This window comes from Drosophila eugracilis, unplaced genomic scaffold, assembly GCF_018153835.1.
Source record: "Drosophila eugracilis isolate 14026-0451.02 unplaced genomic scaffold, ASM1815383v1 contig_353, whole genome shotgun sequence".
Lineage (NCBI taxonomy): Eukaryota > Metazoa > Arthropoda > Insecta > Diptera > Drosophilidae > Drosophila > Drosophila eugracilis.
In genome coordinates this window covers 2,392,348-2,463,862 of record NW_024573209.1, presented here as the reverse complement: position 1 = coordinate 2,463,862, position 71,515 = coordinate 2,392,348, and the positions used below count along the sequence as shown (strand labels likewise).

At 38.6% G+C, this 71,515-nt stretch overlaps 5 protein-coding genes across 7 annotated transcripts in view; all 5 read left to right on the top strand.

The window, feature by feature from the left end:
• LOC108105824 (neural cell adhesion molecule 1) overlaps positions 1–2,987 on the top strand; it is a 65,031-nt gene extending 62,044 nt beyond the window's left edge. The window contains exon 20 of the mRNA XM_017212567.2: positions 1,968–2,987. Within this exon, the coding sequence (XP_017068056.2) occupies positions 1,968–2,627 (660 nt within the window). The 3' untranslated portion in view covers positions 2,628–2,987. The remainder of the gene's footprint in view (positions 1–1,967) is intronic.
• A 24,982-nt stretch (positions 2,988–27,969) lies between these two features.
• LOC108105748 (protamine-like protein 99C) lies at positions 27,970–31,202 on the top strand. 2 transcript variants are annotated; one of them, XM_017212465.2, is made up of 3 exons: positions 27,970–28,105; positions 30,312–30,973; positions 31,031–31,202. In XM_017212465.2, exons 2-3 carry the CDS (start codon positions 30,380–30,382, stop codon positions 31,088–31,090), a joined length of 654 nt encoding a protein of 217 aa, XP_017067954.2. In that variant the 5' UTR covers positions 27,970–28,105; positions 30,312–30,379; the 3' UTR covers positions 31,091–31,202. The 2 variants fall into 2 exon arrangements, with proteins under 2 accessions (XP_017067954.2, XP_017067955.2); XM_017212466.2 differs by lacking the exon at positions 27,970–28,105 and adding an exon at positions 28,259–28,411.
• A 3,024-nt stretch (positions 31,203–34,226) lies between these two features.
• Positions 34,227–35,375, top strand: LOC108105768. Its single transcript, XM_017212488.2, has 5 exons — positions 34,227–34,352; positions 34,419–34,515; positions 34,571–34,761; positions 34,835–35,026; positions 35,098–35,375. Exons 1-5 carry the CDS (start codon positions 34,287–34,289, stop codon positions 35,119–35,121), a joined length of 570 nt encoding a protein of 189 aa, XP_017067977.2. The 5' UTR covers positions 34,227–34,286; the 3' UTR covers positions 35,122–35,375.
• A 4,542-nt stretch (positions 35,376–39,917) lies between these two features.
• LOC108105750 (protein rolling stone) lies at positions 39,918–41,202 on the top strand. The gene is made up of 4 exons (XM_017212469.2): positions 39,918–40,079; positions 40,133–40,346; positions 40,407–40,710; positions 40,773–41,202. The coding sequence occupies exons 1-4, from the start codon at positions 39,942–39,944 to the stop codon at positions 40,936–40,938; spliced, it is 822 nt and encodes a 273-aa protein (XP_017067958.1). The 5' UTR covers positions 39,918–39,941; the 3' UTR covers positions 40,939–41,202.
• A 19,740-nt stretch (positions 41,203–60,942) lies between these two features.
• Positions 60,943–67,709, top strand: LOC108105864 (sodium-dependent nutrient amino acid transporter 1). Of its 2 annotated transcripts, none has more exons than XM_017212637.2 (7): positions 60,943–61,405; positions 63,607–63,709; positions 63,762–64,065; positions 64,344–64,590; positions 66,194–66,935; positions 67,001–67,277; positions 67,334–67,709. In XM_017212637.2, the coding sequence occupies exons 2-7, from the start codon at positions 63,626–63,628 to the stop codon at positions 67,576–67,578; spliced, it is 1,899 nt and encodes a 632-aa protein (XP_017068126.2). In that variant the 5' UTR covers positions 60,943–61,405; positions 63,607–63,625; the 3' UTR covers positions 67,579–67,709. The 2 variants fall into 2 exon arrangements, with proteins under 2 accessions (XP_017068126.2, XP_017068127.2); XM_017212638.2 differs by having other exon boundaries at positions 63,374–63,709.
• Positions 67,710–71,515: the final 3,806 nt, after the last annotated feature.

Sequence of the window (71,515 nt, the reverse complement as noted above, 5' to 3'; positions counted from 1 at the left end):
CAATTTTTCCTCTGCATTTGTATTGAGAACGAAAACTTCGGTGTCGGATGGCCAAATCCGTGGAGAAGTACCTCAGTTACAGCAATTTTTTAGCTCGTTTTTTTGTTTGCTTTCAACTGATGGATGGAGTGGCTCTTAAGGTGTGCAACAGGTGTGCAAAAAAGTGTGCAATGCACCTGGAATCAGTGTTAAAGTAAGCAAATCTGCACTGAGTTTTGAGGAAATATTAACAGAATTTCAATATACTGAAATTTTATTTCGAATTCAAAAAGTACTTTAAATTACTAAATAGATTTTCGTTGATCCTAACAGCTCTTGAATCATTTAGTAAATTATTCCCACAAAAATTAAATCCCAAACATGGCAATTGCTTTCCATATAATAAATTTTATTACCACGTTGACTTTATTTTCGATTTTTTCCCCCTCAGTATTTTCCATATTTTTTGTGAATGCTTTTTTGCTGGCCATTCATTCGAGATTAGAGTGTCGGCCAAAACACATTTGTTTTCATTTCATTAAGTTCGCAATTAGAATTTATTTATGGGCCACCTCCATCCCCTCCTTGCATATATGAATATTCAAATATATATATATATATGTATATTTTTGTATATATATCTCCTTTATGCGCTGACAACGGTCGAGATCCCCGAAAGCCATTACCATAAGCTGTGCGAACGAGATTAGAGCCGGGAAACGGGCATATGCATTGGCCATGACCAATTGACTGCCAGTCCGCGAATATATGTATATATATCAGTAATCTGGCCAAAAACATTAGACCCAAAAACCGACCCCCGGACGGGTCCAAACCAATTTGCAATGCAGAAAAAAGCCGAAACAGAAGTAGCTGGAAAATCAGCCAGCTCTGCGGTTTTTTTACCTTCACCCACCCACTCCATGCCGCATTGCATTTGGAATACCCCCTCACCGCCCCCTCAGAGATAACAAAGTATCCGATTCCGATACGGAATACGGAGCATGGAGTCGGGTTGAAAGGGAATTTTTGTATCATTCTGTAAATGGGATTTGCTGCGCAGATTTCAATTACATTTAAATTACCATTCCGGGCAGGCTTAAAATGCGGTTGGATGGGGGCGGCATTGGCGATGGCTATGGCTGGCCACTGGGCAATCGCAGCATAACTCAATTCGTTAATTAAATAATTTTAAATATTGCCAACCATAACAGCCAGCCGAACATGCCACTCTGCAGGCCCCCGCACTGCCGTCACCTGGAAATTGCATTGAGATTTCAATTAGAATTTCATTTCGCATTGCCAGTTGCCCAAAAAATAAAAATTCCAAATAACAAAGTATTGGTAGGCAGCATTTTAGATGTTCTAGTCGAAAATCGAGCATTTCGGTATAATCATTTGAGCTAATTGAATTGCGGAGGGAGGGAGTGAGAAGAGTGAGAGAGGCTATTCAAAACATAGCTGGAGTATCTGGAAAATTCTTTTCTATTTTTCAAACGGGGGAAACATTTAATTTTAATCGATACCTGATAATTGAATAATTGGTAATAGATTCTGTTTTGATAAAGGAAACATTTTTGTAGGCTGGTTATTTAATTAAAGTGGGCTTGTTTATTGTTTGTAGAACCTTTTTTTTTTTATTTTGAAGAGTTTTTATAAGCTTGTTTAAGGAAGTTGCAATCATACATAAGAATTTAATTTTGCTCTGGGAGATCTCTGAAGCGTTGAAAGCACAAATATTTCCAGGTCAATGACTTTCGGTGCAAGAATTCTTTGCACTTGCAAAAATACATATTACTCTCTTAGAGTATATGATCTTTCGAAGTCTTTATCAAGTCGAGAAAAGAATTTCCATAGCTAATCGTAAAATTTAATTAGTTTAATAAACCAGATAGAAAGTTTTCTCTTATCCTTACATCTATATAATCTCTAATTATTTAAAACCTTTTTTTGAGTGTATCTATGTGTCCATCTCTTCTGCTTTGCAGGTGACGACGACGATGCTGTCCGGCGATGCGGTGAATGCAACTGTCACCTACAATCAAATCAACGCGCAGCGGGCGCAGCTGTTGGCGGCGGTGGCTGCTGTGGGTGGTGGATGCAGCAGCACCGTAATCTCGCCCAGCAGCAGTATCCTCGGCGGTCTTGGCAAGCCGCTGGGCATGGGTATGGGCATGGGTTTAGGAGTGGGTGGCACAGTCATCGGATCACCCACCTCACTATCCTCGACGGCCACTTTGGCAGCTCACCTGCAGCCGGTACACAGCAGTGGAGTGGGAACTTTGCCACCAGGACTAGGAAGTGGTGGCGGTTACATAATGAACGCTTATGCCAGCGGACGGCTGCATCATCCACCGGGTGGTGGGCCAACAACTGGAATATCGCATACTGCCACCCTGAACAGGCACCACCATCAGCAGCAGCAGCAACAGCACCACCTCCATCATCACCCGCACCACCAGCAGCAGCCACACCATTCTGGTTCAAGTCTTCTGTTGGGCAGTGCTGGCAGCGTCATGGGCGTTGTGGGATCCACTACGACCGCCACCACGTCTTGTAACTCCTCACAAGACCTGGATGATAACATCAACATAAATGCGATTAAGGACTGCCTGATGACGCAGCGAGTGCCCGAGAGTTGTGTCTAAATCTGGGCTTTTGAGTAACGGCATTTATGTATTTACTGTGTAAGATTATAAATTAATGTCGAACAGGACTGTGTCAGTTTTCAGATTCATTTATATATAATTAATTCATAACTTTCTTTTTGGTTCATCTGCATTACTTTATTTAAAATCCGTAAAATATGCAGCTACTCCATGAATAATTCTAAAAAAATTTTTTTGATTTACCTCAGTTTTAAACATAATTAAAATAATTTCATTTAAGATCTTTCTAGGAAAATGAAAACTGAAACAAGCCTGTTTTATTCTCGTTAAGGTGCTGTGCATATATAATCTAGACCTTAAGTTTGGAAAACCGATCACAAAAGGAAACTGTCATATCTTCTGGTTCAATAGCATATCCCTTCTTATCAATCTAAAAGGGGTGGGAAAAGAGATCATTATCATGTTTGAATCCTTGTTGACTTCCAAACTTAATTCCGGAAAACCTTTCCTTAATGCTTAGCATTTTTCAGAAATTCTTGAACAAAGAAATTTCTGGTATTTTCAAGAAATAGTATTCCTTTCGAACAAATAATGAATGCAATGATAGTGGGATGATCAACATTTTACAACACAGTTAAACACACACTCTAAATTAAGGTAACTTCAAAAAGACTCAAACCGTTTAGTAGCTAAATATTTTGTAGCTAAAATATTTCCCAAAATGAGAAGTAAATATCTTAGGAATAATTGTATATAAAAACTTATTCGTGGCATAGATGCTAGGTAAATTGTATAAAGAGAATATATATACTAATCATATCCAAATGTCCTTTGTTGTTGTATATAAGAAATTGATGATTGTAAATTTATCAAAAGTTTATGTTTGAGATGCCGTCTTGATCGGCCAATGGTCCTGCTTAGAGCTAAAAGAAATACTGAAGTTAAATGTTTAGAAAGGAAAGCGCTAGACTTAAGCGACACACTAGATCATAGAAAGTGAAAGAGTTTAAACTGTGCTAGGCTAACAGAATCAAGCATATAAATATCAATAAATATGTTTAGCTAAGTCAAAGGATAATGTGACAACAACAAAAAAACTAAGATTCGAGTATTTGGAATGTAAACAAAGGGCGAAAAGTAAATATAGATCAAACTACAAAAACAGAAACCAAAAGAGTTAATTAATTATTTGGGGAAAACCTTTTGCGGTGCCAACTTATTTGTTTCGAATCTAATTTGAAAGTTGAAACCAACTGGGTTGGTTTCCATTTTAATTTTCCCATTTTTTGTGGAATACACTTTGGACACATGTCCGAAATCCTTGCCAGCCCCTGTGGGCCAATTTAAATCGCCACTCAAACTGGAATATGCAGCCCAGACCAGTCCGTTCCTGCGGTTCGGATGCCAACCACAATTCCCAACACCCGCAAGACAAACCGCAAGTGCCAAGCGAAAAAACTACTTAAAATTTCATATGCTCTCGGTCTCGGTCCCTTGTTTTTCCCTCCACCGGACTTGCCTCATTAGTAAATCAAATTTATACGTGGGCTGTTGATACGGCCCAAACTACACCCACTTTTCACCCATTCACCAACTGGAATGGTCAGCCGAATGAAATGTCGGATCTAAGTTGAACAGACAGTTTGAGTAAGGAATGAATAATGGGATAGTGGGTGAAATAAGAAATGTATATTGAATTTCTACAACTTCGACAAAGAAATTAAGCTATTCATTTAATTAGTTAGTATAATAATATCATTCTTTAGCTGGCTTCAGTTAATTAATAAATAATAATTATATGGTATGAAGCTCAAGGTAAGATAATATGTTTATTTGTACCCTTTATGAGCAGAAATATGAGAAAGTAATAATTATGATATAAGGACATACCTTGTAATAATTAAAGTTTTCTCTGTCAGCCTTGTAGTAAGTATTTAAGTACCTTTTCCTTCAATTGCCTTTTGAACTATTATTCTCTGGTCTCAATTGATTGGTATCTGCTTTCATGTCATCGCCTAATAGAAATCTCTTCACACGTGTCAGAAATTACCCAGACACAAAACTAATAACAGGGTAAAGGAAAGAATAAAGCCAAGAAAGGACAATCACACTTCCCCCAGTTGCCCTGAGGTCAGAAAATGTAAATAAATGGATTGCCCCCTAGTTGGCCCATACAATAGTGAAAGGGAAAAAAAACCTTTAATAGAAAAAGCAAAGGGAAAAATACGAACAAAATTATGCGCGTGATTTATGCTTTTGTTATTCTCGACCAGAGACTGCTCGTGTTATCCATATTGATTTTTCTGCCCCAACTATGTGTGAAAATTAAATTCCCGTTTACAGTTTTCCCTCCATTAGCGATTAGCACCGCGCTCCACCCAGACTTTCAGAGTTTTCCCACCCCTCCAGCCACTGAAGGCGACCAGAGAATTGAATTGAAGCGCATTGTGTAAATCAGCGGCTCAATAAAATCTAATAGCCCCGGCAGATTGCGGCTCGGCACGCACCGCGGTGCCAGCAAGGCAACAAAAATTAGGAGGGACTTCTCCTGGTTGGGTGGTAAACATAAATTACTGGACAAGAACAATGCTCGTCCTTGACAGTGGCTACATTTTTGATAGGCATCATAATAAATGGCAAAAGTGACAGCCTGACGTCAGTGATTCAAAAAGCTGGAACCAGTCCAGAAATCCGAAAGCTGTTTGAAGTTTTCTAGAAAACTTTTGGGATAATCGAGGTATTTTAGGGTAGAGGGTCAGTAAGATCTTTATAAGAAAGGTCAAACAGGAAATGTTCTATTAACCTTCAATATCTTGTTTTTCCATTACCTTAATTATTAAGAATTTTGGGAATTATTGCTTTGGTTGCTTTGACAATAAATTCCTTGAAAATCCTGTAATAATATTTTTAATTTAAGTATTATTAATATAAATATAAAATATATAAATATAAGTTTAATATACTGCCAGTAGTTAGACAAAAGTATATAAATTAATGTATAAATAGTATCATTAATTCCATATTGACAGGAGGAAATACTCGTAATCCCAAATCTCCCCGCCGGATGCTTTCCTTGTTCATTATCGAACTTTCCAGCGTTATAACGTTATAACACCAACGGCAAAGTATTACCACAGGGAAGCCGCTTTGGCAAATTAACTAATGACCCCATGACGGGTGATCCGAGGGGGGGAGAGTGAGGCTTAAGAACGGGATCCAAGTTGCGGATGAGGCGGGGGGTAGCTGGCGGATTGTTGGCGGGAAAATGGGAGATGGAGAGATGGCGAGGGGCGTTTGTTTAATTGTCGTGCGACCCGCTTTTTGCTCCGTTTTAATGAGTCAATTTAAATTCCGATTTCGATTACGGGGAAAGCGTTTTTCGAGCAGCTGAGGCCAAATCGATGTTCATTAGCAGAAGGCAAACCACGCCCCGGTCGCCTTCTTTGTTCGACGATTCAGTTTCCTCTTCCTCTCTCTCTCTCTCTTTATTTTATTTTGTTTTATTTTTTGCCCTCTGACCTCTTTGTTCCGGGCATTGTCAACGCAATTAGCAGAGCGAACGAGACGGAAGTTTTAAAGTTAATATTGGTTTTTGTTTTTAGCATTCAAATGACTTCGCACGTCCCTCCGCGCAAGGTGGCGAATCGAAAACATATTTCGCTATCCCTCAGGCTAAGGTCAATTCCATAATTGTAGCATTTGGCATTTGTTATAATTTGAATTGTAATTCAGTACTTTTTTAGTGGCTTTTAATTAAAAACCCAACCGCACTTTTTGTTAGCTAAATTAATGATCAAAGGCGCATAAAAGTATGCCACTTTATGTGCCAGCACTTTCCCAGCATTTCGCGTTTTTTGCCAGCCGGTAGTTTTAATTAAAACATCAGGCTTTTTATTATTTGATTTATTGCACCATCTGACAGGCCGCAATAATCGCCGTAAACAAATGCATATGTAATTGCATATTTGAACTCAATTAACCCGTGACTTGACCGCACAAATTTTGCACAAATTTGTCAACCCAATCGCTGAGAAGCTGAGAAGGCTTACACACCCAGTGGGTGGTCCTCTTTAGCTGGGTCATAAATCTCGACCTACACTTTCAACTTGACCCCAACGGAGTCGGCTCGATGTCGTTGGAAACGCAGCGCTGCATGAAATGAAATTTAGCGCAACGGCCTCCTTCCATATGCTGTTTTTTTGTTTTTTTCAGAGTTTTTCGGCTTTTCCCGGAGCTATTTCTATTTTTTATGCCGTTCTCCGCTTTTCCGTGGGTCGCTCAACGCAACAATTTATGGCTAAGCGCTCGTGTTTGGTCTAAAAGTATATACATATATATATATAGAAAGAAAAACCAGTTACATAGAAACACGTCGATAAATTACAGTCGCCCCGAGAGGCCTCGGTCTCGTCGACCTAGCCGAGTTGAACTAATGGCAGTCGAGCTATATCGTTATATAACACCGAATGGAAAATTCTTAAAAAAAATTATCTCAAACTTAAACTGAAGGGGTTGAAACAGGTGTTTTTGTATAGATTTGAATAAAAACAATGCAAGTTTTTAGAGAAATGCAATTTGTATTTGCATTTCATTATTTTCATAGAAACTGACAGTATTTTTTGCAATCAACAATTATGATTTTTAGTACAGAAAATTAATGTCTTGTTAACATCAACTTATAGTTGCACTTTTTGTTATAAATTTGTTTAATTTTAATCAAATTAATATTTGCATTACAATTTGTTACCAGAAAATGTATATAAGAACACACCGTTTTGATTATAAAGCTCAAATTTGTTTAATAACTTAAGCTGCTGTAAGGCAAACACTCTCCTAAAACCCATATACCTCCATTTATTTTAATGGGCTGTGAAAATAATCACGCAAACAACAAGAAAAATAAATTTAAATTCTGTGTCAACATGCGGCATGGTGAGATGTTGCCAAGTCGTCCTCCCCTAACAATTTATGCAACAAAAAAAAATGAAAGGGAAAAGGGGAAACAAATATATATGTACACCAACGCAATAACATCGGCGAAGGCAACTTGTGTGCGAGCTCGTGTATGTGTTAATTAAAATGCCTTAATTAAAATAATTTTCAAATATTTTGCAAGCTGGAAAAAGTTTTAACACACTCGCACACACACACAAACACCAGCACAGCACAGAAGTGGAGCGATGCAAATATTAACGAATCGGAGTGGCAGGAGCAACGACGGTGGTGGCACAAATTTTTTCTTTCCATTGACTGCCGCACAGATTGACAACCATGACAGGAGCAACTGCCTCGCCAGGGAGAAGCGCCCCAGAACGTATTAAAAACTTTACAATTTGTGCAGTGTAGTCAAGTTTAATTTTTTGGTTGAGTTCATGCGAAAATTGCAAAAATCATATTCCAACTGTTTGGCAAGCCATCAAAGGTATGGACGAGCCAGGGGGAGAGACTTCTCTCTGTGCGGTGGCTGATGGATCAGGCATAGACTGATAGACTGTAGCAGGTCTAAACTAAACTAAAAAATGCAAACGCAAAGGTTAGTGCCACAAGGATTGGGTAACTTCCGAATGGGGATGGGAGTAGGGCGGTGCAACATGTGTTTGTCCATTCAGCTCAAATCGATTTCAGCTGGCTATTTGCTTAGCAAATTGAAAATTTCCATAAACCTCGATTCCCAGCTTAAAACTTCGTTGACAATTGTCCCTTGCATTATCATCCTTGACTCGCTCCTTATCCATTTTCCTATTTTCCCTAACTTATCTCTGCTCCTGTGCCGCTTTTGTTAAGTTCCTTCTGCGGTAGCTGCTACTTTTTAATGTCTTATCTACGTGGACTGTTTGTCGAAATGAAGCTACAAATTCAACCCGAAACACACGCGCCACACATAAAAAGCAAGCGGCGAAACGAAATAAGGAAAAGCCAGAATAACGAAAAAATTGTGTTGAACTGTAAAGAGTGGAGTACGCCGCACACTAACCCTTTATTGCCTCTCCGCCCCCCCGGGAATCCTGCGGGAATGCCCCGGCAGGAGTCATAATTATGCCCGGCCCATCGCGCAATGAACGCGGCACGCAAAACATTTTTCGTAATTATCTCTCTAAAACCAGAAAAAAGCACAATGAAAAGTACGCGAACAAACACTAAATAAAAAAGGAGACAAGGGGTTGGAAAAAATTCCATGGGAAAGGACAAACCTCAATGCTCTATTGAAAATAAAATATAATTTTTCTACCTGAAATAAAAAATCAATTGAAAAAATTACCTTGATAGATAAATGAAATTACATAATTAATCAGACTTTTTCATAGCGTAAATAGAAAAACATTTACAGCATGTTTTGATATTATGTAACTTAAATAAATATAATTTCAAGAACTCAAAGAAAAACAAAACATTTATATTTTTTAAATTGAAAAGCAGGTTAGCTTTCCTGTTTTTTCCAAACTGGTTCCATAAAAGAGTATCGCACTTTTACTTTGGCAGACAAGGACGAAATAAAATTACCGCATCACAGCACGTGAAGCCAAGGATAAGGAATAAAAAAAAGAAGAAGAGAAATAAGGAAATATAACTGCTACAAACCCAATTCTGTGTCTTTGTTTTAAGGGCTATATAACTTAATTAGTGCAATGTCAAAATTCAATGTCTTTGTTCTTAACTTACTTCCTTCTTGAATATCAACTTTTATAAAAATATTAAAATTTGTAAGTGTTTCTGTATTGAAAGCCTTTAAGTACTTTCTTAAAATAAACAGTTTAGTTCTTAGTTAATTAAAATAATATCTTCAACCAAATTCGACTTGAATTCTTAGTTACAAACCCTTAGATATGCTTTTTAGCCTAAACCTATAAATTCTTAAGGATATCTTAAAGAGTTGACCACTCGCATGCGTGGAGTCACCAAGAACTTGTCTTACTTTCATGGAAGGCCAACACTTCGTGCTGCGATATCTGGGCCAAGAGTCGCGTCAGGGGCACGGAAACCCAAATTCAAGCCGGGAAAGGATGAACCTTCACAGCTACACGACGGGTGGGCGTGTCGCTCATGCCAAATATCCTTGGCAGTGTGTGTGTGCAGGAGAGGGAAAAGTTATTGTTGGTAATATCAACACTAAAAGTGTTTATGATATGAAAAATGTTGACAGCAACTGCAGAATAGATATGCTCCGGGTGAGTGAGTGGTGGTTGAGGGGGGCAAAAAGATGAGCAGCAGCAATGTATGTATGCGAGTATGTTTGTAGTTTTTATCGCTGCTGCTGACTTTGATGGAAAATATGATTATGTCCTTTATGCGAATGCCTTGCAGTAAAAATAATAATAACACCGAGATACATTCCCGCCTCGTTGTGGCACCGAGATCCTTGCTGGCACTCTTCCCTTGTTTATTTTGTTTTTGTATTTCTTTTTCCTTTTTTTTTTTGGCAACATTTTTCATGACTTTGTTCGGTTTCCTTCGACTTTATTGGCTGCTCGTCCAGCTTTTGCCTGGCGGGCAAAACATTGGCGATTTTCCCAAAGAATTCCCTCGTTGCTTGCCTGTCATATGTTTGCTTTATTATGGACAACGAAGCTGTAAGCAACACTAGCCATAACAATAACAGAAGGCAACAAGCCACCAACTACCACAGAATGCAGCAGTCAAAACGGTTGTGACCCATAAAGTGACAAAGTTGCAAGTGGCTACGGGGAATTCGCATTGCCACCACGCCCACAAATCCAGCATTGTTACGCCCTCATATAAAACGCTCGTTTTCACTTAGATGCGATTAGTAATGGTCAGGGTGAAAAAGGATTTCGTTAGAAGGCGGTTTTCTCTCTGGCAGCCCTTAAAAGTATGCTATCTTTATTACAACTTGTTTCTACATATTTTCAAATATTAAATAAGACCCTCCAGTGCACTGGATGGAAAATAGGGATATATATTGAGCAAAAAGTAAAACGACAGAGCTAAAAATATATATATTTGTATTTTTAAGAGGAACTGATAACTTTATTCAACCCCGAAACCCATTAACAAAGCTAAGAATCTTAAAAAAACCTTCAGAACTGTTTGCTCAATAAAATAAGTACCAAAAATTCTCCTTCATCTTAAAGCAATCCACAAGTACTCTTAATTACCATCGAGTGATTCGAACAGAGGGATATCAAACAAAGTGAAGCAAAACAAAGACCAATTCCTAAGCAAAGCAGGAAACCCCAAGAAGTCTTGTCTCCACATGATTTACTTAATATAATTTTGTCCGGGCCGATTGTTAATTTATGGGGGAGAAACTGCAGGAATTCCGCTACCCAAGCCCACTTAATGTCGCTGGAATGTAATAAAAATTCAAGTCGATGGCTAAAAGGACGATCAACGAGGGGAGCCAAACAAATGTCCCGTTAAATATTTAGTTGATTTAATTATGTGGACATAGGGTATGTTTGTGTGTGTGTGTGTGTGTGACTGTGATGAAGTGAGAGAATAAGAGAAGGAGAAGGAAAACCATTAAATCAACTCAAACTACGGAAGCAGAATTTACGAGCGCCCAAGTTTTTGGCTCTCTTTTAATTGTTCTTTTCGGTTATCTGTTGCTTATTTATTACGAATGCCATATGCCATATGACATAACAGCGTTGAAGGCAGGAGAAGAAGCTCCTAACACACACACAATCACATAAACACACATGAAGGCTGATGGTTTTGCTTTGTGGTCATTTTTTGGTAAATTAATTAAACAAATAAAATAATATGTCAGCAGCAGCAAAACGCAATAAATACTAATTTGCCTGTTTCAACACAAATGTCATCTTTGTGTTGAGATAAATAAGGCAAAGGAAGCCCACAGGAAGCCTACACACACACACACATACATATATATACACCTACATCCCGTATAAATGTTGTTGTCCTTGTGGCTGCCCAAATTCCTTGCCATTTGTTGCCAAGGATTCCAGCTGCTCGCAATGCGGTTGGCCAGGACTCATGGGTTAAGTGGATGGTTGGGTGGTCGAGGGTTTCGGTGGATTGGTGGTTGGCTAGACAACTTATCACCAACCTTCTTGTAATTCTCTATTCAATTAATGTATTTTTCCCCTCCTACACACACATACATACAATGTTTTCCCCTGAAACACATACTTAATGAGACATTTCAAGTTTTAATTGGGAAAAATAGACTTCAATTTCTCACATAACAACAAGTCTCAGACACATAAGCTGCAGGGATATCTAATGGGAAACAGAATATTGTTCCCGTAATTGGGATTAATTGAAAATGAATTTGTTTCCTTATAGTTAATATTTAAACTGAAATCGAAAACATTCTCGCATTGTTGGCCTCGCGGGATTATAAATGCTAATTTGTATGGATATTTGTGATTGAAATGTTTTGTGCTTCTGCACATCCTGGAGCATCTGTTGAATAATTTCTTTGGATTTAATCCCCATTAAAGAACGGTTATGTTCTGGCCGGTCATAATTGTTATTCTCCTTGTACGAACATCGCCTTTTGTTTTCCATCTTTGTTTTCTGCCCCTCGGGAGCCTTGGCCTGTTAGCAATTCTCCGACTTCGGTTTGTTTGGTTTCAGATTCAATTCACTTTTTGTTTCTATTAATGACAGACACAAACGCACATACACAGAGTTAGGGACTCAGACTCAGTCGCTGTGAAGGACATTTGGCAGCGTTTTTCGACTGAGTCTCTGGCTATGTCATTGCTGGATTTATTTCACGGCACATTTAATTCCAGCACGCGCCTGCCAACGAGAAATGGCAGTGGAATATCCCTAAAAACAACGTTGACAACGATGACGGCAGTGGCGGGGACAAATCGACGACAGCATTTGGATAAACAATACCGTCAGACGGAGTAATTTGTTTAATTTTAAGTAGCCCCAGGCAGTAGGACTGTGCTCGACCAAAAACTATTCTCACTGCCGGGGTCATAAGCGGCCGGCAAAATAATCGCCATGGGGCCCCCAAACAATTCCCCAGCTCACTTATCAAATGCCCGAAGAGCTTCTGTTTCTCCGCTGTGGTCATAAAAATCAAAAGAGCATAAAAATACATTTGATAACAGTGACGACGACGACGACGACTTCTGTTTTTGGTGTTTAGTTCGTTTGTGCGGGCTGTGGGCTATGGATTCCCCTCCCCAATCCTCGCAATTCCCTAATCCTCGATATGCCGGAGCAACTCCCCCTGGCCCACGGCTTATTTGCCTAAAGTGCTCATTTCAATGTCGCCCAGTGTCACGCCAAGATGTGGGCAGCATTCACATCGGACCAAAGGCCGTGGCAGTTGGGTCTCAGGAAATTGGCAATGCCAAAACCAAAAACAAAAAAAAAAGAAAAAAAACTGAGTGGTGTTCGGAGAGGAGGGCGGAACAAAACGGAGCGACAGGCAGCGTCCAAAAGTGAATTAAAATAAATTTGCTAGCGGGGATTTGGGGATTTGTTGTGCTGCGCATTTTTAGCAGGCGGCTACCAAGGACACGTCTAACGCGTTCCCGCTCCTCTTTTCAGGGCTGCAAAATCGTATTGGTAAAGCATAAAGAAATATTTAGTGCTAGAATGGATATTTTTCTTATGGTAACTCGGTATAATATATTTGAATACTCTAAAGTTTAAGTTTAATGACAATATAACCTTTATATATCAGCAAAGAACTTAAGATTATGGGGGAAAAAATGTGGTCTTAAAATATAAAGAAATTAATATGCCAGAATATATCCAATCCTTAGTCAGATTACCATTACCATTCCCAAGCCTTATTTTTTTGTTCAGCCCTGAATTCTGTTCCTCTTTACTCGCCCCCATTGATGGACTTATAAAATACAATAAAAATTTTCTGAAGGAATTGGCCATGTTTTTCTTTGCCCGCGGCTATTATCTCTTCTCGAGACTTCGTCTAAGGAGACTGCCCCTTGAGCTTTGACTTCTCCGTATTTCTGAGCCTTGACTTCGACTTCGGCTTGTCCAGTGATGCATATAAGCAGGCGGCATTTATATAATTGTTATATCAAATATTCGACATTGCTGAGAACACACTTTAAACGCTCAAAAGGCCATCAAATTTATGGCTTTAAAATTGGACTCAAGGCAGCTAGGGAAACCGTGCGGAAGGAGCAGGAGCGGGGAAACATGGGTAAGGATTTCGGTGTAGCGGGAGAGGATTAGCGGAAGCAGAAGGTCCTGGCAGTTGTTGTGGTTTTGGAGAAGTCTGTCGGTTTTCGGTGTCTTAGAAACCCCGTTGCGTTTATAATGACGGCGCGGCCTGTTGGAGTTTACTAATTCTTGTCCCGGTTTTGAAAACTTTACAATTAGATTCTCGCCCCGTCTCACAGTTGGCCGGCAGTTTTCGGCCCTCATTTGGAGGCTTGATTTATTGACAGACCAGTCGCGAGGAAAGCTCCTTGTGGGTACCCTGTGGTCAGCCCATAAATCACCAAAATCTACGTAAAATGTCGCCACCTCTTTAAGTAAATTCCATCTTTAAGTTAAGGTCTTTAAATTTGTTTCTTATTTCTTTCCTGGCTACAAAAGTATCAGCTTTTGGGCAGCGGGTCTGGCCTAATGATTATGGCATAATCCAATTTTCATTACATTTACATCAATCCGGAATGATAAATGAAAAATTCAAATAATGAGACTAAGTCCGGTCTTCGCTGTGGGAAACCCTTTTTCGCCGGCCACTGACATTTTATACAATTCCTTTTTTTTGGGGTAACCATTTTTTCCTGTATATATACTCTTTCAAGCCAGGGTATGTAATATTAAATAACTAGTCTATGCACGCATTAAAATAGTTTGGTATGTTTACTTTCCTTTTCTTTATTATTATTATGTATATATTATGGTAAGAAAACTCATATATTTTACTTAGAAAAGATGGAAGTTAGTAAGAATTAAAATCATGATTTCAACATTAAATTTGTTTAATATTTTTTTAAATACTACCGCGAAAAGGGTATCTAGAGTTGAGTTTCTTACATACCCATGGCCTTTTTGTTTCATTTCTAGCATTTGCATAATTTTCTGCAGATTAAACTACAATTTATCATAATTTTTTCATGAGTGAATTGTTGCCATGCGCCCGACTGCTCAAAGTGATTTTTAATAGCCGACGGGCGACATTTTCCCAGCTCAAGTTTCACATTTACATCATTTGTTTGATAGAGATCTCCATGATATATACATTTATATATATATAAGCATATACTGGTGGCGATTTTCCGCTTTAAGAATTTTCGGGTAAAAGTCTGCCCAGTCAGCGAATGAAGACAACCAAGCAAAAGAAGTGACTACATCAAAGACGGGCAATAAATCCAATGGAAAGTGCGAGTGCAATGTATATATAGGAGGCGGTTTGGGGGGAATTTCACGATAACTTGACCAAACAACACAGACACATGGCGGGAAATGGGAACTGGGAAATGGGAAAAGGGGGTGTCGTACATACATAAATCCAACTTGGCATTGGGCTAGCAACTTTTGAGTGAAGTCAACACATTTTCACACACAATAAATTTTTGCCAACGTCTGCAGGAATCAACGGAAGACGCTGTCCGGAAGGCGTTGCCATTTGGGGCGTGGTCATTGTGCTGGTTTGCCTATTGATTTTTTGTTGGTGTTGTTCTTGGCTTTAGATCAAGTTAAAGCTCATAGTTAGACAATCTATGCACGTGGCAGCCAGTTTCAAGCTCTGCACACAGCCGCACACACATGGCGTATGAGCAATATTGGTAACTATAAGGCAAGGCCAATGAATCGGGGTTTTTCATGGGATAACGACCACGCGACAACCTTGAGACGAAATTGTCTAGTGTCCAAAAGTTTCCGTTGAAAGATTTATGGAGGAAGTGGCAGCAACACCCAGCAACACACACTCTTAAGCACTGTCACAACACACATACAAAGCGTTAATCCAAGTCAATTAGTTTCTTTGTTGTTTTCGACAGCGCCTAAAATGTTCGCCACTTAACTTTATGGCAAAGTTGAAAACTTCCACAATGCCAACAACAAACACTATGGCAACAACAATGACCTTTGCACCCGAAGCATCTCCTGTTGGGGCTTAAAACTAAATTAAAACTGGGGAGTCTGCGAAGGTCAAAGTTGTGACAGCCTCTCGAACTTGCCTTTAATTTATGGCTTCACCTCTCATTACGCAGCGGCCTGATGATGGAAAATTTACCCCAAAAATAACGGGAAAAAAAGGGAAGGCAACCTGTTGTGGATTTAAAATTAGAAACGTGGATCGCAAGCTTAAGGTTTTTAAACAGTTTATATTCAGAAAGATGAATCTGTCGTCTTTAAAAACTAAAAAATAATAAGAAAAATATCATATAATAATCATGAAAAATATCTATAAAAATGCTGTCATTGTTATAATATCTCTTTTGATAACATTTTTGCATATATTCTGGTATCTAATATTTGGCAGTACTGAACCAGAAACCCTAAAACGCTGATGTCTTATTTGGTACACGCCCAATTCCCTTACCAAACCCTTTTTCAGATGCCAAGCCTACTCGCCTGATTTGCTGCCATTGAATTGAATGATTTTGTTTTTCAATTTATTGGGATTTTCTTGAAGGCCATCACCCACAAGAGCATGGTGAAGGGTGGTGGGAAAATGCGGAAGTTGCCAAACGGCAGAGCCTCGCATCAAAACATATAAAGCATTTTTATTATAAAACGGGTAAGGGCCACACACGCACGATATTATCAGAATTGATTTATTTGCTTGCCTGCCTCTTCAATTCCCCGATATTGTTGGTGTTCTTCTTGCTGTTGTTGTTGGCCCATCTCTCTCCGGCAAGAGTAATGTTTTAAAAGGATATCTGGGGTTAAAGCCTTTGATTTCCTAACCGGGCTTTCGCTCAATTTGCTGGTCACAACACGTTTCAACTGTTTGGAGTTTTTATTTTCCTCGCCTCGAAGCATAAAATATTTATTTCTTCAAATTGTTTTCGCACGAATTTTATTTAATTAAAATGCCGCGCTGTTTTTGGATGGCCATAAAGGTGAGGATGGGACCGTAATCCTAAATGTACACTAACAAAAATCTAAATTTTTTATATTCATGGGTATTTATGAGATAAAGGAGCTCTATTTTTAGTATATTACAGAATGTTTTGGCCTAGCTACGTAGAACAAACAATAAAAATAAGTTATTATATTAAAACATATTACTAACTTAATTTTAAACATTTTGGAAACCGAAATAGTATAGATGTTCCTTTTAAATCTCTGATGTATATTTATATGTAAGTTTTTTATGTCTTATTTTCCATCATGTATTTTTCTTTAAGTGCACCTATTTCTGAACACACTTCAAATATTATTTCTTAAATGTGTGAGTTTTCTTTTTTATTATTTTAAAAACCGCAAAGCTGATGAACGCCGGGAGCTAGGTGTTGGTTTTTTGGCTTTTTTGTTGGTTTGTCTGACTGGTTATTAAAAATGGGAAAAAAGCGCAACAGCAAAATACAAAAAAAAAAGAAGAAGAAAAAACAAACAGCCAAGCGAAAGGCGTCGCATCCATAAATCCCGCCAGCATTTCACATTTCACATGTGTATAGGTTTTTTATTGCCATGGGTGCTGTGTGGAGCTGGCCAAGAGGCAAGCGCCTCGCGCTTTCAAGCCAAAAAAAAAAAAAAACAAAATAAATAAAAAGGGGGTCGAAAGGGGAGATATGACGGAGAAGAGTGAGTCAGAGTAGGATGAGGAGGAGGAGAGGGAGCGAACTGGCAGCGAGCTTTGCGCTTAAGTCTAATGCGAAAAGTTGTGAATAGGCTCAGTAGGAAATCCTATTTTATGGCGCAAAGTTACTGCAGTCATAAAACCGTTGGGTTATGCCGGGGGAGTGGAATATGGAGTAAGAGGTAAATTTTGAGGGAGAACCTAGTAGAAGATCCTTCAACTCGTTTCACTTTGACATCTTCATAGCTTTGTTTGCTGGCCAAATATTTAGATTGGTCTCTGCCATTGTCGGAACAATAGGAATCATATGTTATTTACTTAGTTGCAAGTATATTTTTATGGCCTATTTAATAATAAGGTCATAAAATGAAATGGTTCATATAACGAAGGTAAATACTGGTGAATATTTACTACGATTTTGCATATTATTTCCTCTGATTTAAGCTTTGTTTTCTTGGTAATTTATTTAGTAATTTATTCACTACGAATTTCCCGCAGAAATTCATTCAAAGATTCCAATCCGAAAACAAAATAAATTGCTAGGCTTGTAAGGACAAGCGACAGGGCATCATTAACCAAAAAACACTTTGCCTATCAAGTGTGATAAATGCCGAGAGCAAGTGCCGTCAACATTTGCTGCCAAATTGAGCATAATTTTTTGAAGGCTACTTTTGTGTTTGTTATGGCTTCCGTCAGCGCCACCCTTGATGCAGCAGGATTCTAAGTCGCTTTGTAAACAGGCCGCAAATTAATTGATTGTACATCATTTATTAGGCACGCGTCGCACCCATCGAACTGTTTTGGCAATGTTGTGTCAACAGAAATATTGCGCATACGCCGCGTGGTACCCGAACAACAACAAAAAAAAAAAATTGGAAACAACATAAAATCACAGCGCAATTGCTATGCAAAATACACGTAAATATAATTTACTTTACTTTGTGGTGCTTCATTGCGTTTACCCCCACCATTTGCCCCCCATCTCCCACTCGATTTTCAGTGCCAATGAACGAGCAGAAATGTCAAACGACAAAAGCGAATTTCGCACACATTTTTATGGTCCTCCACCGTCCTGCCGCCAAGTCGAGAATTGTGAGAGGCGTCGGTGAAGCTTTTCAGTATTTCAAATCTAATTTATGACATTGAATCAATTTTCCCAGTTTGTATTTGTGTGTGTTCGTGTTTGAGTGTGTGTTTGCTCTGCGGTCAGCGACGATTTTTCATATTTTCCAGCACTTTTTTGCGCTCCTTCGGACTTGCCTTTGATGTCTGGCCTCGATATCGCCAACATCAGCAGAGAAATCGAACCCAAGCCGCCAGGACCAACTTTCTGTTTCCGTAGTTTTTCCTCAGCTCACTTCCGCCGTCTATCGGCGCTCGTCCTTGGTCCAGAAAATGCCAAATTGAAAATTGATGAATGCCTCTGATTGAATTTGATAGGTGCCAAGCACTCAGTGCGGCTATTAATCTCCGCCTAACGTATGATGTGCACAGGCTAAGCGAGGGCCCAAAAAGTGATCAGAGTGTTTGAAATTCCCTATAAGGTGGAGTTGGGATATCAGTGATGTATCCTTAAGATATTAACAATATTTAATACAGAGGAAGATCAATTCTATATTTTAAAAGGGTTTGGTATCGTTAGACTTAACAAATTAAAATGATTAAGGAAAGCTTAGTTGTGAAGTGAAAGTTAAAATTTTCCAAATAGTCGCAAAAACATAAATCAAATTGAATCTATAAACTTTTTTCCCCAAATTATTTAAAAGAGAGTATATCTCCGTCATCTATTCTTCAACTTTTATCATTTATGGACATTCTGGTATCTCGGTTTTGTCTGTTATTGCTGTGTGAATTTATGGCCTACAGATTGGCTGTCTACACGACCTCTATTCACACCCCAAAAAATTCGCGTTTCTCTCTACCAGGCATCAATATTGGCATTAACTACTCAGGCTCATACCCATCCATTTGCCATTTAGCCATCACAGTCACCGTCACCGCTTCTCAGATGCAATTAAACATGTTGAGCACGTCAGGTTTCAATGAAATCGATGCTACCGCGACAGTCACGTGCCTGAGATATTGAAAATTCAATCGTTGCCATTAATGCGCACAAATCTTGACTTTTCGGGGAAAAAAACATCAATGCGATAATGGTACTCAGACTTTCAGGTGCTCATTTTTGCCAGGACACCAGAAGGCAGCAGGCAGCAGGCGGAAGTGCGGAAGCGCTTTGAATTTTTCAACATTTCCGCTTATTATTTTACGTGTCGGATTTGCGTGTCACGCAGCACCGTGCACCGGAGCAGTGAGGCAGTAAGTAGATATCGGAATGGGGGGAAACCCCTGACTGAATGTGTATCTCCAAAAACCTGATGGTAAATGGCGCCCAACCATTGGCCATGTTTATGCAAATTAAAATATGTGCAATCAAATAGAATAACATGTTAACCGAATTATTTGCATATTACGACAGTTGCAAAAATTGTTTTCCGCATTTGCGATTTATGGTTTAGCAGCCAATTTACAATAAAAGTTTATTAGAAGAATGAAAGGCACAACAACTGGTCATTAACTCGGGAACTTCCATTCAACAAAAAGGTTTTTAAGGTTTTTTTTTAACTTTTAATATTATTTAACTTTTAAGCAGATGACTGCTTTAAATTGTATATATGAAAAAAAATAAAAAAAGTACTAATATTAATCAAAACCTTTTTAGAATCTGAAACCTTTTTCATACAACTTCTTTTTAAAGTATTTTCATTATATCTTTCCTAGGAAGACCAAATGAGTGATGAGCTGCTGGCAGTACCAAAAATCATATATGAAAAATCCTTTGGTTAAACAATCAACAAGCGATCAATCAGTCTCATCCAAAATGTGACAAAAGCTTGGCCAATATCCATTTGGGATTGCCTCTAATTAAGGGGAATGAGGATGCGTCCTGGCCAAATGATTGGTCACTTACATCCATCATTTGCCGGAGTCGAATATCAATATGATTTGGTTTGCAAAGCCAACTCCTTGTTTTTTGCTCCATCCATACTGACATATTAATCATGAAGTGTCTGACTTTTAAGTTGATATCTATTCGAAAGGAAATCAGTTTGCCATTGACTTTCCGGGGGACTTGGGGACCTTCTCATACAATTTTAATACGTTGCGGAAACTGAGATGTATTTAAATGATTTTGTGAAAAGCCAACACTAACGAGGACACTTCATTTTATATGCCACAGTAAAAGAGACCGAGCAACTTTTACGAGAGAATTGAAAACTTTTGACCTTTGGGTTTGAGCTCACAACAATACAATCAACACGTTTCCACAATCGATCGATTTCATGAGCAATCAAATGTTGTCACATCCAGCCCCAGCGCCGAAAAAGTTACGGCACAAGTTCAAAGTTCTTAACCCACAAGGCACCCGAAAAACGGAAAAATGAAAAGAGAGTTTCGTAACAAAACCCAGGCCAAAATGGCAACAACAACAACAACAACAACAACACCAACAAGGACTAAAAATGTCCGGCAATGAAAAAGAAATCCATTCAACATCCGCATCAACTGTCTGACAAAACTGTGACAAATGCGATGAGAACGAAACAAATTTAAATTAAATTTGCGCCCTATTCGGCAGCCAAAAACTTTATATGGTTCACCAGTTGGCTTTTTAGTTTGTCCTTCATTTTGGTGTTTCATTTTTATAAATTAAATAAGTTAATTGTCTTAAAGTAGCTAGTGGCTTTAACAAATTGTATCATTGAGTGTTTTTCTGGAGTTTTAAATCCCTTTTTGGAAAAGTTGTTGATTTCAATCCTTTTTTATATGAAAACTTAAAATCTCTTAACAAAGTGCACAATTTAATTAACAATTATAAAATTTTAAAGCTCTAAATTTTTAAAATTATTTTAAGCCATATTTTGTTAAGCTTTATGATAGTCCCGAAGGTAAAATAACAATAGCGCTAACCGGTTTCTCAAGTATTTATAGCTTAGCCAAATGTCAGCACCCAGAGGATAATTCACCCAGCTACCAGTTCAGTCCAAGGCAGAGTTGTCTTATGGCTTGATGCCAGAGTGCCAGGAAAAGTTAACAAGAACACGTAGTAAAGATTTTGCCGTTTAGGTTTTAATGCGATTAGAGTGGCAGACAACAGAGGCGAGATCTTGGCCTTGTCCTGTGATTTATGGCCTGGAATACACGTACCCATAATCGATGCTGACCCACAAGATATTGGATGTGGATGTGGGCATGGTAGTGACGAGACCTAGGCCAAGAAGTTGGTGACCACACCAACAGCCTATACAATATTTAAGTTTAAAAATTTATCAATTGGATTTGGGAACTGCTTTGTCATAAGTTCTCTAACCTTTGGCACTCTCAACTTTTTCTGGTATGCTTAGGTTCTCATTCCCATCTGGATGACTAGTTATCGCGTAGACATTTGGCACGTGCCAGTATTTTGTATTTGATTTACTGCCAGACTCAAGAGATTTACCATGGCTTGGTAAGAAAGGAATCCCTGCGGGAGTTTCGGTTCATGAAGGAATTCCTTCTTAATTTGCGTAAAGTGCTGCACTCCGAGAAAGAGGATAACCCGAGTGTTGGAAAAGTTTTCATCTCCAAATTAGTTTGAAGCTATGTTTGGTTGCCTAATTCAATCAACCGACTTTTATTTAGAGCAAAACTGATTATCGCATTTGCATAGATGAATTATTTTTGAAAAACCGTTTGTATTGGCTAATCAGTTCAATCGTATAATTTCCTGGCAGTGGGCTTTAGACTGCTGACTAACTCAATTATAACTCGATTGGTGGCTAATTCAATGCACTGCCAAAATCATCAATACGATAATAAAGCTTTGTTTGCCAGCTCGTCAATGGAAACCGAATGACAACCAAAATATTTCATGTCACTTAAATTAGTTAATTTTGCGCATAAATGCATAGATAAATGTACGAGTGCGGTTAACTGCATTTGCTGGTATTAACTCACCTTCAGTCTCTCAGCACTCAATGCTATCCTCATAATTATTATTCCGTTTTTCAATATTTAATTTGTTATACCGACTGTCACCCGCCCATTTATTACCCCGCTGCAGTCTGCTGCGTGGCGGCCACACTTTCCGACTCATTTAGTATGTGGCAATATTTCTAATTAAAGGTTGCAAACAAAATCAAAACAACCGCGAGCCACCTGGACATTTTGGATGCTTTGCCAAGCGGATACATACTATATGCTCGTATACACAAAGCCTCTATGCTCACCAATGTGTGTGTGAGTGCGTGTTTGCCCTGTTAAGTATGCTATGATTTATGCATCGCTCCTAAATGCTGCTGAGGTTTCCCTCGTTGATCCTGCGACCAGTGCCAACTATTCCGCATTCTAAATTGCAATATTCGATGCACGCATAATTGGAGCTATTGATTAAATCGACCAGAGGGCGTGCGTGCTACCAATGACATGAGGCAGACTAATTAAGTTGGACGGATGATGACGACAGGCTTTTGCTGAAAAATAGCCAAAAAATACGAACAGCCATTTTGATAACATGAATGATGGCTATTGTAAACTAATTTCATTTTTAGTTTTTATCTTATCTTTTATTTAAAAAAATTTAATTTTGAATGAAAACCACTCTAAACGAATCATTTCGACTATCTTTCTGCTGAAATTAATGCCCCTGAGTTTCCTTGGCTACCATTTTTAGCTGTGGTTTCAGAGAGTCAATGAAAAATCTGACAAGGATGTTGGCAAGCATAATATTAGGTGGATTTGCCTTCTCTTTTACATTTCTTTGTGGCACGAAAATCAGATTGCTTTGTCGTTGCTGGTTGGGTAGATATTAAGGAATTGAATAAGAACAGCGGTCTATTAGTTTGAAAGATATTTAATACTTAATTAATAGTAAACTTCCTTCTTAGAATTTATACAACTTAACAGTTTCCTTATGAAAACCTCCTCCTTCTTTACGTAAACCAGATTTTTCCCTTATAATTATGTGTCTCTTCACGTGACTTTCCGTATATTTTCTTCACGGTTTTACTTTCAACCCTTGGGCCAGGCATCCTCATTTTGGTTTATTTACCGGCATACATTACCTTTTTCCAACTTATCGACGTAATTATCTTAAAAAATATGAAATTATATATCGCACGTAAAAAGACACAAAAAAATACAACCGCTACGCAAAAGGAAAAGGAAACATGAAATTCCAAGGTGAGCATAAAAAGGCGGGCAAAGTGGCTGCCGTGCCCAACGCCCTTTGATTATGTGGCTGTGATAGCCAAGCTTTTTTGTTTTCTTATTTCGTTTTTTTCCTTTTTATTTTTTGGCCTTGTAACGAAGGCGAGTCAGAGAAAACTTGGAGCAGAGCACTTCTCATTAGAATGCTTCACGGCGCAGATTTGACAAGACGTCCGCCTAAATACAGCCAGCATTTTCCCTTCCAAAAACCAAACCGCACCTTCTACGTTTTCCTGTTTTCAATGCTCTTTCAGGTGGTCGTCAAGTTTTCTTGACACGTTTGATTAGTCTTTGAATCATGCTAAATAAAGGTATCCTTATGTATATTACTAAACATACTAATTGAATTTAAATTTAAAGTTAACGTTGGAAAATTAATTTACATTTCAATGTTTATTTCTAAAATGCTTCTTAGAGTATCTAAACCTTCGACAATATAAGATTATTTTCTTAAGACTGTGAGTTGCCTCACCTTAGCACACAAGCACGCATTTCTCGTTGCTGTCGTTGTTGTTACAGCTGCGCATTTTTAAACAAGATTAAAGCGCGCACGTCGTCAAGATTTTAGAGTGTGAGCCAAATGGGTGTTGCGAAAATGCGGGCGGTGGTTGAGTGGTGTGAGGTGGGGCGGCATTGCTGCCGGCAATTTGTTGACTTGACTGCAAATGTGTCGCATCTTAATGCGCTGTTATTAAATATGCCACAGAAAATGGAAACAAGAATACGACAAAAGCAGCAACAAGGAGGAATCATAGGAAAAATTTACAATGTCGAATCAAAGCGAATGTCTAGCTTGCTTTTCATTTTGTTTTTTTTTTTTGTGGATGGATAGGGAAATTTAATACTAAAGTATATATATATATATAGATAGCACTTATACATAGTAATTTGCGTTAGTCAAAGATATCGATTAACTTGAAATATAGTTTGAAAATATCTCTGATTCCCTGGCTGGTGAAGTGAATTATACAACGTAAGTATAATTTATCCGAAAACTGCTCAGCTTAAACAATCGCTTCAGCTCCATTATGCAAGTCCATGCGACAGCAAATTGAAATTATAATTGTGTTAACCGCATTTCGAGTCGGCTCTTATAATTTGTTCGAAGCCTGTTTCTGTGATGATTATTTTCGTATGCTGATTTTATTGAAATAATTAAGCGCGGAAAATGCCGAAGGTGCGCAATTCATTGATGACCCAAAAGTGACACTTGCACATTCATTTGTTGCACTTTTATTCGATTTTATTTATTTTTTTTTTCCAGCTGTGTGTTTGGGGGTGTGTGTGTGTGAGTTGGATTTAAATTGCATTCTGTTCGAAAATGTCCAATGGCCGATGCCTGCTTGCAATAAATTCGCTTAATGAAGTTTTAAAAAATACCAACTGCTTGTGGGCGTTGTCAGCGCGATCCACGTGTTATGTACGAAATGCATTTAATGTAATTATTTCTTTAATTAAAATATTTAGCGCAACAGCAGGAGCAACAACAACAATGTCGCAAGGCGATTCCCGACGTTAACAATTTGCACAAAAGTCACGTCGTTGCTGTTATTATTGTTAATGTTGTTATAATGCCTCGAATCGACCATTCAGCTTAATTGAAACCATTAAAAATACCGTTGCAATCGCCCCGAATGTTGCATACTTCTCGGGGGGTCCACGTTATTAAAATCAAATTTCATTAAGAAAATATTTTATTTTACCGTTCTGCTCTATAAAATCTACCGAACAATCAGTTTTATTGCCTGTTAGGTGACACTTCTGTTAGCTTGCTTAAATTCTATGCATTGGGAAGTTAACTTCCTTACCCCAATGATATCCAACTACTTGAAAATTCCATTTACAACTTCAGTTGCATCATGACAAATATGGGGCCTCCTTCTGCTAAATAATCCCCCTTCGAAATTCCCATTCATTTCAACAGTTGGACGAGTGCCAGGCAAAGGTTAATTTACTTGAAAAATTCCGGAATGCTTATTCTTAACAAATATGCGAGCAATTGCTTAGCTTACGTTTCAGGGGGAATTGAATTGGCTTAGAGTACAAAAGAAGCACAGATGGAAGGGTGAGTGTGGTGGGGAGGGGAGGAAAATAGCAACGTAGCACTAACAACTGCGCTGATTTATCTGTACAAATTGCCAACTGAAATTAATAAGAGAAATCAGTTTACCATTTCCTGTCGACGACGACGACGAGGGCGTGGACGAGGACGAGGACGACAAAAATACTAGAAAAATGCCAACTAATAGTCCATTGTCGATGCCGTTCCTTAGGGATACTTGAGTATGGGTAGTGGAAATGAAGAGACATTCCAATAACTGTACAACATCCGGTTGTATATACACACATACATACAAGGTCAAACACAATGGCAAAAACGTTTCCATTTTCAATGGGGAAATATTTCTATTTCAACATAAAAATATTTTTAGCAGCCTTTTGTGTGGGATATCTAAGCGACTCTTCACCTGACGAAGACCAGATAAAAATTTCTGCTTCAGCAGAAAAAACTGATAAAAAAAAGGAAGAAAATAAAACCAAGAAAAATTCAATCTTAATCCAGTTGCTCGGGAGGATATTTTTTATAGACAGAAAAGTAACTAACAAGAGTAGAGCAAGAATCCAAACCCAAAATGGATGCTGTGCACTTAGACCTTAGGTATGGCTTTGGCTGAATGGAACCAGTGACGTATGCACTTGACTTGCACATTTGCGGTGGCAGAAAGCCTCTGGAACTCAATTCGAGCCACATCCCAAGCCAAATCCAAAGAATAATAGTTATTGTTAGGGCAACGAGGACATCGCCGACGACGAACTACCTTCAGTAAGTAGCTTTATTATGGGATTTTAAGTTATTACACCGGTGGCCCCGAAGGGAAGCCAAGAAGTTCAGTGGAGGCAGGAAAACAGGATCTGGCAGCGATGATAATCGGGGTGCCATTGCTGGCACTCACATATGCAACTTCTTGCACTTGAATGCAGGTCTTAGCCCATGTGATGACGTGATGCCTCTTGCCCTACAGCCGAATTTGTCAACATGATTTCTAAGAAATTCAATTCGTCTTCTTTTCTTCGTTTTTTGTGGCTTTTTCTGTGTGTGGTAGAGTATTTGCATTGGTTTATGGATAAGATGCAGAGTGTTCTTTAAATTTAAAGAACATTTACAAGCGGGAATTTTCTATCAACTGTACTTAAAAGTACTTAAGGGATAACTTTAAATATACATTTTAGATTATTTCTTTCTATATCGCTTTATTACTTTTAAAATATTTATATCCTGACATGGATACGTTATGTCTCCGTGATGGATAAAAAAAAGTTACTCAGGGGAAGGAAGATGTTTAGTTTCTATTCCCAAATTGTCATTTTAAGCTAAACGCCAACTTTCTGTCAGTTTTTTACTTTCTATGTGTGCCCTGGCTTTGACCCAGTTAATAATTCAGTAGGATACCATTAGACGACAATGAGTGTCTCACCCGCCCCTCGGTACATCAGTTTTGGTGTCAGTATTTGACACTAAGGCTAATTTAATGGAAAATGTCCGAGTGGAGAACTTGAAATTTGTGTTTATCGCGACACGCAATGGACGCGTTTTCGCCGCGAGCCAACAACAAGAAAATATATTTATTTATATATATATATATATAGGATATAGAACCCGGACCCGACTCATGTGGTTCATATTTTAGCTGACATATCTATTTATATGCAAATGCCACACCTCCAGGAATGCGGCGGAAACCCCTCTGTCACCTGGACTTTGACTACTCATCCTGCGTGCGTGCCAAAGTCAAAGTCGAGGAATTTTCCTTTGTTGTTTTGGCATTCCTGCAACAATAAATCACGGCACCTATGCTAAAGGGTGGTAGGGGATGGTTGAAAGAGAGGGCGGGGATGGTAAAAACTAATAAATCTAAGGCCAATTAATTGACTTAACTGCTGCTGGCAAAGGCATAGACCAAAGATGAGGCAAGGGCAAGGCAATGGGAAAGGCAAAAGACTCCAAAGGGTTGCAATTTATGGCCGTACCATCAACTTGAGCCCGCACATAATAAATCATAACATTTTACAGATAATAGAAAACCTCACACATGTCCAAACAATCGGAATCCCCAGGCCAAGTTTCCTCCATACCCAAAAAAATGTCTTAGCCACACCGAGTTTGTTAGCCCGTCGGCTAGGAAATTTTAATAAACCGCAAAGAGTTTTTGGCCCTAGCCGTAGTTGTAGTGGGAATAAAAATTGTTTCACATAATTTATGCCGCCTTAGAGGAAAACTTAACACAACGCCAACGATACCGAAGAAACACGGGGGCGGACCCAAGGAACAGAAGGATGTTTCCCAGGATGCGTATCCGCCGGCGTCTCGATTCGATCAAATCTAACTTTATTCCATCTAGTATGTGTGTTGTCGAATGCCTCGAACTGGAAGTCAGTTCGTTGGAACTTCAGTTGTAACTTTGTGTACCACATAAACAGTTCACATTCCAAAATTCTCAGTAAAAATTTGTAAGAGCAATTTTAATTTTTTTCTTAAAAATTGTGTTGTGATAAAAAAAAGTTTGGATTTTTTAGATATTTCCAAAAGGTAAGTTAAACAAAAATCCTAGACATACTGCCGAAAAATCTAAAATTTTCCGATGTTAATACAAAGTAGGCTTCGTCTTGGCTATCAACCAAAAATTTGTAAAGTGCTGTTTACTTTAGTAAACTTTATTAGTTAAAACTTGGTAGAGCACAGAAGCAGGTCATATCCAAATTTCTGTCAAAATTTTAAGTGAATTAACACAATTTCCGCGAGTGCATCCGGTCTAATTTCCAAATTTGAGTCGCTATTTTCCATTTCATTCATTAACCGCTAGTGATAAAATAAAAACCAAATACCGTTAGTGCAGTAAGTCAATGTCGAACGCGAGTTTGTCGGGGGCGTGTTGCACAAAAGTGTTGCAAGTCGGAACGGAAACTCGCCAGCCACGCCTTGGCCGGCCCGCGTGTTTGTCTAGATGTCGGATGGAAACGGTTGTCCTATCTGACTTTAAACTAATGCCGGGGGCAGCCCGTCGACAGCCGACCACCTAGCCACGCCCCACGCCTTGTAATGACGTCATTTACATGCTGCAACAACACTTGCTACAAGCGCGGGCAATTACATAAATCATAGGGCATGCGGTTAAACCGAAAGAAAGATCTAGTTAATCTCGAAATTGAGGAACACTCGCTTCTTTCTTTCTTTCGTTCGCTGAATGAAATCGTAAATAAATTACACGTCCTGATTGATCAACTTTTTGTCTGATGACAACCATAAAGGGGCAGTAGTCAGGCGGGGAAGGCACTGTCATTGTGGCCGAAAATGTCGGGGCAGCCGCTCGTAAACATAAATCCAAGTGACGCTAATTGTTTGTTGCAATTACTGCTGCAGTTGTTGCCACCGTTCAGTTACGTGTGCAGTCGCCAGCCAGCAGCCAAATGGGGCAATAACAGGGGGGTTTTAAGGGGTTAAGTGTGGGGTAGAGAAGGGGTTTGTGTTTGCATGCAAATTTTGTTGCATCTGCAGTTGCTGCTGCTGCTGCTGCTCTTGCTTCTGATGTTGCTGCTGTTGCTGCTTTTGCTGTTGACGATGCAGCAACGGCAAACAATTACTCAAACATTGTTGCAACTGCTGCTGATGTTGCTGGCGTGCATCTCGTTGTGCGTGCTAAATGGCAACTACTCTGGCGGCTAATGATAATCACTCGACGCCCTCAGCTCCTGTCGAATCTTACTTAGTTTCACCTGCTTTACTTTGGGCTTTATAGCCATTTTAGCACTTAATCAAAATGGTTTATCCAATCAGAAGTTCCTTAAAGCATTGATAGGAAAAAATCGACATTTTAAAGATAATCTTTTAACCTTTACCAACAACCCAACTTATATCCTGCCATGTTGGGAATAATGCCATTTAATATTTCATACAGTTTCTGTCATCTCAAATTTATCCACAAGATGGATTTGAAGTTTGCATGCAAAGGCAAGAGGAGCATAATTTTACCACAAATGAGGCATAGCATGAAGCTTGGGACATGCAGACATCTGCGGTCCAAATAGGTCAGCTGGTTATAAATTGGAATTTGTGCATAACGATTTCTAATTAATAATTCAAATTAATATTTTTGGGAATAGAACTACAGCTGCGAGTCTGGAAACTGGGCTATTGGCTTTAAAATCAATATATATTCAGAAATTTAATTAGGGATAGCTACAATAACCATCATTCATTACCCTTAAAAGCTTTTAACCTGAAAAAACCAAGAGATGTTGCCATCTTTTCCCAGATTAACTTTGTACTGGCGGTTTACTGGTAACTAATTTGCCCTATGAGACATGGAAATTTCACCGGCAATTAAATAAACAGTTCTTAATACCCTCTGGTCTTGGCCAACAACCGACACTTCAAGGGCCACACATATGTCTAGCAACTGTAAAGTGATATTAATTATGGGCTTTGTTGCACTTAAAACCCCCTGTCGCCTGCAGTTGAGGTCTTCGTCCTGGTCTTTACGGTCATCTTGCTGGGTGGTGATGAAGCTCTATTTCTGGTACCAGCTTCGGGTTCCGCACTGATTAAGTGACTTTTCGACAGGACACAACTTTGCGGCTTCTGGGGCATGCACTCAGTACTGCATCAGCTTCCTGCCATGCAGGACAAACTAATTTTATCCCAATTAATACTTGGCATTTAGGAGACCACAGAAGCCCCTTTTAATTTTACTTTTCTTGCTAGCAATGTATTAACCCACAATTTTGTTTCCTTTCAGGTTTCGTGCGGTTTTGTATAACTTTTTAAGGGATATTTTACAAACTGACTCTTAATAAACCTCACACGATGACAGACGAAGTAAAGGAAAGCAAGAGCATGAGCAATGGATCGTGGGCAACCAATGGATTTCTAAACTATCTGTGCGACTTCCGTAGACAAAACGAGAACTTGAGTTGGCTAGAATTAGCCAAGGAGGGAGCCAAGTCCTGGGAGAGAATTAGCGAGGAAGAGAGAAACTATTACCGCAATATGTCTGGGAATAAAGTTGGGATCATTGCCATGTCAATGGATGCTAAGCAATCTGAAGTAATCAATGGGATTTGTAACAATCCCATGGTCACAGAACGCGCTATAGGATCCGTATCTTGCATGAAGCCAAAGAAATCCCGCGCCAGGCCAAGGAAGAATGCAGCATGCGCAAAGCCAAAGAGGATGACCCGTCCAAGACCGAAAAAGTCTGCTTGTGCTAGGCCTAAGAAGTCGGCTTGTGGCAACTCCAAGTGCAGCAAGCCTGGTCCTATCACCAATAATGGCTATTTGAACTTTGTTCGCGCATTCCGCAAAAAGCACTGCGACCTGAAGCCGCAAGAACTGATCATGCAGGCAGCTAAGGCCTGGTCCAGGCTCCCGGAGGAGAGAAAGGATCATTACCGCCGCATGGTAAATATATTGGAACATATAATATATGCCTTGATTTATTTCTAACCAATTTTTTAGGCCTGCAAGATCACCCAGAGTGAGCGCCACAAACGTCGCCGCATTTGTAATCGCTGCTAGAATCCTATAACCCTGGGAGAGGGAGTCCCAGGCTCTATTTTTTCTTTTTTGCCGTCAATTTCGTAAAGCAAAAAAATGTTTTGATAAAATACAAAAATCTTTATTCTACAAATGGGGGAACATAGAAATTATTTCAAAGGATTAAAGTATTTAAGTAAAGCCCTTTTGTATACCTAGCCTCGGTTCGCATAGCACGTGTAACTATTTATGCATTTGTGGCAGCTCATGGGCAAAATTCAATTTATTATTCCGCTATATGAGCTTTCGCACTTAACTTGCATGAATAGATAATGAGCCATCCGCCGTGGAAATGGAAATGGAACGGTGGCAACTGCTGAGCGTTAAATGGGGGAAAAACGGTAATGGGGCCTTCGACTGTGGAAGATTGGAGTCGAAGTTGCGTGTTCAAAGCTTTTCCGGAGTTCTCTGACCCGGCGCCTGTTGTGTGAGACTGTGAGACGGCTAAATTGAATTATTAATAACACGCAGTGCCCGCAATGGAACGGATGCTATAACCTGGTTTATTTTTCTGTAAATATCCACATATATATAATGCATATACTGTGGTTTTGAGGAGAATACAACCTTGGGACAGTTGGCGAAAAAATAACAAGAAAAAGGGCAAAGGGAACCGGACTAATCGCAGCACTTACGACCATAATTTGTCAATTTTCGAAACAATTCCCCAAGCTCGCATAAATTGTCTGGTGGCTAGCTCCTCCCCATGTTGTCTCCTTTTCCCTGTCGTTGGCTTTTGGCACCCATTACAGCTCATTTCTCTTACTCAAAGGGACATTGCGCAGTGAAAAATGAAAGTGAACCCGAAAAACACTGACGAACTCTGAAGCGGCCTTCTTTCGAAGCACACAAAAAAAGTGAAATAAAAGGCATTTAAATGCCGTTGTGTGCATAAATTACTCAGGAGTTGACGTTTTCCCACATAAATGTGTAAATGAGTCTCAGTTTTCGCTGTTTTCATTTTTTCAGTTACTCTGCGAATGAAATTGAAATGAATGCACGGATCGCATTGGAGTCCTTGGCTTTTCGGGTTGTAACTTGTTGCTCTCGCTGATTGAAGATGCAGTTGATATATGAATATCAACGCTGGCTTCCAGAGGAAATTGTATGTCCTGTTGTACTACTATCCTGTTTTTACAATTCAATTTTTGATTTTTAAAGCATTTACGTATTGTATACTTTAATATATAAAAAGAATATATAACAAACTAAAGAAAAAATCATATAAAATTATATATAATATTTGCCACTAAATGTAGTCCCCAATCGAATAAATTTAATGGACATTTACTAAAAGCTATGGCAAATAAAAATTCACTTAGCTAACAAGAAAGGAAAATCCAAAAAAAGATCAGCTTGGAACCTTTGTTTTTTTCAAAAAAAAAAGGAAATGCTCAGAAAATTACCGCCCCTTTGTGCATTTGGCCCTAAGATAACTGCCGGCCAAATGACACACATTAGGGCCAAGCCAAGCCAAGGTATATATGGCAGAAGGCTGAGTCGGCTTATGTGTGCGAAATCAATTCAAGCTCGATTTCCTTTGATGAAATGGTAAGTGTGGGCATGTGTTCGGGCCATGCCAGTCGTACGTGACAGTTATTCTTAAATGGCCCAAACGAACAAATTACTAAAAATGAAAAAAATAAAATATAAATTGAGGTATACTCGTATAATGTAAAAGTTGATGTGTGAAAGTACGCAGCGTCAAACGCGAATTGTAGAATATTGATCCGAAAAGCGTTCAATTAATAACGCAAATCCTTTATGGTCAGTTACCAGAGACAGTCGACCGTTAATTAATGCACTTGTCTGCTCCATCCTACAATCGCCTTATCTCAGCCCTCCTCCACTACAGCTTCCCTTGCCACTCCTATGATTAATGTTTAATAAAGTTTGCATCATTTTTTTAAAAAAAGAAGAGTGCCTGAATTGGTAGCCCTGGCAACGGATTACATCATATTTAATCAGAGTCATTATTTATAATGATACCGCGTGCATGAGGCATTATAGTCACTGCTCCTGAAATATGCCACAAGTTATCAAAAGCCCGAAGTAAGCGCCATATCATATATATAAGCGTTAATAAGTGAATTTCATGAGAGTCCCCGGTAGCTGTTCTGCAAATTAATTTCGTGCAGTTTTGAGGCTGCAAACCGAAAATATTTTTATTTATTGGTGATTTATTCTACATATTTTTAACGAGTTCACGTTCTACTTTATTGCATTAAGTTACAGCTTTAATTTTAAGTGTTTTTGTTGTCTCATTGAAGTTGATTTAATCAAACAACAATCGGGAATAGCTTCTCGTGCAGAAAGGCTTAAATCCAGCCTTGTCGGCGGAGTGAGGCAAAGTGCAGTTACCGTTCGAGTTGAAGTAAATTAATTAACAATGTTTATTGTTTGTATAATATGCGAATATTCCCTTGCAGTTTCCATTGTGCGGTCGTTGTTTTCGTAACTCTTATTGCTCTTGCTGCTGTAGTTGATGCTCAAAAAGTTGTTGCATTTGTTGCAGTTGTCGCTGCTGCAGTTCCTGATGTTTGTGGTGTGTGCTTTGCCTGGCTGACAGTCAATTTGCAGCAGCACTTAAAATGTGCAGAAATGTTTTACATTATTTGCACATGCTGGAAACTTAACTGAAATTATTTTGTTTTTGCCTTGGCCCCTGACGTGCATCAAGCACTTCGGTCAATGCAATAATCTGTTAATTGGTAATTGTAAGCCATTAGGCAATGAGCTTGCCTTAGAGTACCTGCGGCCAGATACTCTTAATTATAGGCATAATAATGAAGGAGACCCTTGGAAATCGTTGTTGTTTCTGCATCTTGATGAATGGCATTGTCGGAGATACTGTAAATAAAAGCGAAAGCATTGAATGCAAATGCAACGATATCTCAAATTTAACATTTGAAACTGTCTGTTATTTTGAATTAATTGAAGCAGTCATAGGGCAATTTACCTTTGACTTTCGGCAAAACGTATTGACTCAAATTAATTCCAGATTACAGATTATTTTTATTTGAAATTTTATGCTCTATTACCTAATGCAGGAGCCGCACTATTTGTTAAGACATGGAAATTAACTTAATCAACTCGACGATTTTATTGTCTAAACATCCAAATTTTTGTTTCGGAAAACCTGTTCAAAATTGTTTAAGTTCTAGGCGAATCAGCGATAATGGCCGAAGTTCATGATTTTATAGTGACCTGCATAATATTTCTTTACCAAGTGTTCTTGATATTTGTAAGTTATAATTAAAAATCCGTCTGGGAATTCCCTTATATTGCTTATAAATGTTTATATTTTAAGAAATCAATACATCCCCTGAAGAAGGATGCCCTGCTGCTCATCCTGCACAACTTTATGCTGTACTATGTTATTAATATGTTCAAGCACGTGGCTCAGGGTGTGTTCTAATCCATACCTTTTTGGATACCCAGCTAACACTTTCTCATTGACAGCTTCAATTGACTCGGATGGACCAGTGAACACCTTCTACTATGTACCATTGGTTTATGAAGTGAGCGTGGCTTCGGGATACCATCAGAGTTGGCATGAGGTCCTCAGGTCATCCAGCTGGCAGTTCTTTGAGGTCCTTTTTAGACATCATTTGGCCCTGCTGTTGCCATTTAATTTGGCTCTCCTGGTTCCCGTAAGAAGTGATTACTCTTTGTCTTTGTGGTCGTCGTCGTCACCATTCCTCTTCCTTTCCGATGTTGTTGCAGCGCTGCAAGTTGGCCTTCATTAGCACATTGGTTCTGGTGTCCAACTTCGTGATGTTCGTCTGTTTCTCCTCAGCCATTTGTCAGCTGCTATTGGCCATCGGCCACGCCCACAGCCTGCGTCTCCTTACGATCCTGTGTTTGGGCCCTGTCTGCCAAATGCTTTTGGTTTGCCGTCTCCTCGGTCGTATGTGGGTGAGTTCTCCAAAAGGAATATTTGGAGACCTCTTTATTTTTTGTTTTTAATTTGGCCATGTTACTTTTAGCTCAGTCAGTGGATTTTTGTTTGAGGCATGAAATTTGATTTGCCGGCACTGATTGCTGGCCAAAAGCCACAACCACACCCCATCGTAATCAGCACCCCAGAAGTTTAGCAGCAGCAAATCAAAGCAATAAACCAACTGAACCCATCCGAAAATCACTTTCACTGCACAAACTGCCAAACTGCAGGCATTTATGACAGCCGGCTCTGTGGCGGGTGGAAAGGAGCCAAAATCGCATAACAAAATTGTTGCTGAAAAGTTGAACAAATATTGAGGTCAGCAGAATGTCGAGTAGAAGAGTCTCGAGCATTGTTGTTGCTGCTGGCGGTGGTGCAAACAGTTTGCTAGCCTTTGGCACAAAACTCCCCGACACAGTCTGGAAACCATGACTCTGACTCGAGCTATATGGCCCACACGTTCGAGGCCTCTACGGGCTCTCGTTTTTGGCCGAAAAATATTCAATGAAAATCGGCAGTCGACAGTCCCCTCCTTTGTCAATAATACAAAATGGGAAAAATGAGTTGTTGCTGCCGCAGCTCGAGTTTGCATGGCGCAATGCAGACGTCGACGTAGCCCGGGGGTCCGGTTACGATGCCGTCTGCCCTGACAGCCCACTCCAGACCCTGGCCCTGCCCCTTTGGAAAGAGCCTGCTTTCGACGCCTCTGGGTTGCAAGCCACCGAGCACCTCCTGCTATGCCATCTGCCTTCACTTCGAATTGAGAAATTGCCGCAAATGCTTTTCGATTTTTCGTTTTCCTCGGACAAGCCTTGGCTTTTCATATTGCATAATTGATTGTGGGTGTGCGGGCGGGGGTGTGTGAGTTGTATAAATACCGAGCAGACGGCATTGTCATCACCCACCGCCCACTCCTTTCAGTCCAGCATTTATGCACATTTTCAATATGCATTCAGATTCAGATGCATTGGGCGTGCATTGATTTCCGCAGAGGGCCACAAAAGAGCATCGCCAAGTTGGCTTGTTGTGTTAACGCTTTCTTTGGTAATAATTAAATTGAGGAACTTTTAAATGAATTTCTTACAAAATCAACAAGTTCAGTTATTTTCTTGTATATAAACGATCAATATTTTATGTATTATAACTGCTCAAACTTAAACTTTGAATTTTTGACTTTCTTTAGATAAGTCTACTTGTGCAGCTAATTAGTTTTTTCATATGTATTCGTGTATTTATTAAAAAGTATGTAAAAGATTGGAAGCACCTTTTCCTTTTTTCCCAAAAAAATCATTATTTTCTTCATAACAATTATACTAAAAAAATCGGTCTAAATGCGAAATATAATACCTAGTTCGACGCTTAATTTAATTTCTAGTAAAACTGCATTCAAGCCTTGATATGTAAAAATGTCACCATATTTCTCCAAAAATTTAAATAATTTGATATTTCGTCTTTGATTTTTCCCATAAAAATAGGTATTTTCCCCATAACAAAGCCAATGATGGTCGGAATATGGAATGTCATACCTCGTTAAACTCGTTAGTTAATTTCTAGTGGAATTGCATTCAAGCTTTAAATGAAAAATGTAAACATTTTTTCGAACAGCGAGATAAAATAATCTCTTACAAATAATGAGCAAAAAAATTGACCCAAAAAGTGTAATGAGTCACTTGTATCGACTGTTTACTGATTAAAACATTTGCTCTATTAGCTGTGTGGCCATTTTAAAGATGTTATACGGCCAACTATGTACAGCGACGTACCATATTGTGAGCATTTTTATTTTTAAATAAAGCTAAAAGCTAAATAAGGGGCATATTGTAGTCCAAGCTCTCGAATTTAGCGTTCCACATTTAACCACATTCCAAATCAATCTTGTTTTTATAGCAAAAATCATTTATCATATTTTTGTTATATAATTTTAGGTGGCTTTATTGGTGGTATATAATTTGGAATTTTCACCATTTGGCGGTTAAGTGAAATTTAATTGAGCAATTAAATATATCGACAGAAATAAAAGTGTTTTTATAATAATAAACGAGCAAAAAAAATTAGTTGTCACATCAAAGGCATCCTGCAGATTATCAATACAAAATTGCATTATGTTTTCCACAGAAATTCATATATATTTATACAGCTTTTCATTCAGGTTAACTCGAACGTGACACATAAGTTGTGACACTTTTGTTGATTTCTCTTGCAAAATTCACAACATTTTAAATTCAAATGCAATAACATGTTGATATTATTTTATGGAGCAGCAATATAAGCATCGGCCATCGTCCTCATTATGCCACCCACACAAACAAGCCATCCATATATATCCAGCCAAGTACCTATATTTATATATATAAATGTGCTTATATGCTCATTTGATTTACACACTAAATATGTACGAAACGAGGCGGCAAGAAGGAAAGATTGCAAATTGCATGTGGAATTCCCAAGAGTCTAATAACATCAAAACAAAGCGAAAAACTTGTTGAAACAGGCACAAGGAAGTGGAAGATACCCTTTAAGTTTGAGCTTATATAACAAACAGGTAGTGGTTGTTAGTTCTTAAGATTATCCTTGAAACTTATTAATAATCACTTGAGAGTTTTGATAATACTCTTTTCTAAAGATTTAAAGTAAAAGTAATCACTTAACTTAAAAGGACTTGATTAAAGGACATTCAACAGTCGGTATCTATTCACATCTCATTGTGCTACCTTTTTGCAAGTTCATTTCTCTCTAAGGATTTTTAGCACCCTTTCCGTTTTTTTGTGCTCTTTATCACATAGTTAGTTTACCCAGCTTGAGTGATGTTCTAGAACATAGGAGAGCTCTTGACGAATCTCAAGTCGTGATATAGCCGCGTAGTAACGAGCCACAGACCGTGTCCGTATTCATCTTCGTGCCCCATGCCACGTGACTATATAATAATGAGCAACGGCACAGGTCCTACTCCTCGGTCTCTAAGCATGAGAAATTTAATTTTAAGCCACCCCACATGAGAACACCACTCTGCCATACGCCCTGCCACATAATTGTGTATTCAAGTAAGAGATATGGCAACTGAAAGAAGCTCTATCAATGGTGGGGAGGAAAGTGGCAGGAAGAAGAGGAGAGCTTTGGGGGCAAGGACTGCCTTAAATTAAGATAATGACACATGAGGTATCGCCTCGTGGGGCGGCAAGAGTGGTTGGTAAATTGCGATAACATAGAAATGGCCTGAATGGCGGCACACTTTAAAACACTTAACCCTTAACACCTAACCCATCCTTCTACCTGAAAGCACTCTCCGATGGTAGCACGCACTTTTAAAGCGCAACTTGATGGCAAACTGCCAAAGAGTTGACTTCCTTGGGTGAAAGAAAGTAGGGCATGCCAATGGGTTTGCCGCTACAAAATTTAATTTTTCCCCAAGCTCACGGAGCGCTCAATTGAGCCCTCACTTCCCTGAGTTTGACTTTGAGGAATGCTCCGATCAAAATCTGTATACTTTTCCCACCCAAGAGGTTGTGGTGTCGAAAATGTTAGTAAATAACTCACTGAAGAAAAGGTATTTACATCATACTTTGATTTTTGTTTACATATTGAGAGTACCTCAAGTATTTATTTTTATAAAAGGTAAATGACCTTAAAGTATCGAAAGTTTTTCCTGTATTGACTAGCAGGCTGCCAACTTCTAAAATAAATGCCATTTATTAGGAACTTTAGAACTTTAACTCCTTTCTAAGATTTTCAAAAGTAAACGAACTAATTTCCGTAGTAATTGTCGTACTAAAATTGGCTTTGATTCATCAAAACCCTTTCACATCAACTTCCACATCAAAAAATATCCTCTTTGATTGATGTCAAAATCAGCTAATCAATTGGAAAAAAGAAAACTTGGAAAATCAAATCACAACAGAATGTGAATTTGTTGGCAAAATCGACCGAGTGAACGTTGCTATACAAATTTGCATATTAAATGGCCGTAAGGAGGGCAAGGGCATTAGATGTTTATTTCAATATACACAAGTCTATCATCCTCTTGATGTGATTTGTTGAAGATATGCAGACGTAGAGGAAGTGTAGACAAATGGGAAAGAGACAGAAGAAAAGAGTCTGGACGAGAGGAAAAAGGTTTTCTCCTCGAGGAACACCCAGGGGTGTTAACTACCTAGACTCTCCCAGACAAGCACAGTTTTCCCACAAAGAAGAAACACCCAGGGGTCCACATCATCGCCAAACGCTGGAAGGAATCTTAAAATCCTTGCCTCGGAATTTACTATGCAAAGCGGCACTGTGGTTAAAATATATCTGAGTACTGGCTTATTATTACTTAGTAATTGATGATTGCAAAAATATTAAACAAATATAATATTAGTAAGATGGCATAGATTACATTGTAAAAAGCTACATTAAAAAAATATTTAATAAATAAATCTTTTTTTTTAGCACTCCAGGACACTGTGCGGCTGCTGGTTTATTTTCACATGTAATGGCATTTTAATTGCACGCTACAGCTCAGCCAAGTGTCTCTCAATTAAAAGTGTCTGCTTGGCTCAAAACGACATCCTGTGTCCCTTCCCCCAACCAAAACGCCCACTGTAATCTTTGAATGGCTGAAGGAAGGAAAATGATGTCAGCCACATGTCGTAATTTGTGTGAAACGAGAGGTGGATGGAACCAGGAACCAACCCAACTGAATCGCACGCACCGTAGACCCCAAACTGAATCGCATATATCTGTTAATTATGCAGGGCGAGCCGCGTGCTGGGCGAGATAAGAAGTCCAGGGGAATAAGTCATGGGTTAATTGCCACCGGAATATCTGAGCGAATGCAGGCCTTGAACTTAAAGTCATTTCTTTGTTGATTTCCAGATTATACATAGTAAAATTAACTAAAGTAATTGCCATCAAATGTTTCGTTTGTTGGCCGGAGTCGAGCCGGATTCGTCGTCCGGCTCTCAACAGGAACCCTTGAGTCTCAGAGAGGAGTTCCGTTGGCGGAGATTTGGCTTGGATTATAATACACCTTTGGACTTTCTGCGATCGCAAGTCGGTTTATATTTCTTTGTGACCTTGTTATTCGGTTAAACATTCCCTTTTAGTGGCAATCAACACCAAAGTCTACACCTTTCTTAGTATATCGATGGGCGTTAGGCTGCTTTTTCGGCGTAGGAGTGGTCGGTTATATAAGGGAGTACTTCCAAAAAGGAACAGTTTTCATCTATTTGACAAACTGGGGATTTATATTGTGCGGCATTGTCAGTATTTCTGGAGCCATTCTTGTCACTGTCTATCACTTTAAACAGGAAACGTGGGGTAAGATCATTTTTAACCTTAGGATTTAACCTTTTAAGCCTTATCATTTTTCTCCTTTAGCTCCGCCTAACTGGTTAATCAAAACATATTGGGCGGGCTACTGGATTAATATAGCCATAGCATTTTTGATCGCAAGTATTTATTGGTCAGTTATATATCCCAAAGATCGGGTGCTGACTAACCCGACTCGTGTTTCCGATGTGTATAACCTATGGACTCACTTAGTGCCGCCGATTGCCTTGACTATCGATCATCTTCTGGTGGCGCAACCAGCACGTCTCCTGCATTTTGTCTATCCATTGGGATTCTCCCTTTTCTATGTATCATTCGCGTTTGTATACTACTTACTAGGTGGAACACAAATGTAGTTACTACCTTTAAGTTATCAATTAGTTTGTATTATTAATTTTAATTTTCTCTTTTCAGAGACGGACGAGCCTATCTATATAGTTTTCTGGACTTTACAAAACCAAAAAGGATTGCAATGACTGTTTTACGGATCAGTGTTGTGATAGTCTCCTTGTCCAATTTGCAATATGGAGTCTATCGTCTAAGGACCTTCATAGCACGAAAACTGGGAAAACTTCAGTGATGTAGATGGCTTCGATGCTGTGCGGTTCCCCTAATAATTGCATTAAAGTGATGCGTGCCAAAACTTTAAAAATAAACATAGCCAGAGGAAAAGAGGGAGAGCCTGACTGATGGTATTAGTGTTTCGACTTTATGATACCCCTCATGAGGTATTATATTTCTCTGGATCAGTTTTTTTTGTTGGTACATAAAATGTTCTATAATAATAATAACTCACAGCTAAAGACACTAAACTTTGATATCTGGCTTGAACAGGGTATAGCTGAGAATAAAGAGAAAGAGATATCAAAACAAATTTTGCTTATTTGTCCTCTGATATGTCGGACTTGTTTTGTTGTTTACGCCGCTCGCACGTGTCTGGAAAATTAAAAGCACTGCTTTTGCTGCTGCATTTCCACAACGTCCTGCTGCCCCCACAGCCATGTCGCATTTTATTCCCATCGGGTTGGCCACATCATGTCCCCTGTATCTATATCTGCTTGTATCTATCTTGAATGTGTGGTATCGCATTCGTTTTTATATGTTGGGCCCTCATAATTTGTTTTGATAAAGTTATGTGTTTTTTTATTTCGAGTTTCTCTTACACCTCTTTATAATATTTTCTTTGCGTATTTTATATATCTTTAAATTCGTTAAGCAACGATCTGTTTAAAGTGTTTAATCTGGCAAAGCCTACCTACGGAATGCACCTGCAATTACAGCTGTAAATAATGTTGGCACGACAGCAACAATGCGTTGACTCATTGCTGCATTTTTTCATCCAGCCAACCGACGACGGACTACCGACCAACAAACCTGCCACCACCCTCTCGCACCACCGTCGCATTAACTTCTGCTTCGATAAATAAACAAGTTGAGCTACTTAAGATTTAAGTTGTTGTTGCAGTTGTTCCCGTCCTCGTTGGCCCGTTGTTGTTGCAAGTGGTGCGCACACAAAATTTATAGTGAATACTTTTCCCCTCATAAACCGGGGCCGCCCCTTTAACTGCATTAACCCCTTCAGTCCGTTACAAAATTGCACATTACGTATACGCTACGTATGCTCTCTTGAAGCATGAAACCCTTCTGCACAGTGCACAACAGCAGCTGCGCTGCCAGCGTGTGCGTTGGATAATAATATAAGCATATAAATGTTTATGTTAAATTAAATTGAATGCAAAAAGGCGGAAATGTTACGAAAATTGTAAAAAAAAATAAAATACAACAAAAAAGAAAACGAAAGAAATAAAAAAAAATTGAATGTAAATGTATTTTCGCCTTGTTGGCTGCAAAGTCAGGAAACGGTATAATTGCTCTCAAAACGGTTTGGGGAAATTTAAGACGTCCCTTTTAAGTTATGTTGTTGACTTTAACATCCCATCCCATCGCCACCCACTTTGTATGCCAATGCAGTTGGTGGCTGTCAGGCTGAGTGCAGCCATAAATACGTTAACGTTCGATGTTTTAGGCGATGGCAGCTGCAACTATGGAGCCCTGCTAAGTGGCTGCACTTAAGCAGTTCCCACACGGTCCTTCCGAAATGCCACTAACCAAGGGGACTTTATGGGAAAGTCTCTTTTTAGTCCTCACATGTGTGTAACCTAATATCTCTATAGGTGCTCGAGATCGCTGGAAAGTTCTAGTAATTTTCTAATATTAAAGTCACTTAACTGAGTTGATGATGGCAAGAAACCTTAAACGGCTTGGGAAATAAGTTATCGATAAAGGGGTTTTCTTTCATGTTATATGGGTTAAGGAGAGCTTCTCTTCTTGTTCGCCTTTTAAACTAAACTTTAAATAATGATGTTAAAAAGGCTTCAACTGATTTACGTTCTGCCTTTAAAACCCAAAATTTGTGACCGTGCAGACCTTCACACATTATTATGGCAGTAAAAGGTATTTGCTGATAATTAAAAATGTAAACGTGAAATATTCATTTGATTGCCTTGCCAAATAGCCACATAATGCTGAACTATTTTGCATTGTGAGCAGAATGCGTATTGTGTTCCATGGAATGTTTCGGTAGGCATTTTGTTATGGCCCGTGGGCTCTACTCAAGCGGCATTGGAATTTTATTCTTTACCAACGCATTCAAGTGTTAAAATATGTATATGAAATTGATTGGCTGATTAAGCACACACTTTACACAGCCCGCCCACACATAGTCGCTCTTTCTCTTCCCCGCCCATTATTTATATTTGAATTTTTTGTGCTGTACATTGTCTGGCCTTCGTATTTTTCCTTTTTTTTTTTGATTTGCTTCGGAAATGACGCAAATAACGCAACAAATTTAAGCCAGTCACAAAATTGTACAAAAACCCTCTCAGACGAGCTCACAGAGTGACAAACGCCAACATAAACATACCTTCAGGACGGGTTATTTATGACAATAGGCATGTGAGGGGCAACAACAGGATGTTTTATATTATGCCATGGGAAAATAAAGGACAACACGCACACATACATCCGCTCACGTAGGTACAATAGCAATTTTGCATAAATTTCATTTAATATATAGAGAAAGACGGGCATAGCTGGGAACTTTATAATATGATGAGTTTAGTATAAATTTTAAAAAAATAATTTCACAATATCTAAAACACTATCTGCACGAAAAAGTTAAGCTCCTTAACTTTAATATTTTATTTAGTTTTTTCAGTTTCTAAAAACAACAGAAAGAGCAGTGACTAGTCCACCTATGCACATACCAAATTATTGTTCATCCTGTCGAGTAATTTTGAGAGTGAAATTTAATTGTGCTGCTCATTAATAGCACGTCGAACGGGCAAGAGCCTACCGGAAATATGTGATTTCCGGAAATAAATACATATTTGTTTTATATTCAAAGGCAATTCGAGCCGACTGGTAAAATCCACACAAATAATTACCTCAAGTAAAAGTATCGATAGGCATGATAAACAGATTTTTAGAGCTTCATCTCCAGCAGAATTTATTTGATTGAATTTAAATTTATTACTTGATTATCATTTTTGTATTCGCTATTTCGGGGCTCTTTCTGGATTTTTGTCCTTTGTCAGCGCTATAAGAGTAGAGATGGGATAACAATAAACAATCATTTGAGCATAAGGTCATAAATCTAAGAAAGTCAATAATCTAAGTCCCTTGGAAAAGAGAGCAGAAGGGGAAAACATTTTCCAAGAAAAGCCCAAAAGAGCAGCAAGCTAAAAATTTCCATAAATAACAAGGTATTGCATTTAACTGGAACTTGTTTTGTAAATATAATATATATATATATTGAGAGGCGGAGACAGAAATCATTCGGCATTATCTCTTATTATTGGCCTTAATTTGCCCTTTTCCGTTTTAACATACAGAATTTCTCAGAAATGACTTCGTACTTATCGCTCAATGACACTCATTTGGGTACAAAGCTAATAAACTTCGTCATGTTCCTGCACATATGCATATATCCTTTTGGAATAATGTGAATTCAAGAGCTGGGGGTAAAGAAAGGCAAGTAGAAAGCAAAGCCGAAGCCAATCAAAGGCGAAACAATAAACAAGCATGACAATAAATAAATAAATAAATAAATGCCCAGACAAAAGACTTAAAATGAGGAGTGGCTGGCCAGCAGGATGTGTGAGCGAAGATCCAGAGAAGCGAGAATGAGGTCCTGGCTCGCATCAATATTTTTGTTTGCCTGCATGAAGGATAATGAAGCGCTCGTTTCCCACTGGATTCTCTCTTTCTCTTCCTCTTCGCTTGCAAATGCAAAACGACAATATTGAAAAAGAAGGACATCGACAGGATAAGGCTGCCAGGCGTTCGGAGTTGCGGTGCAGAAATTGATTGAATGGCGTATTAAACTTAAGCCACACAAACACACGCGCTGGCATAAGCAAACATTTATCTTTGCCCCTTTTGGCTCTGTTATTTTCTCTTACCCACTTCAATTTAACGGCTACTTAAGTCCATCATTTTGAATAATGCCGTATACCGAAAGGAATTCGGGCTGAAGTCAATTGCCATTCAGATATGATGTAAATATTTGATATTAATTTTTATTTGTTCACTTGGCTAGAACGTTTTAGAGAATGTTGGAATGCTATAAAAATAACATACCCTAGATAAGTTCTTAGACTAGTTACTAAATTTAACAAAGAAAATAGTTTCGCACTCGGTGGTTAATGTAAAGAATTTTTATAAGTTAAATATTTACCCATTCATATCAATTTTAAGAGAAAAGTAATACTGAGTTAGGGCTATGGTGTACCTATTTATTTGACAAGCTCATTCTACCCTTTATTCACACTTTTCAATTGCAAAGGACCGCTAAAGGACCCCTTCTGTTTAGCTTACCTCGTTCAATTTAACGGCTACTTTAATCCATCATTTCAAATTATTATCTTCTCGCCTGGTAGCAAAGTTGGCAAGTTCCCGAGCACGCTCAGTTGGCCACGCATCAAATGGGCCCTCAATGGGCATTAAAAGGAGCCATGGCGACTCCACCTGAAAATCGGGCTGAAGGATGGCTGAGGACAGCAAGGATGAAGGGTGGTCTGGGAAGGATTGGAGTGAAGGAGACCATTAAAAGGCCACCGCACAAAACTGCTGACATCACGACTGATGGCGCCAATGTTGCCCGGCCACTTGGGCGGCGAATTAAAAAGTTGCCTTGATAATCCTTTTGCAAAATAGACGGGATTAAGTAAAATGCTGAGCCGGAAATTTATGCAGCCCAGGTGGGGCAATTGGCTGCTGGCCAGGTGTTGACCATCAAACTGGTCGAGCCGAATGAAAAGTTCGCAGCGAGAGCACTTAAAATGTGCCACAGTGTTGCAATAATTACCGTTAAATGGTCACAGTTAAGAACACTTACGTGGCAGGAGAGGGGGGAATTCAATCTTGTGCAGCAGGTTGTCTGTTATTATCCTTGCAGCCGGGCCGGCATCGCAATGTCCTTGGTCCTTGTCTCCGCTGATGATGGTGATTTGTAATTTTAAGCGGCGTATGATTAACTTTACAACTGAGAAGGCGAACAAGGGAAGAGAAAAGTCTTAAAGTCTTTTGATTTTACAGCAAATTCCGGTCCAGACAATCGCTTATTGTCTCAATTAGTTGGTATTTTAAAGAAAGTAAACAAAAAGTTAAGAAATTTTATTACTTATTCTTTACTCACAATATCTACCGAGATTAAAGCATACATCTAAACATAATGGTATATTATTTATTTCTAAACAAATAAATGGGAAACTCTCAGTGACTCTTTAAATAATTCCCTTTGTCAGGCTCCTTGATTTAAGCTCATCTTACAAATACAAATCAGTATGTTTTTTTTACCATTTTATCCAAGGGCCCAACTGGCTACAGACAAGAACTAATGACTTGCCATTAAATTGGCTAGCCAAACACTGCATTTAAATTAATGCACAGACAATCGGATGGGGTTTTTGATGGTGCCGGAGGAGGTAAGGCAGAAGACTGCAGGGTTAGTGGCACCACTCGCCTGAAGGCAATTGCTAGCGGAGCGTTAAGCCAAATCCGACCTCTACCCACTTGAAATCCCGGGATGGCACCCGTTTTTGGTGTGCCAGACAAGTGTGCACTTGTACTCATAGTTTAGCCAGCGTAAAAACATATAAATAAATATGAAAATGAAAATCGCATAGAAAAACCAACAGCAGCCAGTGGCAATAGCGACAACAACAATAGCTACAGACATGGAAAATGGTCCTTGTTGGTGTTGTTAATGCTTTTCCACTTGCTGTCTGAGGGAGCACGAGATGCGATGCGGCTGTCTCTGAACCAAAGTGCCATGCATTTGAAATTTTTAAGCACAACACTGCGTATGATCAACGTGTGTGGGTGGCGCTCTCAGTTTCTGTATGGGTTTCTCTTCTCACCCAGGACGAAATTTGGGAGGTGTGTGCCGTGGGCGGGGGCGTGACTATGTGGCACTGCACATGAAATAATGACAACAGCTATAAAATTTTGTTGGCTTTTTGCGACACAAGCTGAGACACAAAAGTGAGCAATGTTCCTGGATTCGCTGTCAGTTTAGTTTAATATGAAATCCAATATCGAAATTAGATAAGATTACAATAATAAAAAGGTTATCCCAGTACTTATATTTAGCGAAAAATGAAGTATCTAGGGGCATCAAAAATAAATCAATCCTTATTTCCACGAAGTCGGGTTTAGTCGGCCCTAATGAATTTTGAACATTTTATAAAAATATGAATTTATCGCTAGTAAAGTTTTAAATACTTTTTTTAGTACATATTTTATATATTTCGTTCCCTTGCGAATTTCCGAAGTCTAGAACCATAAAAAATATAGTTCATTAAAATTCAGCCCAAGAAAGAACTGCCTAAACTTTAAATACTAATTTCGGTAAATAGTTTTATAAATATTCCTAACCTGAAGCGAATTTATGATTTTTCGCGGGAAAATACAAATTTGGGAACACACGGTAAACGCATTTACTCAAGTGGCTCTTTGATACTGTGCGTCTGCTTTTCCTGCTTTTCCATGCTTTTGCAGTTGTTTTTGTTGCTGTTAGTGCTCCTACTGCTAGCTACACTGCTGTTGTTGTAGGTTATTTCCCTTGCCCGACTGCCTTGAATTATTATTCATGAGAGCTTTAATTTATGCTGCAGTTAGAATTAGTGTGCTTTGCATTTTTCGCTATCTCGCTTGCTTGTTCACATCCATATGCATATGTACATTCATGTATGTATTTCATATATACGAGTAGGTGTGTATAGCTTTCGTTGCGGAAGTACTTAAAACGGCATTAATACTTTTATGACTTGTGGCCCAGGGAATCTGCGGTCAGGTGGTGCCACCAAATATCCCCCATTAAATATTCATATCCATTCTATTCGAGATTTTGCGCAGGTTCCCTTGAATTTATTCGTGTAATTGGCAAGCATATGTAATGAACTAAAATTGATATTGAATTAGAAATGGGTGCGTGGGAATCAATTAAGGCATTTAATTGGGAATTTCATAAACATATCCTATATAAAGTTCTAACTTAGTTAATTTATTTTAATCACACTCTTCAACTTGTTAAGGAAGTCATTGTTTTAACAGGGAAATTTCCATTTCCCCAAGAATCTCTCTCGTAATTTCTAAGCTTATTCGTCTTTTCCATCTATTTACATGTTCAATTAGCTTGATGGGCAGTTGCAAAATGGGAAAGTTGAACCTGCGGCAAATGGGGAACCAGTTTGTCTGACTTTTGACTTGGCTCAAAAAATTCAAAACATTTTTATTTTGTCTAGTTTACTCCCCTCTTGATATTTCATTACGCCATTCACTTGCAATCTCTTCAGCATTTTTGGTAGCTGCTTATGGCCATTTGCTTGTAGCCAATTTCCATTTTAGTTTGAGTGGCAATCAGAGCTGGGATTTGTTTATGGTATTTTCATGCTTATTTTTATTTCCATTATCTTCCCTTTTATTTGTTTGTTTTGCTCTTGCCACTATAAATGAGCAGTGAACTGGCTCTCCATTTGCCATAGAAATACATTGAGATTTGCATACTTTTCCCTCCTCCCCTCTCTCGGTTTTTATTCTCCAATCAGAAACAACAATAATAAGTTCAGAGATCTGCAGAACTTCGCTGGCATACATATATGTATAGGGAGTTTTCTTCAGCCATGGCTTCGCTGCGTTCGTTTTGCATTTTTGCGCTGCTTGTTTGAAAACTAATTAAAAGTTTAAATGTTTGTAATTAGCGTCGAAATAAATGTCTGCCTGCCACATTATAAAATTAGTAAATTTCATGCCAAACTTCTGCTGCAGTCAAAATATTCGCACTGAAAAAGCAAACTCCAACGCAGCTTTTGCTGTCCTTTCTACCAGCGATGCGGTAGTTTTAATTTTCCCAATTTTCAGTTTTCGGTGTGGTTTTATTGTGTTTTTGGCCCTTTCACGCTGAAAACCTATATACTAGATAGCGTTTTTTGTAAAAATTGATTTACTTTATAAGACCCTTTTCCAACATTCAGGAAAATTACCTTATTATTTGCCGAAATCCAACTTAATCGCAGGCAACTTAACCAAGAAGTCAATACATTCTGTTGATAAAATACAAACAGTTTGTTATGAGAGGCGGGTCGAAAGGCCACGCCCATTTGGGGGCATTCAATCAACAATAAAAACGCACACGCTTAATTAATTTAACCCGAAAAGTCAGCCACGCGAATCGTTGACGAATGACAACGGCAGACTGAGCGTAAAGGGAAGGACACAAGCTGGAAACAACCCAAACAATGACATCGAGCCCTTCCTCTCAAGAAATATGTCACAATGGCGGGCATCGATAACAAGTTGATTTTGATTTCGTTGTCGACATTAAAATAAAAAAGTAAAATTCACAACGACAAAGGACACAATCAGTCCTTTGTGTTTTTACTGAGTAGAAATGGGGACTTTAAAGAAAGCTATTTTTTTTTGTATTTTAAACCAAAAGAATACCCATTTATATATATATTTTTCATTCATTGAACGATAAGATAATGCTCATAAAACCCGTCATTAAATGTCCATGATGCTTTAATGCTTTCTTAGTATAATATAACGTTCTTGATAAAAACCTAAATATAAGTTATCTAACATGCTAATGATTTCTTTGCTACCTTTTTCTATATTTAGAAAACTTATTTTTAATAAGCTGCTGTTTATAAAAAAAGAAAAAAGAAGCTTATGGTCTTAATATCCTTTTTGCGTGACCAGGGTAACAATAAAGGGTTTGCTGGGAATATGTTCGTTGGGTGCGTGGGTCATTACGTGGAAAATGTGATGAATAAACACACCTTTATCCCGAATATACAGTATTTGATATATGTTTAAGTTTATCTTATTCTTTTACAGACTTAGACTTTAACTAAGCTCTAACTCATCAGATATCGATTTAAGCAAGTCATCCAATCACATTTTCAATGAGCTTAAGTTCAGTGTGGAAATTCATGGACCACATGGTAAATGCAGGTTAGCAAACATAAACTCATTAGTCCGAAATCAGGCTTTATTGAGAAGGTGGGGAAATCGGAGTGTCTGAGAGTCCGATTGGTCAAATATTCAATATGTGCCCACCAAGTAAGCGGACGGCACAACATCAGATAAACGCAATACATCGTCGCTTAATTAAGGTTTGCTAGCCAGCATTAGTTTACAACCACCCACCTCCCACTCTATTCAGCCCTCAATCCACGATTCAATTGAATGGACTTATGCACACATTCCCGTCCACGCAGACAACTCAATGAAATTATGTGCTAAGTAGTCGACCAACGGATCAAAATTCATTCCATATCCTTCTTATGGGCTGACTACAACCTAAAATTCAGCAATTCTATAGCAAATATGGAATTAGCTGATTACAACAGGTAACTGAATCTTAAAATATATCTTAGGATATTTTATAAATAAGTTAACCTTAAGCTTAACAATAAGGAAATTGTTTTGACTGAACATTTTAAATCAAACTCGTTTTCCATTTCTGAAATTCCCTTTAAAGACATTGCCTCCCAACCATGACCTCCCATGGACCTCCTCCCACTAGAAGGTAGTTTCAGATTGCTGGCTCAGCAGGACCAGGATGACCAGTGAGCTGCGGGCGGGTTAAATGTCGTCGCTGTCGCTTGTGCTGTGTTGACCGGAAAAAACGCGGGAAATTAAGGATAATGTAATTTATTGATATACTGTAAAAGTTAAGCTCCAGCCGGCGGTGTCTGCACTGCTGCCGTTGTGTTCCAGTATAAATTACAATTTGACAGAGAAGACAAGATATGGAAAAGGAATCCCGCAGTTCGTGTTCATACGGTTTTGCAGGGGGTTTTTTTATAAAATTTAATGAGAGCAATTAAAGGCACAATAGGTGTACAGCCATGGTTGGTGCTTCTCTCATTCTCATGTAAAAGTATCAAAAATTCAAAAAAACACAAAAAATACTCACTACTAAAAGGCACTATAAAACCTTTGTGAGTATCATAATATTTGTTGTGCACTTGAACTCGGCGATACGTGGAGCACAAACTCAAACAAAAATCCACAACATAAGTTTATTTTATGGGTTATGTTTATATTGCAAATAGGGGAAATTAATAACTGCCGAAAAATTCATGTGTTGATTGAAAAATAGAACTCAGCAACTCGTTGGCTCTACACTCTACAACTCTGCAAACAGGCAACCTAAAAATACAATTATCTGGAATGCATCAAATCTTGTTAGATATTTTTTATTCGATAAACTTAATTGTGGCAATTAAAGAATACTCAAGGAAAGTCAAACGTTTACTGTGACTGCAACGGAAATTCTTTCTGACCAAACAATCAACACTTGTCAGGAACTGGCACATCCACCCGCACGCAGGCGAAAGTCTGCAAATATTCCATGGCTTTCGGCTTTGACCAAACAAACATATTTGCCGAAATGCCTTTGGCTTTAATTTCGGGCGACGTCTTTGGCATTGGAGGCGCTGGGTCTTATACTGTCTATTTATATCCTAAGTTCCCGCCCATATATATTCCTATATCCTATATCCCCCTCTCGTAACACCCACACACACGCTCATATAAAAGGAATGCCAGCAGCTAGTGGCAAGTGTAAGTGTGGCGCATTCCAGGCGTGTTGAAACTGTAAAATAGATGCTGCCATCCCCATTTCCGCCACCCACCCAAGATGCAATTGCAGCTGGTTACATACGAACGAACATACAGATAATTACAGTACGGGTCATAAGATTAGGTACGACCGGTAAGCTACTTATAGTTACAAACTTTTCAATTGGTTCAAAAATGTATAAATTTCTCTTTTTATCGAATAAACCTAACAATAATACAATGATAAATCCATTTAAAAACTTGAATATTAAACTGTATATATTTAGAATTCATCCAAGGATAAAGCTTTATTTTAAATGTGGTAAATGTCTAAGTAAACATCTTTCTAGGTTGTCCCCAATTTGTTTTTTAATAATTTTATATTTTATTCACATAATCTTAAGGAATTCTCTACTGTCTTACTTTTTTGAAACTCAGTGTACCACTTCCCTACATGCTTAATCTGGAAATCCTTTTTGGCCTGCTCGCACAAACACCATATAACTAACAAGGAGGAGACGTCGACGAGGATGCCTTGGCTCTCGTATTTTAGGTTCTATATGCTCTGAGCTAGCTTAGCTGGAGGAGATTTATGGAGGAATTCCTAAAAGAAATCCAAGTCAATTACTTGCTTAATTATTTCCTTTGAAATTTATTGATTTCTTTCGCTTTCTCCTTGGAGAACGCTAGGAATTTTCGCCCAACACGCTTCGTTTGCTATTTGTTTTGTGTGTTGGAAATCGGCAACTGTACGATTCCTTCTGCCAGGAAAAATGTGAAATGCGAAATGAAATGGGAAAAGCGAGTGAGCTTTCCTTTTGGCGTTTGACTTTCGTTAGGTGTGACTGAGCTGTAGCCTAAGTGCAATTCATGACTGTCAATAGCCTGGAAGCCAAGCAAACATTCGTCCGCAAAAATATTTATTAAATAATTTTAAATGCAATTCCAAAGAATTACAAATCATAGATTTTCCATTGTATTTTTCCTGATATAAGTTGGTATTTTTCATCAATTAGGCAAATTGTTTTCAATCATTTCCAGTGAATTAACTTTAATTAACAAAATTCAATATAGCAACGACCGGCTTTCTTTGTCTTAAACCAAGGGCAGTTTATAGTTGCTGAACTGTACATAGGAGTAGAATGAATATTGACGTACTTACAGTTCAATGCGTTTTAGTTGTTGAAAACAATTTGTGTGAAAACTGATGCTTGTTTATTTTCCTTTTTCTTTTCCTTTTTTCATAGCTTTTTTCCATTTTTATGCATGACTATTTGTTCCTATAGACATTAAAGTAGTTTTCCGAAAGCGGATGTGTGGGTTCGAGTGGAAGTGAAGTCCCCTTGTTGGCCTTTTTATGTCAATTAATAAAGTCTGTTGTGTTGAAGTAACAATTTGTTTTTTGTGATAAATATTTTATCCGTTTTTTTCCATTTAAGTTAATATTGTCTTTCCTTTAATTGTTTCTATGATTTCTACTCATTTCAAAATTTAACTTTAAATCCATTTGCAACGTTTATTTGCAAGGCCACTGAAATCTAAATTGCAACAGCTATTCCGCGCTGTAGAAATCACTTTCCTCCACCATTTGTAAATTCCGTCGTCGAGAGTCGCCTCAATTGTTTCCACACATTCAGACACGTCTTTTATTTTTTCGGTTTGTCGTGTGTCCCAGTGAAAATGGTTTTGCAGTTTTTTTTTTAGCGATTTTTTGTGTGCACCCTACGGCAACGGCCACAACGAAAATCTCTTTATTGGATTATCCTGCAAAATTTACGCGGCATTAAAAGCGGCCAAACGAAACCCACTTCCCGCGGCCCCTGGGGGTTTTACGAATAGGTGTGTATATGTGCGGGCTAGGGCTTCAAGGGGTTAAGCACAAGGTAGCCAGCCAACTCGTGAACAACAAAACGAGAGAAACATTTATTTACATTTTTAAGGTCGTCGTCGGCGCTTCCATTAGTCCACAACAACAACGAGCTCCCAATATCCCTATCCAAAAGAAAAAAAAATAAAGAAAAAAGAATCCATTAGCCTGGCGCATATTTCCCAGCCATTTTCCTACTTAGGCCATTTAAAGTTTTTAAGGCCGCAATGTAAAAGCGGGTTTTATGTTGCCGGCTGAAAATCAAAAGGAATTGAAATGTTTGCGACTGAAAGGCCTTGGGGAAGAGTATCAATTAATCGGTGAAATTCTTGGAATAATACGGCGATTCAAAGAGCTAAGATTTCCTTTCAAGTTGATTCAAAATAATTTTAATTCATTAAAGTAGTTTGGTTAGAATCAGACTTGGGGCGATGCGAAAAATGAAACACTTTTACATCATTTTTAAAAATAATGGAAATAAAGTTTATTCTTCTAAGTATATCATGTTAGTAGCCTTAAGGATCTTTGTACCATATCTCCCTCTCTCTCCGTCTTACTCAATTTTTATTTCGATTGTGCCGATATGACATGTGGAAAAAAAACAGGTTACTGTTGTTCCAATCACAACTTGCGAAATGTAGTTTCCAGCTGCTTTGATCTGGCCCCCAACCTCCGTGACGGCCGACCCATACAAATTGCTGGGAAACCCCAGCAACGTCAGTTACGCTGCTGATTCTCAGAAACAGGACCTCTACGGAGTTTTTCAGAAAATAAAAGACGAGAACTTTCTGAAAATATGCGTATGGCTGATGGATGTGAGTGTATGTGGGTAACGATTGTTTGGCTGCATCAAATTGGAAAATTCAACCCAACAAAGTTCTCTGCGAAGAACACTTCATAAATGATTTGTTAAAAGAAAAATTAAGTGCTAGCAACCCAGACTATGGAAATTAATTTCTTAAGGAATAAGTGGATTTATGTTAAGGGGAAATTCTTATATCTAAGAAATGACTACGTTTTAACGTTATTTTGTTTAAAATGTTAATTATATTCCCTAAAAAAAAAAGTTAAGAAAATCAATTCAATTTTTAAAGTAATGTTAGTTAAGTTTAAGCTAGAAGGTTGCACAGATATTTAGTATTATAGTATTATATTATAGAAAAAACCTATATTCCCTTAGTCCTTCATGTTACTCCTTATCGACCAGCAAGAACTGTTTGACATGTCAGAGGCAAAAACGCTGCCATAGAAACAATAATTGAATATAATTTGGGATGGAAATCAAATAAATGCAAAAAGAAATCAAATATGTCAAAGAGAAGGAGGAGCATGTAAATGTGTGCGAAGTTTCGATTCAAATATGTTTATCTATAATAGAAATACATGTCTGAATGATTTTAGATCTATATATAAAGTAGCTATATAAATAATAATAGTGGCAAAATCAAAATGCAAATGCAAGTTCGCATATTTATTACGTGACTGAGAAAAAAATGTAGGGAATGAGTTTTTCCATTAAAACTTCCTTAGCTACCCTAAAAAAGGGAATAAAATACATATTAAATACAATAATATTTTGTTTCGCCGTTGATATATAAGAAATTTTATATAAAACTCGTGTTAAAATATACTTTCTCGATGGTGTCCTACATTCAGAACTGCCTTCAGTAAGGGCAAAAAATATAAGTTAAATAAAAATAAATATGAATATACGTTGCTGGCTCCAGGATGCATCAACACAATGGAGGAAACCAAGCTAACCCCGCAAAAGCCCTCTGCTTTCTCCTGAATCACCAACCTAAAAATCACGCATGACAAAATGCCAAAGTGCCAGCTACAACCATATTTACAGAAGCAGCAGCAACAGCAGCAACCAAATATTGGAAGAAATTTTGAACTGGTTTTCTCCCCTTTCTAGCCATTTCTTCTTTTTCGGCCGCAGCAGCAATGACTTTTTACAATTTTCATATGAAATGAACCATTAAATTGAATTGGCATTAAAATTATGTGCATGCTGGTGAACGAAACACAAAATATACACACATATATGTATATAGAAAAAAGGGGAGATATTTTCGTAGCTTTTGGCACTTTGCATACGACTAGCCAAAACCCATTCGAGTTCGAGTTATTTGCATTTTTATTACAACAACTGCGAAAGCAGTTGGAGCTGCAAATAATAAAAGAAGACGTAGAGGGAAAAAATTCAAATAAATGTTTGTTAAGTATTTTCGAATTGAGTTCCATGCACACCCGCCCAAACATTCATACACGCATTAGGCCAAAGTGAATAGGAAACCGTTTAGATCCATGCACCTGCTGCTTCACAGCCACAACATCGCAAATGGCAATAACAGCAAAACCCTCATGGCAACGACAGCGACAGATGTGGGCATAACAAAGGTACTGGAATATGAAAAGGGCATCTTATATTATGGTTTAAGATATCGAGTTCTTGTGGAGCCAAAATAGAATATTTTAAAATAGCAGGAAACTATCTAAGGCAGGTCTTATTTTCCTTTATTGAGATTCCAAGAGTTTTTTGTTCAGCTGGCAATAACAAGTAAGAGAATACCTATTCATTATATAGAATGTTAGTACTTTTTATAATTTAAAAGAAGGGTATCTATGTCCGAAAGACAATAATTAATGCCATTTATACCTTATTTTAGTTTTGGGCACTTAAAACTACAAATGATGGGCGACTGTCGGCCACAATTGGTTTCCCCTAACTTCAGCTTTGTCCAACGCATTTTCCAGACCATCAATTGTGGTTTGCTTTTCGCATTTTGCTCGCCTTTGGCTGTTTAACCCTCTGGCAGCCAGACCCTTTTCGGTTTCGATGCCACGATGTCCTCGCACTAGTTGCAGGCATCGCGTGTCTCTAATGACCCGCGACAATGGACGCTTACGAAATTTTGGGGCACCGCCTCCTTTTGCATATTGCACTGCAGCTGACATAAAATTGCAGTCGCCATCGCAGCACGGACAAAACACCAAGCCACTCGATGCCGCATATTCGAAAGCCACTTTTGCAGGCGGGCTTCCAGGCATTGCAGTTTATTGGTTCGCAGTTCTAACTTCAAAAAGGGGCAACGGAAGTTGGTCACTCAAATGCAGACGTTGGTGTCTTTTCCAGTTAAGTGGCACAAGTTTTCAGTTCGACTTGGTGGAAATGTAATTAGGAACGATTAAGTCGAGTCTCTTTATATCCCTATTTTAAGACTATTTCAAAAAATTGTACATTAAGGAGATCAATTCAAGAAAAATGCACACGGCGTATACTTTAATTGTGTACTAACATTAATTTTAGTATATTTGTTCTTATATCATTTAAATTATATATTGAAATTATATTGAAATAATTAAAAATTTTACTAGCATGCTTATAAAAAACCTTTAATTTTTTATGGCTACTGAGCAGTAAGCATCTTCCGGCTCCTTTGCCATGCATCAAATATTCTTAAAAATAAATATAGCTAAAAGAGTGCCTTACCTTTTTCCCAATTTTCCCATTACCGGCGAATAAATGAAACTCAAGACGGATTCCCCATCGCTTAGCCAGCTTCAAAATGATTTTATTCCCTTTCCACTAGAGACTTGAGTGCCTGTCAATGGGTTCGATGCCACTTGAATCAGTTTGCGTGAAAGAAACGACAAAAAGGCGAAATCCTTTTCATGTTTTGACGTTATTTAATTAACAAGCAATTTGTTTCGGCCCGTTGCTAATTAGGCGCGCCCCATCAAAGGCAGCAGAAGACAAAAGTCTGGCGATGCATCGAAGCGAGCTCGGATTTCGCCCAGCTTCTTAACCCTTGACAACTTGAACGCCTTCCAGACACATTTCCATTTTCACACTCAACGTGCCGAAAACAATTAAACGAAAAGGAGCCTTAAAAAGGAAGCAGTCGAAAAAAAAGCAAAGTAAAAAAACATTCCTTTGTCCTTAGGGAATCCTTTCAAGTTTCGGTGAATTGCGATTGATGGTGTTAAAGGAAGAGGGAAATTATGGGTGTGTATACCCCGAAAGGCGAACGCACACTTTCAGCTGAGAAATCGCACTCCTCGTGGAACCAATTCGTTTGACAGGAACGTTGTCCGAGAATTTGAGGAACTCCCAATTCGCAGCGGCAAACTTGCGAACTGCACGCACCACAAGAGTCAGCTAACTATAACAACTTACGTTGCATGCCTCTTTGAGTCGAACAACAGCTATAACAACTTGCACAGCATTAGTGGTGCGACGGCTCTGGTTCCCATTCAAAGCTGCACTTGGGGAATTTTCAATCGTTCGGGGATTGTTACTGAAATGAAATTGATTACTAACGAAGTACCAAAGATATGGAAGGCATTAAGAAATATAAAAACAGATTAGAAATCTTTTACTCAACCAAATGACTTCTCTTCTAAAATTAAAAAGAAATACTAAAACGACAACACTGCGTATGAGTAATAATATATGCTCGAAGATGATTACATTCCCAAAACGGTTAACTAATATTAAAGTATTTCCAATGTTTTAAATCCTTTTGAACAGTGTACGAGTGGAATCGTTGTCATGGTCACGTTCAGCATCTGGTGCTGCTTCCGGATGGCGCTCCGCACGAACGGACGATGAATGGCGGCCATGTTCCGAGTTCCATGCTCCATGCACCAACCGCAACAATTGTCAAACAAGCCAGAAAAATAGCGGCTTTCTGCTGCATCTCCTCCTGCCACTTTTGCTGGTCCTCCAAAAGCCGCGGGCACTTTTGATGCAGTGCTTATTATGCTCTAAAATTTTTTTTCTTTTCCAAGCTCGTTTTTGGTGTCTAAGCAGTGATTTTATTTCTCTTTAGACTTTCTTTATTGAAATTTAATTTCATTTATGTATCCTGTGGTCTCGATTAATCAATCATTCAGTATAGTACATAGGCAAAGTGATGGGCTGATCATCGGCGCCCAGTTAAAAAAATATTCTTTAATTTTTTAAGATGCAGAATTTTAAATTATTACAATATTAAGTATGCTTTTGTGATGAATAGAAATTATAAATGATTTATAATTCTAAAGCCGTACGGTAAAATGGAAAAGAAACAAAAGCCAATTGAAAAGAACAAAAAAAATATGTGTGAAAAATAATGCAATAAGAGTAGGAACGAAAAAGTATATTAAAAACAGGAATTTAAAATGTTTTAAAGAGAATATTAAAAAAATGCATATGATTAATACAGTTTGATGATGGAACTTTTCTGTCAGTTGAAAGTTACTATAACATTGACAATTTAACAAGCAAATTAAGCCATTTCCTTTATTCAGCTATTTACTTTTAATGCGACCCCGAAAATGAACTACAAAAATAAGTGGCCCAGAATCATTTTCAATTAGCGCTCGGCTTGGGACATTTATGGGATTTGTCCAATATATAATTTGAGGAAAACTTTGTTTTATGGTTCCGTGGCTTTTTGAGCCCGCAAATAAACATTTGGGTAATGCTCACAGTTTGTCCCATTGGCTGTTATGCAAAAGTTGTAAACGAAAATGACGGCGAGGAGTCCGGAGGAGCATCTGGAAATCCTGTTTTATGCCCCGACGCCCCTTCCCGAGCACCTCGTCCTTCTCTCAGCCAAAGTTGCCGCAGTAATAAAGGAGATTACCTTGCACATAACATGTGAGTAGCCGGGAGTTGGTTGAGTCGGAGATAGAGGGAGATTGGGCACAGACTGAAATGATTTCTGACTTGGCCACAAAAGCCAAAGGAGCCTTTGAGGCGGTTGGACATGGATATCCTGGACTTTGCAGATTCTGCTGCCAAAAGAAAGTTACACAGTTCAGACAGCAAGTTCAGAGGAAATGCATTCAGAAGTGGTGAAAAAATTATAAACGAAAGTTTCGCACTTCTTTTTTGGAAGGATAAACGCTTACCACAATGGGATCTCCGTTAGCTGTAATTAAATTATGGTGTTATGTTATATCATACTTTGTAATAAGGCAACTGAGAAAGAACGAGTGCTACCTTAATTAAACCTATTTTAGTTGATTTTTATTTTTAAACCTTCGTAAATCATATTTACTGTGACTTGATTAGTTCTTTGCTTTTTGAATTAAATTTACAAATTTGTAAGCTTTAATTTGTCATTATATTCAGTCTTTCCTTGGCGAAACCTTTTATCACCAATGCCAATGTCCACTGGGAAACTTTAAACCCTTACCTCTTGACAGAAACTTTTTGTGGTGTTGCAATATTTAAATTATAGTTAAAGTAAAAATAGCAATCTGTAAGTTTTTCGGTCTCAGCTACCGTCATTTAATTTGGTAGCAACAACAACAAGTTCAGCAGCAACTAAGCCAGAGACTTAACAATTTCTTAGCCAAGACTTTTGCTTAGTTTTTAATTGCAATTAAAAAGTTGTATACCCGAGAGAAAGGGTGAGAGAGGAAAAGATGAAGGGCGGTAGATCACACATAGCGACGTCCATTTGGTTGGGCTCCAAGGAGTGGACTGTTTGGCCAGTTGGTCCAGTTTTGTCACCCCCAAGGTCCCAGTCATAATGACAAAAACCGACACCCAGTGAGATGGCAATAGGAGAAGAACACTGGATGTTGCATTCGAGAAGGGTGTGTGGAAAATTCCACAGTGGCTCAGAGTGAACCGCAAAATGGCCATGCAACCAATTTTCTAGCATAAAACAAGCTAACTTCTCAGTAAACCCCGAACCCTTGGTCCATCGTCTCGGTCTCTAGCACATCGGCAAAATGCTCTTTGCAGACTTAATGATTTTTGGCTTAAAGTTTTACCAGTTAGCAGTATTTTTGCAAGTAGTTAACATTTTATGAGACAAACCACCCCATACACCACCTTCACTTCGACCGAAATTCCCCTGGGGGCTTTGTTTTATGCATTTCTCAGCTAGCCAACGAAGAACTTACTTGCTCTCCGGCGCTTCTCCTATCTTATGGGGGAAATCAACGGCATGGCATAGCCAGACTAAGACCAAGACCAAGACGATGACGACATACAAAAACGAAGCGAAACTTGATAAAAACTTTTATCATAACAATTTGTGTTGTTTTGCTTAGCTGCTGCTACTGCTCCTTGTGCTTCCACTGCCCAAATAAGAACAATGGCTGTATGTGTGTATTTGGTGTGTGTAATGAGAAAAGTGTAAGTGCATAGCCCAGGGCTAAAAGAAAGCTGGAGTCCGGCGCTTAAAGCCAGTAATTTGAGATCTAGCATTGAAAGTGCCTTAAAAAGTTGAAATAAATAAAAATAAATAAAATCAATAATACGAAATATAAAAATGTATACCCATTAATTAGAAATATTGTTTAAGTGTTTTAAGATAGAAACTGATCGAATATCATATATTTTTTCATTAACCAAGACATGAACCTCACGAAAATTTTACCTTTAGCAAAGTCAACCACCAAAATATCGTCTTGATCAGTCGACAAAGACCCGAACCCAATACTCATCAAACTGTAGGTTAAGCTTTCACCTATATTACTGGCACTAACGATGGCTGAAACAGCGACGGCTCTAGAGTCAAGTTCACAATAAAACCATCGAAACCTTGCCCTGGCTCATTCAGTTGGCTGCTGGCACTCGGCTTGGTTTTTTGGCTCACATGATCGGGAAACGCGTTTCGCGGCAAAAAGGCTCTTGCAATAATAACGGGTTTCTCGGATGCGACCCTCTCAGCTCGGAAGCTTTTCCAAAATCTCGTGTCTGCAGATGTCCAACACTAAAAATCGTATTGTTCCCAAAACAATTGTATTTAAACAAGAATTACTTTTTACATTTGTTGAGCATTCAGCCTTGGTTTTGGGCAAAGAGTTTTAATTAAACAAGTATAAACTGCAGCCGGTTCGAAGCGGTTCAAGCCGCCTGGGTACAGGTACCTTACCTACATCAACGACAACTAACTGAAAACAAAACAGAAAACAAAAAACACCTGCAAATCAGCATAAGCTCAATTGTCGCCTAGTGAAGTGAACCGAAGTGAAGGTGTTAAAGCCCATAGCGTACGAAGAATATCGAGTATAAGAAGAGCTGAAACAAAACCAGGTAAGACACCATAAATCAGCTCAAGGAAGTTGTGAACATGCAAATTAAGCTGTGCCAGCCGTGTCTATAAAGCTGAAGATCTATACAAAAATAACTTATTTCGAGTTTACATATATTAAATTCAATTTGATTAACAGAAGATATAACTATCGTTATTTTTAACGTGTTTGTTTGTGTCTTTAATCTTTTATTTTTAATTAACTATAAATTTCCTGCTTATATTCATGTATTGCAACTTTTTTAGCTCATATGTTGCATCGTCTTAACATAACATCATAGGCGCATAACAATTTGTACAATTTTGTTTGACCTTTTCCACCGTTACCACTATGTCAATAATGACGTATACGCAACGTGGGTAACAAAATCATAACACTGAATGCATACATATTTAATGGTGATTCGTCTATCGATCGTTACCGACCGTTTGTTTTGGCAGTGAGCGCAACAAGTTGGCCATATAAAAACACGTTTTTGCATACTAATGCCCTGACGGTAGTCGATTGAAGTGTTTGGGATCCAAACTGAGTAAATCTGAATTTGTTTTATGCCATCATCCATTTGAATATGGGCGTAAAACGACTTGCTATGCAGGAAAATGATAAATAAAATGAAATAATAATTTGATTAGAGCAAAATAATCATTTCCTTTACACCTTTTTGGCTTATCCCAACATCGTGTAAGTTAAGATGAAACCAGACTTAACTGCTTATAACCACCACTATAATGACGTCACGTCTGCCATTCTCTATATTTTTTCCAAAGAAGTCAAATAAAAGCAAAAGAATAGAGTTCTGAGTGCCATGACTCATCTGGCGGGGGAAATCACTTTTTGTCTCAGCCTCAGCCATTAAGATCGAAATATATTTAAGCAGAATCAAAAACCAGTTTGATAATGAGCAAAACAAAAAATAAAATAAATGCAAATGTTTTATTGCGGATTTAGACGTCAATCATAAATAATTATTCCAGGTACTCAGAGAGAAGACTTTAAGAAAAATATTCAATATATTATAGAGGCTGAAGAGTGTGTCTGGGAGACTTATTATCAACTCATTTCTAAGTTTTCGATTATGTTATAGTTTCTAAGAAAGTTATCTATCCTGATTATTCTTATTACTAAGGTGTAACTTTTTGTATCTTTATTGCAGTACGATGTAACTCTTATAGCAATCTTTTCTAACTGCTGCCAATTATAAAATGTATTCTGAGTCATAAACATTCTGCTATCTCAACCAAACACTTCATCACATATGTATATGTTATTGTCTTCAATACATTTTTATTTGCAATTTAGCAGATAGTAATTGAAAGAATAACTTTTAAGTAATTGAAAACTTTTATATTTATATGGAAATAAAGTTTTTCATTAATTACAAGAAAAACACAAAGTACTAAAGGAAATTTCCTAGAAAGTTAAATAGCATTGTCTTAGACAATCAAAACAAATTTAATTGGCAAGACAAAGTGCGATCGAAAAACGTGCCCCTTTACGGCAAATTAATAATTGTAAATAAATGCAAACGAGACGTGTCAATATTTCGCTCTCATGTCAACCGGTTGGCCAGTTCAAACATAGCTACCTATATATTTTCTGTGCATACAAATGTAGCCAAACAAATATAAAATATAAATTTATATATCACTCACGGGCTTACCAGTTTTATCACCCACACCAATTAACAGTTTGCCACAGTAAATCCAACGAGGTGTAAATTGTTTAAGTGATTCAGCAAATAAAAGTCTTTATCTTTAGTTCATTCAAATAATTGTACAAACTCGAGCAACGAAAGTTATTTATTATACAAATTTGCATATTTTGTTGGACTTTTATTTGAATAAAAGTATAGCTACATGACATTATATATCAACAAGAATAAGTTCAGAACATTGTTTAAATGTTGAATTTAAAGAATTCTTTTGCAAATTTTCCAGTGGATTAAAACATTAAAATTCCTCTTATCAAGGCCAGACAAGTGCCATAATTTCAGTATCTAAAGGGCAATGCAGCGACCCTCTCTCTTTGTATCTGTCTAAACATCTAAGTTTATCTGGCTCGTGACAGTGACATCATTTCTTATCTCCAAGATCAGTGGGTTTAGTCTGATTGTCAGTTATACGGCTCCAACAAAGAACATCCCGAAAAGTGCCCACTTAGTTCTAGACCACAACTCGATACTAACAGAGCGAATAATTTCAGTTGGATTTTCTTTGACAATATGGAATCGTCGAATAGGAACCACCTAAATCCAGCCTTTGTGGGCGACGATGGACGCAGTACGGCCAGTACAGTGGAGATTTCGGTATGAAATGGTAGCCACATAATCCATGAGTCAACTAATCATCGTTCCATAGGCCAACAATCCTGCCCTGCGAGATAATTCCGATGACCAGGAGGCAGGGAAATTGCCCGAGGAGCGTGCCACCTGGGGCAAGGGCGTGGAGTTCCTAATGTCCTGCATTGCCATGTCCGTTGGCCTGGGAAACGTGTGGCGATTCCCCTTCACTGCCCTCGATAATGGCGGTGGCGCCTTCCTTATTCCATATCTCATTGTCCTGTTCCTGATTGGCAAACCGATTTACTATCTGGAAATGGTAATTGGCCAGTTTTCCAGTCGCGGCTCGGTAAAGGTATTCGATTTGTGCCCGGCCATGAAAGGTAAGAGCGTTACAGATTTCATTTATGTCAGTTCGAAGTTGTCATACTCTTGTGAGGTAATCTACAAATTCCAATTCAAGTTTTTAAAGTAAAGTAACCTTTAAAAGTGAAAATATAAGTTAAGTTAAAAACCAATTTGTGAAAATATTTAAAGTTTTCTTCAAAAATCAAACAACCTCTTACAATCAAGAGCATGGCAACAACGAGCTGCAGAAAGTACATCGTCATTTTGTTCATCAACTCGCCTGCCTGTCCCAAATACGCGACCACAACTATAGGTGTCGGAATCGGCCAGGTGATATCTATATCCATGGTGACCACCTACTATGTGGCCATAATGGGCATAACCCTGCGCTATCTGTACGATTCGTTCCGGTCACCGTTGCCATGGTCCGAGTGCCGGCCAGAGTGGCAGTCCTCCTGCGTGGCGTCCAGTCTGGGAAACACCTCCCAGTTGGTCAGCCCGGTGGACATGGAAAAGTTGCTCCAGCAGCAGCCGGTGGCATCCGCCGAGTTGTATTTTCTGTAAGTGGTTTGTTCTCTTTCTGTGGTTGTTGTTGCCCCGGGGCCCTGTGTTATTGTGGATTGGTTGGTTGGTGGTGTTGCAGCGGCATGTTTTTCGGTAGTGGTAAAATGTGTGGGTGTTTGTGCACTGTGGGTAATCTTATCGCGATGCTCGGAACTCGAAATCACAGCGGCATACTCAAGTTTATGGCCAGGCGAACAAAGGCGCGGAATGTCCGCTTTATTACGCGACTAATTGAATGAGTAACCGCATCCCTCTGCCGGCAATTATGGCGCCTATTACCATCAATTGTGGGCCAATGGCTCTGCAATAGAGCGTTGCGATTGCAACAGCCAAACAGAAAGTGATTCCATCTACTTGCAGTACAATTGACAACGTCAATACTTGCATCCAATTTGTAAAGGGGCGGTATTCCGAACAGTTTGAATCACTCAATCACAACAAAGTATGGCCTTGACCTAAACTTGAATTATGTGTTATTATCGAAATGCAAAAATTTCATTTTCACTACCCTTAAACTTGGTTTTCTTTAGTCTCGCGAGAGTCGCGATAAATACTTTTTACTTCTACTTATTAAATACTTCTCTAACAGAGATAGCTTCAACGACAGAAATAAACACACAAATAACATATAGTAGAAAAGTATCAACATTAAATGTCATTACTAACTCTTCAGGTATAACATTTAATTTTATTTCGATAACTCTACTTAAGGACATTAGAGTCTTTAGTTACTCTTGCCAGTAACATTATTTCTTAAAAGTCTTAAAATTTACTCAACCAAACATATCATAGTGATTAAATCAATTCCAAATAATATTAATTTGTTTAACTACCCTCAACCGAAGAGTATCCCCAAGCAACCACACCCCAAACGCTATTAACCGAATTATGTATTAAGATTCTCTATCTTAGTCATCGAAAATTCACACCCTAATTAATCAAAATGCTCTCCCATAACTCTTTTCTATCTCATTTGATTTGTGTTTAAACTCTTTCTTTCCGTAACTCGTTTGTAATCGAATGGAAAAAAGGTGTTGGAGCCGGCCAGGCGTTCCAGGTGTTCATGCTCAGCACTTACTATGCCGCTCTGGTAGCGATAATTGGCCGATATTTCATTGAATCATTCCGAAACCCATTGCCCTGGGCCACATGCCGAGCGGAATGGGGTAGCCATTGCATTAACTCAGCCCCCGAAGCGGGTAATTGGTCCCAAGTGGATAGCGATGATCAGCGCCCCCAAAATTACACAATGAATTCACAAAACGATCGGGTCATCACCAGTTCGGAATGGTACTTTGTGTAAGTGCTAAGTGCTGCGGCTGTGACGCTTTCTGGGAAATGCACTAGCTGACTGCCTTTATGACTAATGTCGGGTTTTCACGTAATAGAATCAGAAATATTGAGGTTTTTCTATGGTTTTTCTCATTAAATCTTAGCATAAAATCTTTAAAATTCCTAAGTAGTCACTTAGTTAACTTTACAGAAAATGTCATAGCCGTATGAGAATGAAATGGGTGATGGTTTTGTCTAACTGTTGTCAATTGGTGGTGGTCTTATCTCAGAGATATATTGGCTAACTATATATATTTCCCCATCTAGTAAGGAAGTTCTGCACGAGAAACCAAATATCGAAGATGGAATTGGCCTACCCAACTGGGAGCTGGTCCTCGGGCTCTTCGTCGCCTGGGCCTGTGTCTTCTTTATTATCCGCCGCGGAGTTAAGAGTTCGGGAAAGGCATCCTACTTCCTGGCCCTCTTCCCATACGTCATCATGGGTGTGCTTTTGGTACGAGCTGTAACACTACCAGGTTCCATAGATGGCATTTACTACTTTATCAAGCCGCAATGGGGAAAGATCCTGGATCCGAAGGTCTGGTACGCAGCTGTAACACAGTGCTTCTACTCCCTCTCCGTTTGTTTCGGAAACATCATCATGTACTCCTCGTTTAACAAGTTCGGACATAATGTGCATAGAGATGCGGCAATTGTTACCGGCTTGGACACTATGACATCTCTACTGGCGGGTTTTACGATTTTCGGAATCCTTGGACATCTGGCCCATGAGATTGGAACTGATGACATTGGCTCTGTGGTTAAAGGAGGTGCTGGATTGGCCTTCATCTCTTACCCCGATGCCATTGCCAAGTTCAAGCAGTTGCCACAGATCTTCTCCGTTCTATTCTTCCTTATGCTCTTCGTATTGGGCATTGGATCCAATATTGCCATGACCTCCTGCTCGGTGACCGCCATTCGGGATCGGTTTCCCAATTTCAAGCAGTGGCAGTGTTCTCTGCTAATAGCGGTAGTCAGCTTTATCATCGGACTGATGTATATAACTCCGGTAATAAGCATATATTATAATCGATTTTTTTTAAGTATTTTCTATAATATTTATGAGTGCTTTAGGGCGGCCAATATATGCTTACTTTGGTGGACTTCTTCGGCGCCTCAATGATTGCTCTTGTGCTGGGAATTGCTGAGCTCTACACGATTGGTTGGATTTATGGCACAGATCGCCTTTGCAAAGATATTGAGTTCATGTTGGGTCGCAAAGTGGGTCTCTATTGGAGACTCTGCTGGAGCATCTTAACCCCGCTAATCATGACGGTTATTTTGATTTACTTTTATGCAACATATGAACCCTTGACGTACAACAACATTATTTACCCAAACTGGGCATACAGTGAGTTTTCTAAGATAAATTTAAAGAAATCATCTGTGATTTTACTTTATTTTTAGGCATTGGCTGGATGATAACAGCATTTGGCATTCTGCAACTGCCTCTTTGGATGATTGTTGCCATTATTCGAGATCCAGGTCAATCTCTGGGAGCCAAGATCCGTGGGGCATTTACGCCTAAGAAGAACTGGGGACCTACTGATCCTCTGCTCCGAGAGCAATATCACAAGGAAATTGAAAATGAGTTGATCCCGAAGAGGGGTCAGGGAGTTTGGGCTGCCATCAAGCAAAACATTTTCGGTTGATCCATTCCAAGTGGATTCAAACTTACAACAACCGCTCATGTAAATAATCTTATATATTTTAAGTGAAAAGAATTTAAACGATCTTGTATAAATCTTAAGTCTGCCAATAAACATGATAAGTCTTTATTAAATTTGAACTTTTACTTTCAAATTATATTTGCTAAAGAATAAAAAAGGTTTTCACTAATGCCTTACTTGACTTTCTTAATCCTTCTTAAATTCAATCACCTCGCTTAACACCTTGATTAACTAGAAACGCAACTAAAGCGTAGTTCGGGTTTTCCCGAAAAGGAAAGATTAGGGTTTCCCAGTCACACCCAACCGACATTAAATAACCTCGTCTCGCTTCACTTCACTTTGACCCCACAAATTGACCGCAACATTTGACAATTTTCGGCATTTGCCAAATCCGCCGCAAAAATGGTGGCCCGGGAAAGAGATAGAGCAAATCAAGAGAAATGTTATGTACTTTGTCTCCGTTACTGTTCCAAATCAAACAAAGGCAGCGCCAGCGGAGGGTCCAATTCACAAAAGCAGACGACGGTCACTGTCATTGTCAGAGCGATGAACAGTGGTTGGGAGTTAAGATGAAACTATACTAACATTTTAATTCCTACAAACGTATTAAAAATGTTTCACTTTTCCTTTATAATTCTTGTTTAGATTGAACTTTCTATTATTGCTTAAGAATAATTTAAGAAGAATTTTAATGTCTAAAAACTTTGCTCCACTGTTAGTTACTTCTGTGTTAGTAAAAGGGAATGGGTCGGCGGGTTGACGACGAGGCATCTTAGAGATAATTGCTTTGATAAGGCTTCGCGTTCGGTCGAAAAGAGAAGCTCGGGGCTGTCCGAAAACATTTTTTATAAATGTCGCCAAATATTTACATGTCGCAGCATTGTGAAGCCGCCCAGGAGATTTTTTTTCCATGACTTTTCCTTTGCCTATTACCACCAAGTTCCACCCGCATTCGGCCTGCGGCTTGACTTTGCCAACTGGCCGGTCGCTTCCTGGCCGGCGATTCCGGATGGCGGCGGCCAACGCCGCGTTGCTGGAAACCGCATAAAAGTCATTGTCACAGCAAATGGATTAATTTTCGCGGCACGCTGACATATACACCTCTCTTTCGCGCTCTCTCTATAGCACCCACTCAGTCCGTTTGTCTTTCCAACTCTCTTTTAGTACCGCTTACAAGTCGGGGTATATGAGTTTGCTGATTTTCAGATATTTTACTTCCCATTTACAGAATTTAATTTTATTTAAATTAAAATTTATTTTCGCATTTTAAATTATGACTGATTTGAATAGAATTTTATACCTAAATAGGGTATTTGCAAGTCACTCACTCTTGTTGTTTTTTCTTTTTTTTGTATAAAGAAATTAAAAAGCCTGGTCTGTGGTCGGTTTGGTCTAGGGCGGGGGCGTGGCAGTTGGGGGGTGTGGCATTTACCGCAACAATAATTACGTTTTGGGTGGGTTTTTCAGATCCTGATGCTGGCACGGAAGTGTATAATGTTGCTAAGTAGTTGCGGTTATTTGTTGTTGTTGTTGGGTGACATTTTTTTGTTACCTCTGCCCCTTAATGTTGCTGTTGTTGTTGTTCCGTGTCCCGTAATTATCCTGAGAGGCAACAGGAGGTTTATTTCACGCTATAAATGCTTCATAATTAAGTTTTGTGTCTCTTCAAAACAAGAGAAGAACTCACTTTCTGGCCTTCCCTTTCTTTGTATGCAAAACAGTTTGAAAGCAACTGATTAGCTAAATTGCTGGGAACTGTAACTATTTATGATTAGTAATATATTAAATATATTTACAAGATGAAACTATTTTAACTTTAGCTAATAATGTGGCTAATACACACCTTATACAATTAAGACAAGAGGGCACATGAAATATTAAACGAAAACGGCATAGGCACGTTATTTATTTTTCATAAATCCCATATTAACAATTTTTAATTTTGTTCAATGTAATCTGTTCACATGATAATCGAATTTCTTTTCATAATCATTTTCTTTAAAGTCAGGCATATCTTTGTTATGTCCATTCAATGTAGTCTCATCGTCATCAAATTCAACCCCTTGTGTGGTTTTTTTCGGTTTCGGAGGCTTATTAAGTTTGGTTTTCGTAGTAAGGAAAACCTCTGCACTACCTGGTAATGTTACAGGTAATCCCGTTGTTCTTATTATTATCTTCTTACGGGTGGTGCGCTTGGGTGTAGGCTTTGGAGTGGGTTTCGGAGTGGGTTCCGGGAAGGGCTCCACAGTTCTCGTAGGAGTGGTCGTAGGAGTAGTCTTGTGAATAGCCCAAGGGGATTTTGTTGTCCTTATCTTTTTCAGCCTTTGTTTTTCCTTAAATATTTCCAATATCTTAAATATTTCTGAAAGGCTTTTTGCGGACTCGATGCCCCTGTTTTTCGGGACGGTATGGCATGTGCGCTGGCAGTCCGATCGATAGTCAAAACCACCTCCGCAAGTAAGTCTTTGCACGCAAAAATTAGCTTTTGGATGATAAAACCATTTAACTTTTCGCAGTGGGCAATCAATGCTGAAGCGTTTTTTGCAAACGCCTAAATAAGGGATATTTTTAAGATACAAATATTTGATTAGTTACTCTATTAGCATTAAACAGAAAAAGTGCAGCGTATCGATAGTTTGAATTGGACAGTTGTAAATATCCTTATCTTGTGCTGAGATCAAAACGTTTTAATTTACTTTGATTTTGGAGGCGTTAGGATAATGCCAATATATTTATTAATTAGTTTACTTACTAATACCTTTAGTGTGCACCTCCAAGAGCATCAGTAAATAGAAAAGGCCATGAACCAAAAACATGGCATTAGCGATAAGTCCGTCGGAGCGATGTGTCAATCTCAAAATGGCATCGCAAGCTGTAAAAGCTTGCACCGTCCAAATGCAATTAGTAAAGCCAATTCTCCATCCTCCATCAAATCGAATCGATTTTCAAATATCTGTCTCGGCCACCGTTTCTTTTTAGGTCCGATATGTTACCAATCAGTCCAAGTGCCAAAAACTTTGGCAAATAGCAAGTCTACTGTTATATAAGGCGGTAGCATCGAGTTTTATTTAACTAAAAGCTAAAAAGCACCGACAGAAGCCAGTTAGCGAGCTACAACTCTCCTTCGCCCCAGCCCCTGTTTCCTGCCTATGCTCACAAATGCATTTGTCTTGCCGAAAACCCGCAGACATGAAGCGAAAAGGGACATACAGGACTCACAACTAATCCCCAATTAGGGATGGAAGTGGAACTACTACTTTTAAATAATTTATTTTAATTTGTAAATAATATGTGAAAAATTACAAACCAAATTCATATCAGAAGAATTCAAAAACATTTTGGAGAGAAAGCTTAATTTTTAACAAGCTTCCAAAAATATACCGGATCTCCTATACTTCTTGTTTATATGTTCCTAGAAAATGATATTTTACTAACATTATGGATATAATAAACTTTTACTCACGCAGCCATCTCCAACAGCTGTCCTGCCCTACTCATTCGCACTTCAGCTCGCAGATAACCTGGGAAAACAAAAAATCCGGCTAAAAGCAACCAAGCATAGAAATAGACCAAAAGGAGGGTTAGGCAAAAAAAACGAGACTGGCAAAAAATTCGGTGTGTTCTTGGGAGTTTTTGGCAAGTAAAGTTGCGCGCTCATGCGAAGAGCCGCAAATGTGTGCAATGGGCACAAGTTGCGAAATGGGCCAGAGAAGGGGTTTTCTCCTCCTTTTCCCATTTTAGCCTTTTTTTGAAATGCTCTCTCTTTGCCATTTCTTTTTCGGCAGCGGGTGGAAATTTCTATGTAATTTCGCGAGAGTGTAGCAAAAAAAGGAGGTTGGAAATGTTGGGTGTTTAGAGTAACTGACAGGTGCATCGCGTTTGTGTGTGTTTGCCTGATGGGCGGAAGTGGATGGGTGGT

What these genes read in the sequence shown, in the direction of transcription:
- LOC108105748 (XM_017212465.2), top strand. Translation starts at nt 30,380, where the DNA reads ATGACAGACGAAGTAAAGGAAAGCAAGAGCATGAGCAATGGATCGTGG. An exon ending in AGGATCATTACCGCCGCATG is followed by an intron (nt 30,974 to 31,030) that starts GTAAATATATTG and finishes CCAATTTTTTAG; the next exon opens with GCCTGCAAGATCACCCAGAG.
- LOC108105768 (XM_017212488.2), top strand. Translation starts at nt 34,287, where the DNA reads ATGGCCGAAGTTCATGATTTTATAGTGACCTGCATAATATTTCTTTAC. An exon ending in ATTTGGCTCTCCTGGTTCCC is followed by an intron (nt 34,762 to 34,834) that starts GTAAGAAGTGAT and finishes ATGTTGTTGCAG; the next exon opens with CGCTGCAAGTTGGCCTTCAT. An exon ending in GTCTCCTCGGTCGTATGTGG is followed by an intron (nt 35,027 to 35,097) that starts GTGAGTTCTCCA and finishes TGTTACTTTTAG; the next exon opens with CTCAGTCAGTGGATTTTTGT.
- LOC108105864 (XM_017212637.2), top strand. Translation starts at nt 63,626, where the DNA reads ATGGAATCGTCGAATAGGAACCACCTAAATCCAGCCTTTGTGGGCGAC. An exon ending in TTTGTGCCCGGCCATGAAAG is followed by an intron (nt 64,066 to 64,343) that starts GTAAGAGCGTTA and finishes CCACAACTATAG; the next exon opens with GTGTCGGAATCGGCCAGGTG. An exon ending in TTACCCAAACTGGGCATACA is followed by an intron (nt 67,278 to 67,333) that starts GTGAGTTTTCTA and finishes CTTTATTTTTAG; the next exon opens with GCATTGGCTGGATGATAACA.
- LOC108105750 (XM_017212469.2), top strand. Translation starts at nt 39,942, where the DNA reads ATGTTTCGTTTGTTGGCCGGAGTCGAGCCGGATTCGTCGTCCGGCTCT. An exon ending in CTTTAAACAGGAAACGTGGG is followed by an intron (nt 40,347 to 40,406) that starts GTAAGATCATTT and finishes TTTCTCCTTTAG; the next exon opens with CTCCGCCTAACTGGTTAATC. An exon ending in TTACTAGGTGGAACACAAAT is followed by an intron (nt 40,711 to 40,772) that starts GTAGTTACTACC and finishes TTCTCTTTTCAG; the next exon opens with AGACGGACGAGCCTATCTAT.